Source organism: Salarias fasciatus, chromosome 15 (assembly GCF_902148845.1).
Source record: "Salarias fasciatus chromosome 15, fSalaFa1.1, whole genome shotgun sequence".
NCBI classification, from domain to species: Eukaryota; Metazoa; Chordata; class Actinopteri; order Blenniiformes; family Blenniidae; genus Salarias; species Salarias fasciatus.
The window spans coordinates 29,532,632-29,604,053 of record NC_043759.1 but is presented as its reverse complement, the minus strand read 5'-3'; the positions used below and the strand labels follow the sequence as shown (position 1 = coordinate 29,604,053).

At 52.0% G+C, this 71,422-nt stretch overlaps 2 protein-coding genes across 2 annotated transcripts; one reads left to right on the top strand and one right to left on the bottom strand.

Moving 5' to 3' along the window:
- The first annotated feature begins 5,095 nt into the window (after positions 1–5,095).
- On the top strand, positions 5,096–6,150 carry LOC115401524 (cell surface glycoprotein 1-like). The gene is made up of 3 exons (XM_030109773.1): positions 5,096–5,145; positions 5,227–5,301; positions 5,343–6,150. Exons 1-3 carry the CDS (start codon positions 5,096–5,098, stop codon positions 6,148–6,150), a joined length of 933 nt encoding a protein of 310 aa, XP_029965633.1.
- Positions 6,151–16,322: 10,172 nt separating this feature from the next.
- ankrd6b (ankyrin repeat domain 6b) lies at positions 16,323–58,346 on the bottom strand. The gene is given in 17 exon segments (XM_030110821.1): positions 16,323–16,841; positions 16,911–17,142; positions 17,144–17,227; positions 21,071–21,184; positions 21,480–21,632; positions 22,868–23,035; positions 23,924–24,037; positions 24,367–24,475; positions 24,596–24,669; positions 25,550–25,648; positions 26,184–26,282; positions 26,644–26,742; positions 27,067–27,165; positions 29,995–30,093; positions 31,313–31,411; positions 35,855–36,186; positions 58,284–58,346. Coding segments are annotated over 16 exon segments (2,286 nt in total). The 5' UTR covers positions 35,981–36,186; positions 58,284–58,346; the 3' UTR covers position 16,323.
- Positions 58,347–71,422: the final 13,076 nt, after the last annotated feature.

Here is a 71,422-nt window from a genome sequence, read left to right as displayed (position 1 = left end):
GCTTGTTTGCTTTATTTGTTCAGCCGGCGAAGGAAACAAACTGTGTTTCCGACAGCAGAGAGGCAGGAGACAAGCAGCGGCGTGTTTCACACTTCAAAGGACCCACGTTTAGTCGAGCTCCTGGATCTGCAGGTCCTGAGTCCAGACCGGGGATCTGCAGGTCCTGAGTCCAGACCGAGGATCTGCAGGTCCTGAGTCCAGACCGGGGATCTGCAGGTCCTGAGTCCAGACCGGGGATCTGCAGCTCCTGAGTCCAGACCGAGGATCTGCAGGTCCTGAGTCCAGACCGGGGATCTGCAACTCCTGAGTCCAGACCGGGTCTCATGCAGACCCGGTCCCAGTGGGACTGTCTCTCACAGCCAAGCTGAATCCAGGACCAGTCAGCAGATTCTCAGCCGGGTTCTGACAGTTCACTTCCTGGACTAGAGGGAAGAGTCCCCAGGACAGACCCCCCTCACACTCCAGGCTCGGCGGCCTCCTGAGTTTGCATGTTCTCACTGTGTGCAGATCTTTTCCACACTCCACCAATCTCCATGAGTTCTGGGTCACCCAGAAGTCCCACCTGAAGGACAGTCACATCGTGGGTCAACAAGCAGTTTGAAGTCTGAACTGAACACCTCACCTGTGGAGTTCCTCCAGGCTCCGTCCTGGGCCCACCCCGTCTGACTCCGTGCTCCCTCTGGATCTGATTTTACTGGGAACAAAATGCCCTCATGAACATGCAGACGAGTCAGGATCACGTCCCCCTCACCTCAGGAGGCAGCAGACCAACCAGCAGCTGCGGCTGGGTTGGTAGAGTGGGAGGTTGTTGGTTCAAAAAACATCTCACCCATCCATATGTTGAGGTGCCCTTGAGCAAGACAACTTCAAATTGCTCCGGTGGATGGATTCCCAAATCTTCAGTTGGTTCTGATCCATCAGTCCTCTCAGATCTTCTGGACCAAACATGCAGACCCTTCTTCTGGAACTCCCTGACCCGACAGACGGACCGAGTTCCTTCAGAACCAGACTGGAGGCCTTTCAGTAAACACTGGGTTTGTTTCCTGTTTGACTGTCTTTCCCTGTGTGCTCTTACCTCTCAGTGTTCAAGATGTTTTGATGCTTGCTTTATTGTGCTTCTTCCTGTAGCCTTCCTTGTTTTGTGCCTGCCGGCTACTGTAAAGCGCTTCGACTCGTTCTGTAGAAATAAAAGGCCGGCTCTCTTCCAGCTACAGGTTCTGTCGTGCTGGAGGGAAAAGCTTAGTGAAGCAGTGTAGAACCATCCTCTCGGCTGGAGGTTCAGTCCTGTGTCGTCCATGTCTTGAAGTGTCCTCAGGAAAGACACTCAGCAATGGACGATGTTGTTCCAGCAGGACCAGTGAAGTCCGTCTGAACCATTTACAAGAAGGCTCATGTCGGGGACAGAGCCTTCTCTACTTTTCTGAGGATTTCATGATTTGAAAATAGATTTTTTTCATTCCTGAGAGAAAGTGAGCTTCAACCTTTGGCTGAGAGCTTCAAAAGGCCGTCTCTCCCCGCCGTGAGGGTCAGCTCTCATCACGCAGTCGTTCTGACAAACGGGAAGAGTAATGGATTACACGGGGAGCCTGCTTTAACAGAATGTCACTGCAGTGAATCCAGCAGAGTTTCCTCGGCGCTCGGCTGGAGTTTGTGCATGAGGGATACGACGCGCCAGAACGGAGAACCGGCAGCTTTGAAGAGGGCCAGCACATCGAGCCCACCGGCTCCGGGCTCTGCGGAGACGGCTCATCACGTGTTCTGGCGTCTTTGATTACGCCGACTGCGCCGCTCCCACGTGCGCGGAGAGGCAGCTGGGTGCATACAGATGGGCTGGCAGGCAGACCGAGCGCAGCGGGACGTGGCTTTGTGCCTGCTCAGTAGTTCTGTCGTTAATGAACTCCCCTGCTCTGTCTTCACTGGGCTGATGAAAGACGGTCGGTTCTGGAATTTAGTCATTACTCACGTCGCTTCCCCCACTTCAATAAGAAGAGCTGCTGTGAAAGCTGGCAGCTGCAGGACCGAGGTCAGCGAATCACAGCGCTCACACCAACCGCTGGCTGAGACCGGCTGAAAGCTGACACCAACGGTCTGCTGCAGAGGGTTTACTGTGTGGAGGGCAGGGTTGGGAGGGTTACTTTTAAATTGTAATCTGGTACAGTTACAAGTTACTTATCAAAAATGTAATCAGTAACTTACTCTAACTACTTCATTTAAAAAGTAACGCACCAGATTACTTTTAGTTACTTTTAGATTACTTCACCACCAAACATAAAAAATAAAGACAAAAACAATGTGTCGTCCTCACAGTGTGTTGACAGCTCTACACAGTAAACACTAAACGCTCTGAGTGTTCTGAGTGTCCAGTTAACACCAACAACATGACATCCTCTAAACCTCCTGGGAATCTGACTGTCTCTCTGACTCAGGATCAGCTCCATCAGTCCAGACTGTGTTCCTCCGGTAGCTCTACAGTCCAGCAGCACCAGAGACACACTGACAGTGTTAACACACATTTATACTATACTCAAAATCTGCTTTGTAGCTGTACTGCTGTAGTCACTACAGGAGTGAGGAGCAGTGTTTTGTCTTCAGGTCGGCCATGCTCAGTGTTTTTACAAGAGGTCAGAGTTGATTCAACCCTCAGTGACAGAAGGAAACATGCAGTCTCCAGTAAATCCTCCATCCAGGCTGAAGAGATTATTGTCTCCATCAGATTCTTCTGAGTTCAGCCTGGTGAGGCTGGTTAGCAGGTTACTGACTGGTTAGCAGGTTACTGACAGGTTAGCAGGTTACTGACAGGTTAGCAGGCTAACAACACTTTAGCTTCACTGTGGGTTCAGGTGTGTTTCATACTGTAGATGTGTCTTCAGGTTTGATGAGTTCCTGGATGTTGAGAGCATTTTCTCAGCTGGAGGCAGAGTTTACATCCTACAGAGAAGTTCTGGCCTCATCTGACTGAAATACTAAATGTCTCCGTTTCCATCCAAAGAAAGAGTTTCTCTCTGGAGCAGCCATGACTCCAGCAGCAGGGGGTAAAATTCATGGCAACGTGGGTCATTTCATTCACGGTTAAACGTATCAGTAGAGCAGGAGGCTGCTCCAAGACAGCGGTCGATGCGGCGTCTGTCATTTATTTATCTACGGTGTCTGTTGTTTATAGATCTACGGTGTGGCGGTTTGAGCCGTAAAGTGCTGTAAGGTGTCACGATGTCTGTACACGGCGCGGACGTCTGTTGTTGGTTCTGTCTGGTTTTCAAAAGTAATCCCGCTCAGTAATCCGTGTTTTTATCAGAAGTACCTGTAACGAGATTACATATTTTTTGCGTGTACTGTAACGGATTATAGTTACAATTTTTTTGTATCCTGATTACGTAACGCCGTTACATGTAATCCATTACTCCCCAACCCTGGTGGAGAAGAACCACCAGTTCAAACTCCCTGCATCAAAAATAAATGAGCTGTCTCAGTATAGAAGGTCTCTGAGAGTCATTATCCTGAAGCAATGTGTTCAACACACGCCGTCAGTACGAAGAAGAACCTCAGTGGATTCTGTCCAGATTGTCTGAGAGCTGCTAAACTCCACGAACCGACTCAGACCTACGGAATATTCATCAGCAGATCCATGGCACGCTCTGACAGGTCACTTAGATTGGTCCAGCTTCTGCTGGACAGCAGGGAGCAGCAACTCAACGCAAGAGATGAACATGGATCAATTTAACAGGAACATGCTCCCAACACGTTACTGCAGCGCTGCAGTCCAGGAGGGGAACTGTCGTTACTGTTATGTGCTTGAAGTTTATTCATACTCGTAATGTTATATCTGATGAAAACATTCAGCCCTGGCCTGAAGGAGGATCTGTCTTACACAGTAAAAACTAAATACAACCAGGAAAAGTTGGTTCTGACTTTGTTCACTGAGGACCTGGTTATTTTCAGCTACAGATCTGAGAGTGAATCCAGTTCTGCTCTGAAGAGCCGCTCTCTGGACCACAAAGCCTGTTCAGGCTGAGCAGGACGGGGCCGCCTGCTGACCTGCTGACCTGCTGACCTGCTGACCTGCTGACCTGCTGACCTGCTGACCTGCTGACCTGCTGACCTGACACCACTCCAGGGTCTGGCTCCGGTTCTGAGTCCAGGCAGACTCCACGGCTCTTTTACTGTTCCTGTTCATTTGGTTCAAGTCTTCCTGGACCGAAGATATCAAGCAAAACCAGGATGGACTGATCTAGAAGTGGTCTTCAACACGCCGGTCAAACCGAAATGCTTGCAGTGGAGGCAGTGTGTCTGTGAGGGCAGAAAAGCCCCCCTGCTCCCCCAGCCTCATGCTCGCCGTGAAGCCACTGCCCTTCCTTTGGCCTGTTCAGGAGCATTCTGGGAGATTTCTAAATCCCACCTGAAAACCCCCCTTTCCTCTCTTTGCTTTAAAGACTCTTAATGTAACCAGCAGGGAAGTCGAGTTATGAGCCTTTTTCCCGTTCAGCAGTCCTCTCCCGAATCCCTGCTGCTTGGAACCGCCCTGGTTCTGAATACCCAGCCTCTCTGCTCAGCATCGGTACGCCTGTTCTCTGTGGAACCCAGACGCTGCTGTGGTGGGTGAATGCTGGGCTCCATGGTAAAGCCGTGGTTTAGCAGCTCAGATGAGAGCTGGGTTGAGGGTCGGATGCAGAGACTTTACTTACGTTGTTCCTTCCATCAGCTGACCTCTGAACCAAACTGGTCTCAGTTCTCATCCTGCACCCTGCTCCAATACCAGCGAGCCGAGCTTTCACCCTTTCACCTGAAACGCTGCGGCTGCTGAAGGACGCTTCAGAAGGACAGTCGTCCTGTATGGTTGACATGTGGAGACTGTTCAGTAACTACTCACAGCAGGACTCTATCAGAACCTGCACCCGTTCTTCAAACAGTGTGTAAAAGAACATTATTACAGCATCTTAATGAGGCTACAAAGCAGACAAGCCAACACACCCACCCTCCCCTCCACCCTCCTGCCCCTGGGCCGGGCTGTCCAGTGGCAGGAGGTCTGGAGGCTGAGCTGTGAGTCACTGACCTTCCCTTTAAGAGGTGACCATCGGACCCCAGATCTGTGTGCTGCAGCATGGAGAACGCTCCGGAGCTGGAGCTATCTGCTGCTGTCCGGGTTATCCGGTGGGTGGAGGACGGAGGTTTGACACTCGTCCAGAGCTGCAGAATCAGTTTCTTTATTGACCCGCGTGTCTCGTGCCGCAGCTCCTCCTCAGCGGTCTGTTTTGGCGCCGAGCAGCCCGGGACGGAGCTTCCTGGTTCCTTCATGCAGATCAGACAGTCAGGCAGTGAGAGAAGCACCGCCGAGGTTTTACCAGCAGACACTGGACGGGCCGGGACGGCCCGAGTCCCTCACAGGACGGCCCGAGTCCCTCACAGGACGGCCCGGGTCCCTCACAGGACGGCCCGAGTCCCTCAGAGGACGGCCCGAGTCCCTCAGAGGACGGCCCGAGTCCCTCAGAGGACGGCCCGAGTCCCTCACAGGACGGCCCGAGTCCCTCAGAGGACGGCCCCAGTCCCTCAGAGGACGGCCCCAGTCCCTCACAGGACGGCCCCAGTCCCTCACAGGACGGCCCGAGTCCCTCACAGGACGGCCCCAGTCCCTCAGAGGACGGCCCGAGTCCCTCACAGGACGGCCCGAGTCCCTCAGAGGACGGCCCGAGTCCCTCACAGGACGGCCCGAGTCCCTCAGAGGACGGCCCCAGTCCCTCAGAGGACGGCCCCAGTCCCTCACAGGACGGCCCCAGTCCCTCACAGGACGGCCCGAGTCCCTCAGAGGACGGCCCCAGTCCCTCACAGGACGGCCCCAGTCCCTCACAGGACGGCCCGAGTCCCTCACAGGACGGCCCGAGTCCCTCACAGGACGGCCCCAGTCCCTCAGAGGACGGCCCGAGTCCCTCACAGGACGGCCCGAGTCCCTCAGAGGACGGCCCGAGTCCCTCACAGGACGGCCCGAGTCCCTCAGAGGACGGCCCCAGTCCCTCAGAGGACGGCCCCAGTCCCTCACAGGACGGCCCCAGTCCCTCACAGGACGGCCCGAGTCCCTCAGAGGACGGCCCCAGTCCCTCACAGGACGGCCCCAGTCCCTCACAGGACGGCCACAGTGGAACCTGGAACCAGGCCATGTAACCCATCAGCTCCAGACCTCCGGGAGCAGAGCCAGACCCAGCATGGAGAGGCTGGACAGCTAACCACTACACCACCGTGCACGCTGCGCTGCCCCTCAAAGGGACTTAAGGCAACTTTTCAAAATGTACCTCAGTGCTGCCGCGATAGGCGCTGCGGGGAACTGCAGCCACCAGCCAAGGCGGCGCGGGAGCGCGCACAAACATTTTACAGAAAGTTCGTCTTCACAGCGCTGCACCAGGGATGCTCCTGCTGTTCACTACGTCGCGGATTACTGCAAGACTACAGCGCATATTATGTGATTTTTGTCAGCATCCGTTTTCACTCCCAAATGCAGCTGAAGTTCCCTCCATGAATCAAACGCAGATCCAATATTTATTCGGGTGCCTGCGGCTTCGGTCTTTTTTTTTTGCTTTAAGTGGATGCAGTTATCCGATTGTATGTGTATGAAGGCGGGGGGGAGGGGGATAGCGGCTCGTGCTTGGATTCACAGACCGGGAGCAAATGTATAATATTACCGGGAGAGCGGACAAATGAAACTACAAATAGAACTACAAATTAACTTTCTTCTGTTGATTCTTGGTTTGTCAGCGAGTGAGCAGCGGCGTATTTGCGCAGCGCGATTCATTTGCCGTGTGGAGGAGCGGTGTGGGTCTCCTCTCTGCTCTGCCTGCAGCAGGGGGCGCTGCTGAGACCGGCCGAGACGGGGGAGGGGCTCACGCAGCACCCGCTGCTTGCTGAGGACAGCGGAGACGTCCTGTCACGTCTCCAGAGCACCAGAAAAAGTCGCTAAATTTGTCGCTGGTCACTTTTGACAAAAAAAGTGGCCAAGAGGCTTTGGAAAGTCGCCAGATTTAGCGAGAAAGTCACCAAGTCGGCAACACTGCCCGCCCCTGATCCCAGCAGTGTTTGAGTCCGTGTCCACGGCGGCCATGTTCTTCCTGTTCGGCAACGCGCATACAGTGTCAATTTATGTCACATCCCCACGATTGCGCAGGAAATTCGGACCCGAACAGCAACAAATTCTGTGGCACACAGCCTGTATAAGGCAGCAGACAGATACGCGGATTGGCCTGTTATTTTAGGTTTTTAATGCTTCACGACCCGTTAGCATTGAATAAACTGGAAATGCATGTGAAGTTTTTCACAAATCTTGCCTTAAGTCCCTTTAAGCTCCACCCCCAGTGCCCGCCCATGTGGAAGAAAGCAGGTTCATATCTTTACTTGAGGATCATGACAGGATGAATGAAATCTAGATGCAGACTTTTACCCTCACCTCTAAACCCATGAGCAGGAATCCTGAAGTGGAAATGCTTCTCTGTGTAATAGATTACCGAGAAGAGATCTGAGTTCTTCGTTTAGATGGAACGTGTTCAGTCTTAATCTCATCCAACACTTCTCCACTTTTCACCATCACCACATTTCTCTAATTTGCTGACCTTGATGAAGGAGGAAGGTCACTTTAACCTGAATATCTTTCCTGCTTCTGCTCCTCTGAGTCCTCCAGCAGCGTTCTGCTGACACCTGCTGGACTCTCTCAGCCACTGACGTTCTAGAATCTGAGAAAATCCACTTCCTGCTGCAGAGAGACGATTTTCAGGGTCATGGGTGGAGCAGCTGGAGTCTGAGCAGAGGACAGCGACACCAGATCCCATCCATAGACTGACCAGGGGTATCAAACATAGGGCTGAGGGCTCCAAACCGGCCTGACTGGGGTCCGATCCGGCCCACAGGATGGGTGTTTCAGAAGAAGTGGCCGGCTGGAGCGACAGTGGTATGAAAAAGTTTGGGCACCCTGATCATTCTCAGGATTTCCCTTTATAAATCACTGGCTGTTGGGATCAGCAGGTTGAGTTAAATCCATCATCTAGCAGACAAACAGTGATGTTTGAGAAGTGAAATGAAGTTTATAGGATTAACAGAAAGTGTGCAAGAATTACTGAAACAGAAGTAGACAGGTGCATAAATTTGGGCTCCACAACAGAAAAATGCCATCAAATCAAAATGTCATGGGTGGCGCTGTTCAACACTTCTCAACATGTTGAACTTGTTTTGCTCAGGTGATTCACCTCCTTGGTGTTTGTTTTGCTGGGTCAGCTGATCAGATTCATGTTTCCATCCATCCTGTTTCAACATCTCTCCACAGAAGGCCTCTGATTCCAACAGAGGAAGGACAGGAAGGACATTCATTCATTCACATTTCCTTCTGTTCCAGTCAAAGAGACATTAACCACCGAGGGAATGCAGAACTCAGACGCTTACAGCCGTAAATCCTCCAGAAAACCTGCCAGTCCCTTTCTGATCTGTTTGGCACAGATTTTATCATGAATATTCACACTGCATGGATGTGAAAAACAAAGATCCTTCAAAATAAAAGAGGCCTCACACATCCACCTGTGCTTTTCACTGAAAGGTTCAACAGGACTCAGACTGAGGGGTTTGTCACATATGTGGGCATTCTGAAGCTAACCTGGTGAAACATGTTTTTTCAGTCAGTCTGACTCTTTCCAGAAGACTTTCCTTTGTATGAACGCCACATCATCGTTTTCAGTGAAGAACCTGCAGAAAGAGGCTCCTCAGAATGTTTCTTTACAAGTATTTTCATGACTTTCAGATTTATATTAAAGCAAACTGGCACCTTCATCACACCTGCTGCTCTCACACAGGGGAACGCAGACATTCCTGTGACAGGAGGAGCATCTTCCTCCTCTGACATCCATATTTCAGGGCAGACAGACCTCTTCTGGCTTCGTTTCTTCATCTCTGATCTGCTTTTCTGAGGATGTCATGTCTTCTGCTGGTCTTCTCCCCACATGCAGTACACAGGAACTGCCAGCAGAGGGCACCATCGGACCTGTCTATAAAGACTTGAAACAGTCCACCACTTCATTTCTTAAGGACAAGAGGAATTCAATAGAACTGTAAACTGAAACATATTCGTCAAGGTTTGATCAACTTTAAAAGCTCTGCTTTCCAAAAAAGACTGTGAGCATCCAGTAAACACAACAATATGAGGATGATGATGATGATTGTTGGTATTGTTGTGGTTTCACCACCAATAGTGATAGACTCTGTGTCCATGAATCAACATCCCTGCAGTGAAGCTCTGAGTCCCTCTGACCCAAACCAGTCCCTCTGACCCAAACCGGTCCCTCTGACCCAAACCGGTCCCTCTGACCCAAACCAGTACCTCTGACCCAAACCAGTCCCTCTGAACCAAACCAGTACCTCTGAACCAAACCAGTCCCTCTGAACCAAACCAGTCCCTCTGACCCAAACCAGTCCCTCTGACCCAAACCAGTACCTCTGAACCAAACCAGTCCCTCTGAACCAAACCAGTCCCTCTGACCCAAACCAGTACCTCTGAACCAAACCAGTACCTCTGACCCAAACCAGTACCTCTGACCCAAACCAGTCCCTCTGAACCAAACCAGTACCTCTGAACCAAACCAGTCCCTCTGAACCAAACCAGTCCCTCTGACCCAAACCAGTACCTCTGAACCAAACCAGTACCTCTGACCCAAACCAGTACCTCTGACCCAAACCAGTCCCTCTGAACCAAACCAGTACCTCTGACCCAAACCAGTCCCTCTGAACCAAACCAGTCCCTCTGACCCAAACCAGTCCCTCTGACCCAAACCAGTACCTCTGAACCAAACCAGTACCTCTGACCCAAACCAGTCCCTCTGACCCAAACCAGTCCCTCTGAACCAAACCAGTCCCTCTAAACCAAACCAGTCCCTCTGAACCAAACCAGTACCTCTGACCCAAACCAGTCCCTCTGACCCAAACCAGTACCTCTGAACCAAACCAGTACCTCTGACCCAAACCAGTCCCTCTGACCCAAACCAGTCCCTCTGAACCAAACCAGTCCCTCTGAACCAAACCAGTCCCTCTGACCCAAACCAGTCCCTCTAAACCAAACCAGTCCCTCTGACCCAAACCAGTCCAGTCTCAGTGAACGCACCATCAAGGTTACCACCTGGTTCCTGCTGATACCTGCAGTCAGTGAAGGCACCGTGATGAACACCTGACAGAGTCTGAGGCCCCGCCCACACGAAGCCAAAACGCTCATAGTTCCAAAAACGTTTGTCCGTAAAGACGGAGCTGATTCAGTATTTATGACCGTCCACACGACTGTTTTCAAAACGGCTGAAACGTTGCAGTAACATGCCAGGCCGCTAGGTGGCGCTTCATACATGGCAATATCATAGCACCTCCGCCTAGTAGCCCTGATCTTTCTCGTGGTCGATCCAACATTACATGAAGCATCCTGCATCCACTTCATGACAAAATATAAAAGGAATGTTGATGTTTCTGTTCTTTCTGCGGAAATCACCCTGAAAACTGAACAGCTCTTTTGGACGTGATGACTCCAAGATCTTCTGGAAGGATTTCTGTTGCTTTGTAATTAATAATGTAGACAAGGACTTTACTTTGAGGTGGGAAAATGTGTTTTTTTGTTTGTTTGTTCGTTTCTTCAGAAAACAGGAAAAGAAGGACGGATTTTTTATCATCAATTTACTAATCCTAAAATTAAAATTCTTTATTCAGAAATGCAAATATAGCAGGCAGAAGCCGTCATTTACCCACTTCAAAAATGTTGTACTCTCTTGTATAAAAATGTTAAAAGACTCTGAAAACAAAGACACTGTAAAAACTATCAGTATCTGTGAGCAATTTAAACCGTTTGAAAGAAACTGATGGCTTATTGTGTTCCCCCTGGCATAATGTTTGCCATGTACGCGTATATTCACAATTTGGCAATTTGCATGTAATTGTAATGGACCCTGTAGGAGAGAGGAATAACGTCGTGGGAGAAGCAAAAAGTGAGCTAAAAACACCCTAAATATGTTTAGAACTACAAATGAACTTATAAAAGTGTGACAGTGAAGAAACATTTACATGTCCATCCCGCTCTGTGACCCAGGACGGGAGCAGCGGCGGATTTGCGCACACTGGATTCATTTGAAGTGTGGAGGCGGAGCGGCGTGGGTCTGCTCTCTGCTCTGACTGCAGCAGGGGGCGCTGCTGAGACTGACCGCTGTGAGCGCTTTGGGATGGGGAGGGGCTCACGGCAGCACCGCTGCTCATTGAGGACAGTGGAGACGTCCTGTCACGTCTCCAGAGCACTAGAAAAAGTTGCTAAATTTGTCGCTAGTTACTTTAAAAAAAAAAAGTTGCTAGAGGGGTCTGAAAAGTCGCTAAATGTGTCGCTAGTCACTTTTTTAAAAAAAAGTCGCTAGAGGGGTCTGAAAAGTCGCTAAATGTGTCGCTAGTCACTTTTTTAAAAAAAAGTCGCTAGAGGGGTCTGAAAAGTCGCTAAATATAGCGACAAAGTCGCTAAGTTGGCAACACTGTCACGAAGGGCTGCTAGGCGGAGGTGCTATGATATCGCCATGTATTTCCAGCTGTTGTCAATGAAGCGCCACCTAGCGGCCGGGCATGTCATTGCAACGTTTCAGCCGTTTTGAAAACAGTCGTGTGGACGGTCATAAATATTGAATCAGCTCCGTCTTCACGGTCAAACGTTTCCGGAACTATGAGCGTTTTGGCTTCGTGTGGGCGGGGCCTCAGAAACAGGAACACAGCCACACTGACTTCCCCACAGCTCGTCCTCACACTCATTTCTCTGACAGGAGTAGACCCTCTACACAGGAGGTCTGGTGTGTGTTCGTCCTCTGAAGCCTCAGTAATCCTTCTGTTTGGCTGCTCGTGTCTTACGGCTCCTGAACTCTTTGTGGTTCACCTGAAATGAGAGAACAGCAGCAGACGTCACCAGGCTGCTCTCCAGAACAATCGGCTGGATCTAAGCCGTGGGCGTGTTGTTGACTCATCCTGGCATCAGGTATCACATTCCACACAGCTTTGTGCTTTTCAACACAATGAAAGTCCTAATGAGCGGTTAGAACCCTGAGGAGCTCCAGCAGGAGGCTGCAGAGACTCTCTCACCTTTCTGCCCCGAAACCAGAGACGAGACAAAGGTTCACATGAAAGGTCAGACTGGGCAAGAGCAGAGAGCCTGCTGCACCTCTCAGAGGATCCTGAGCGAGGCCAGTGACCCAGAGCCCAGAACCCCCCCTCCATCCACCCAGCCCCCCTATCCACCCAGCCCCCCCCTCCATCCACCCAGCCCCCCCCCTCCATCCACCCAGCCCCCCCCATCTCCATCCAACCAGCCCCCCTCCTCCTCATCCATCTGAAAACTTAAAACAAGAAGGTTGGCCCAACAGTCTGAAGACAAGGGATTTTTTTTATTTTACTGGTCATGAGACACAGAAACAAAACAAGAAGTGACTTGAATACCAAAATATACCAAAACATGTTGAAGAAGAAGAAACGACGAAGAAAGGTGGAGCACTGAATGTAAAGTAGAAACAGAAACCAGAGAGAGCCGAGAGTGAGGAACTTCACAGAAAGCCTTAGCGTGATGAAGAAGGGCGAAAAGCTGAGGAACAGAAGCTTCTGGAAGCTGCTGATGAAGAGCAACATCTGAACAATGAAGGTTCTTTCACGTCTTTATTTCCTCTTCGTGCTTTTCTGACTCCTCGTCTGGAGGAAACAGTCGGTCATCTGTGACGTTTTGGAGGACGAGCCGGGGATGAATCTGAGGTTCACACACATTTCAGCACAGAGCATTTTCTCCGTTTGTATAAATGTAATGTCATGAGTGGACCAGGTTCCTGCTGGTTCTGCCTGATCAGGGTTCCACATGTTCACACAGTACCCTCTGAGGAGGGCTCTCATCAGACCAGGGCTCATTTAGTTTGAGGACTTCAGGTCCCGGGTCTTGATCAGCTGCTTGAACCAGCAGGACGGGCTCTTCCAGTCCACTGACCTCCAACGGTTCTGTTGATTTGGCTCAATCAGGATTTGTATTTTAAGTAGTTCAGAGTCCAGGTTTACACGATATCACCACCACAAGTAAACCAACAACGGCGAGGGACTGGGACGGTCCCTCTGCGGTGCCGTCCTCAGTTCAGAGGACAGAGCGGCTCACAGTCTATCAAGAAGCTCTCGTCTGAAGCATCAGATGGCAGGAAAACAGCCCAAAGCCTCATTCAGGAGGAAAAAACAGTGTGAATTCCTTCTAGCTGGGACGTTTTCAACCGGCTAAGACAAGCTAACGTCACAACATGCACTCTGTAAAAAACAGTTTTCACAGTTAACAAGGAAACTTCCAGACTCAGGTAGTCAAACAGACACAGTGCATCCAGAAAGCACTCACTTCTTCCACATTCTCTCATGTTACTGTCATGTCTGTCCTCAGAACTCGACTCACACAGCAGCCCAAAATGACAACCTGAAAAAAATGGACTTTTCAGAAAATCATGTTTGGAGGAAACCAGGCTGCAACACCATCCTGACAGTGGAGCACGGCGGAGGCAGCATCATGCTTCACCAGGCTGCAGCTCCACCCTGACAGTGGAGCACGGCGGAGGCAGCATCATGCTTCACCAGGCTGCAGCTCCATCCTGACAGTGGAGCACGGCGGAGGCAGCATCATGCTTCACCAGGCTGCAGCTCCATCCTGACAGTGGAGCACGGCGGAGGCAGCATCATGCTTCACCAGGCTGCAGCTCCACCCTGACAGTGGAGCACGGCGGAGGCAGCATCACGCTTCACCAGGCTGCAGCTCCATCCTGACAGTGGAGCACGGCGGAGGCAGCATCACGCTTCACCAGGCTGCAGCTCCATCCTGACAGTGGAGCATGGCGGAGGCAGCATCATGCTTCACCAGGCTGCAGCTCCATCCTGACAGTGGAGCACGGCGGAGGCAGCATCACGCTTCACCAGGCTGCAGCTCCATCCTGACAGTGGAGCACGGCGGAGGCAGCATCATGCTTCACCAGGCTGCAGCTCCACCCTGACAGTGGAGCACGGCGGAGGCAGCATCATGCTTCACCAGGCTGCAGCTCCACCCTGACAGTGGAGCACGGCGGAGGCAGCATCATGCTTCACCAGGCTGCAGCTCCACCCTGACAGTGGAGCACGGCGGAGGCAGCATCATGCTTCACCAGGCTGCAGCTCCACCCTGACAGTGGAGCACGGCGGAGGCAGCATCATGCTTCACCAGGCTGCAGCTCCACCCTGACAGTGGAGCACGGCGGAGGCAGCATCATGCTTCACCAGGCTGCAGCTCCACCCTGACAGTGGAGCATGGCGGAGGCAGCATCACGCTTCACCAGGACCAAACTCCTGGACATCAGGCGATTACAACAGCTGCTGTTAGGGGGCGCTGTCATCTGGTTCCAACAGTTACCAGAGAGGAAGTGAAGCCTGAAGAAGAAGAGACAGGCTCACTGATCGGGCCAGACTGAAGCCCCGCCCCTTTAGCCAGCTAGCAGCTAGCCACTAGCAACAGCAACATTTAGTCTTCTGACCATCTATCAATGAACTCACCACTCCTTGTATGACCTTTGACCTCCAGACATTTTAACTTTGTCTGTTTCTTTTGACTTGAACCATTGACTTTATTGTTTTACTACATGCATTGGGCTCCATGTCACATCTGCTGAATACAGCTGCTGGAATGTCATGATTTCAAGGTACCAGAGTTCACCTGTTGGATCCAGATCAGAGTCCAGGGGGCTTTACTACAAGACCAAAGAAGGAGGACTTTCCCAGAGAGTCCCTGAAGTGGACTGTGGTCCGGATCAAGCAGGACTGTGTGAAAGCGTCTTGAGGCTGTGGAGTCTGATGGTGCGTTCACGCCGGATGCGTCGCGGGCGTCGTCGACGCTTGGGATGCCTCGAAGCTGACGCTTGTGACGCTTCAAGAACGACGCTGACACCAGGTGGTCACAAAGCTCGCGACGCTCTTGACGCACGTCAGTTTATCGGCGCACGGGAGGCTGATTTCTGTTTCCAGCTATGGCGGATCGCATCAGGAGAGCGGCTCGGCTTTATTTGTTAAATAAAGCTAGACCGCGCCGTCGTCGGAAAAGTGGCTATTGGCTGGTCTGCTCCTCTCTGCTCTGACTGCAGCAGGGGGCGCTGCTGAGACTGACCGCTGTGAGCGCTTTGGGACGGGGGAGGGGCTCACGCAGCACCCGGTGCTCATGGACGACAGCAGCGAGACGTCCTGTCACGTCTCCAGAGCACCGGAGAAGGTCGCTAGGTTTGTCGCTAGTTGCTTTTGACAAAAAAAAAGTCTCCAAGAGGCTTTGGAAAGTTGCCAGATTTAGCGAGAAAGTCGTCAAGTTGGCAGCACCGGCCGGCCCGCATCGGTGCTCGGATCACTCGTAGTGACGGAGCACCGGAGGGATCGTCTCTGATTGGTTGACGTCCAGCGGCAGCGCGTCGAAAGTTCAGTTTTCCCAACTCTCAAAAAGTGACGCTCACGACGCTCTTGACGCCGGGGACGCGTGTCGTGGGCATCGACGCTCGAAATGCTCAAAAGTCGACGCTCCCGCCGCGCCGCCCCGCCCCCCGCCGCTCGTCCACATAGAGTTTGCATAGAAAAGCGCCGCTCACGACGCGTCCGGTGTGAACGCACCATAACAGGACGTATTAGTTCTAAACCGTTGTCCTGCCGTCATTCTGGAACGTTCTGAAGAGTTCTGAGGAACAGATGACCTGAACCCGTCTTGCCGTCAGAGCTTGATGAGAACATGTGGAAGGAGCGAAGCGCTGTGAATACTTTGTATTCAGAGTATTTTCTCATGAGTACAGAGAAGGTTGGTCATTAAGATGGCGTTTTCAGCCTGATTTCAGTTTATTTCCCCCTGGACCTCTGCTGGACCTCTGCTGGACCCCTGCTGGACCCCCGCTGGACCCCCTCTGGACCCCCGCTGGACCCCCGCTGGACCCCTGCTGGACCCCCGCTGGGCCCCCGCTGGACCCCCGCTGGGCCCCCGCTGGACCCCCCCTGGACCCCTGCTGGACCCCCGTTGGACCCCTGCTGGGCCCCCCTGGACCCCTGCTGGACTCCTGCTGGACCCCCCCTGGACCCCCGCTGGACCCCTGCTGGGCCCCCCTGGACCCCTGCTGGACCCCTGCTGGACCCCCGCTGGACCCCTGCTGGACCCCTGCTGGACTCCCGCTGGACCCCCGCTGGGCCCCTGCTGGACCCCCGCTGGACCCCCGCTGGACCCCCGCTGGACCCTGCTGGACCCCCGCTGGACCCCCGCTGGGCCCCGCTGGGCCCCCGCTGGATGCACCGCGGGGGGCGGGCTCAGCAGTGGTCGGGGCCGCGGGTCCTGAGTGTGCGCAGCTCGTCCTCCAGCTGGGCGATGCGGTGCTCCAGCGCGGCGCGCTCGGCCTGTGCCCGGCGGCCGGCCTGGCGCCGCGCCTCCTCCACCTTCCTCTCGTACCAGCGCTCCATCTGCGCCGCCACGGCCTCGAAGAACAGCTGGGTCACCTCCAGGGCGTGCATGCTGTCCCGCTCCTGGGCGAAGGACGGCCCCGCCTCCCCCGGGGGCCCTCCGGACTTAGTCCTGGCCTGGGACCGCCTGTGGCGGTGCCTCCCGCGGTGGCGGCCCCCCTCCCCCTGCCCCTCCCCCTCCCGTCCCCCAGTCCGGCTGCCGGGGCGCTCTGCAGCGGGGGACAGGCTGCTGGACCTGTGTGGGCTGAAGTCCCCCCGGCCCAGGTCCTGGACGGTCCTCCTCTGCTGCTGGTTAGCCCCCCCCAGGGGGCGCTCCTTGGGCCGGACCACCTGGGTGGAGGAGGGGGGGCCGCGGGCCTTGTCTCCGTCTGTGGAGAGTCCAGAGTCAGTCCCAGCCGTCCGTCCCTGACACCCCCCCTCCCCCGGACAGGGTTTACCTGGAGAACTCTCCATGTGGACCACGAAGTAGGGGTTGGCCGACCCCCCCTCTGCCACGCCGGACTCCCCCCAGGGGGGAGCCGGGACCGCAGGGCTGCCGGGGAGCTCCGGGTTCCGGGGGCCGGCCTCCTCTCCGCCGGGCGGCACGGTGACGGGGGTCAGGGGGGTCAGGGGGGTCGGGGGGGCGTCGGTCAGACCGTCAGCCTCCGAGGACGAGCCGGCCAGCTGGAGGACGGGGGGGGTCTCCGGCCAGACGGACCTCCATGTTCTGCAGCTTGGACACACACCAAGTCTTCAGCTCAGTGGCTAGAGACGCCTGAAGGACACACACACACACACACACACACACACACACACACACACACACACACACACACACACACACACACACACACACACACACACACACACACACACACACACACACACACACACACACACACACACACACACACAGGGACACACAGACACATGCACACACAAATGTCACAGTAGCAGGAACACACACACACACACACTTCGCTGTGACTGATTTCGGACATTTTTAGAGCTCGACAACCAGCCCAACTGGCACAAAAAATGTAATAAAACCCAAAATGTAACATCTGGTGAGTAACAAGAGGCTGAGTCCAGGACCAGAAACGTTTCACCCCAAATGTTACAACTCGATACGTCTTGGGTTCATTACTCCACGATAGACGCACAACCCTCCAGCCAAATATATACATACATACATACATATATATATCCATCCATCCATTCATCCATCCATTTTCTACCGCTTATCCGGGGCCGGGTCGCGGGGGCAGCAGTCTCAGCAGGGATGCCCAGACTTCCTGTCCCCAGACACTTCCTCCAGCTCCTCTGGGAGGATCCCAAGGCGTTCCCAGGCCAGCCGAGAGACATAGTCTCTCCAGCGTGTCCTGGGTCTTCCCCGGGGTCTCCTCCCAGTGGGACATGCCCGGAACACCTCCCTGGGGAGGCGTCCAGGAGGCATCCTAAACAGATGTCCGAGCCACCTCAGCTGGTTCCTCTCGATGTGGAGGAGTAGCGGCTCTACTCCGAGCTCCTCCCTGGTGACTGAGCTCCTCACCCTATCTCTAAGGGAGCGCCCAGCCACCCTACGGAGGAAGCTCATTTCGGCCGCTTGTATCCGGGATCTTGTCCTTTCGGTCATGACCCAAAGCTCATGACCATAGGTGAGGGTGGGAACGTAGATTGACCGGTAAATCGAGAGCTTCGCCTTTCGGCTCAGCTCCTTCTTCACCACGACGGACCGATACAACGACCGCATCACTGCAGCCGCTGCACCGATCCGCCTGTCAATCTCACGCTCCATCCGTCCCCCACTCGTGAACAAGACCCCAAGATACTTGAACTCCTCCACTTGGGCTAGGGTCTCTCCACCAACCTGGAGGGGGCAAGCCACCTTCCTCTGGTCGAGGACCATAGCCTCGGATTTGGAGGTGCTGATCCTCATCCCTGCCGCTTCACACTCGGCTGCGAACCGCCCCAGTGCATGCTGTAGGTCCGGGTTCGATGAAGCCAACAGGACAACATCATCTGCACAAAGCAGAGATGAAATCCTGTGGTTCCCGAACCGGACCCCCTCCGGCCCCTGGCTGCACCTAGAAATTCTGTCCATGAAGATTATGAACAGAACCGGTGACAAAGGGCAGCCCTGCCGGAGTCCAACATGCACCGGGAACAGGTCCGACTTACTGCCGGCAATGCGGACCAGACTCCTACTCCGGTCATACAAAGACCGGACGGCCCTTAACAAGGGGCCCCGGACTCCGTATTCCCGGAGCACCCCCCACAAGACACCACGAGGGACACGGTCGAATGCCTTCTCCAAATCCACAAAACACATGTGGACTGGTTGGGCAAACTCCCACGAACCCTCGAGCACCCTATGGAGGGTATAGAGCTGGTCCACTGTTCCACGACCCGGATCCGAGGTTCGACTATCGGTCGGATCCTCCTCTCCAGTACCCTGGAATAGACTTTCCCGGGGAGGCTGAGGAGTGTAATCCCCCTATAGTTGGAGCACACCCTCCGGTCCCCCTTTTTAAAGAGGGGGAACAACACCCCGGTCTGCCAATCCAGAGGCACCGTCCCCGACCGCCACGCGATGTTGCAGAGACGTGTCAACCAAGACAGTCCCTGCACATCCAGAGACTTAAGGTACTCAAGCCGAATCTCGTCCACCCCCGGTGCCTTGCCACCGAGGAGCTTGCCAACCACCTCAGTGACTTCAGCTTGGGTGATGAACGAGTCCACCTCTGAGACCTCAGCCTCTGCTTCCTCCACGGAAGACGTGGCGACGGGATTGAGGAGGTCCTCAAAGTATTCCTTCCACCGTCCAACAATATCCCCAGTTGAGGTCAGCAGCTCCCCACCTCCACTGTAAACAGTGTTGGCGGAGACCTGCTTTCCCCTCCTGAGGCGCCAGACGGTTTGCCTCACGGTTTGCCAGAATTTCTTCGAGGCCGACCGATAGTCCTCCTCCATGGCCTCCCCGAACTCCTCCATGAGAGAAGCTCTCCCGGAGGTGGGAGTTGAAAGCCATGCTGACAGAGGGTTCCGCCAGACGTTCCCAGCAGACCCTCACAACACGTTTGGGTCTGCCAAGTCTGTCCGGTTTCCTCCTCCGCCAGCGAATCCAACTCACCACCAGGTGGTGATCGGTCGACAGCTCTGCCCCTCTCTTCACCCGAGTGTCCAAAACACGCGGCCGGAGGTCAGATGACACGACAACAAAGTCGATCATCGACCTCCGACCTAGGGTGTCCTGGTGCCAAGTGCACTTATGGACACCCCTGTGCTCGAACATGGTGTTCGTTATGGACAAACTGTGACTAGCACAGAAGTCCAATAACAGAACACCACTCGGGTTCAGATCGGGGAGGCCGTGTGATCCAATCACCCCCTTCCAGGTCTCACTGTCGCTGCCCACGTGGGCGTTGAAGTCCCCCAGTAGAACAATGGAGTCCCCAGTTGGAGCACTGTCCAGCACCCCTCCCAGGGACTCCAAGAAGGCTGGGTACTCTGCACTGCTGTTCGGCCCGTAAGCCGAGACAACAGTGAGGCACCTATCCCCAACCCGAAGGCGCAGGCATGCAACCCTCTCGTTCACTGGGGTGAACTCCAACACATGGCGGCTGAGCTGTGGGGCTATCAGCAAACCCACACCAGCCCGCCGCCTCTCACCGCGGGCAACGCCAGAAAAGTGGAGAGTCCAGCCCTTCTCGAGAGGTTGGGTTCCAGAGCCCAGGCTGTGTGTGGAGGTGAGCCCGACTATATCTAGCCAGTACCTCTCAACCTCCCTCACAAGCTCAGGCTCCTTCCCCGCCAACGAGGTGACATTCCATGTCCCTAGAGCCAGTCTCTGTGTCCGGGGATCGGGTCGCCGGGCACCCTGCCGTCGGCTGCCACCCAATCCACACTGCACCCGGCCCCTACGGTTCCCTCGGTGGGTGGTGAGCCCACCGGAGGTCAGGCCCACGTCGTCCCTTCGGGCTGAGCCCGGCCGGGCCCCGTGGGCAAAGACCCGGCCACCAGGCGCTCGCTTACGAGCCCCAACCCCAGGCCTGGCTCCAGGGTGGGGCCCCGGCTGCGCCATACCGGGCGACGTAACGACCTTTGTTCTTTTTCTAATCATAGGGGGTTTTGAACTGTCTGGCCCGTCACCCAGGACCTGTTTGCCATGGGAGACCCTACTAGGGGGCATAAAGCCCCCCGGCAACATAGCTCCTGGGATCATGCGGGCTCTCAAACTCCCCCACCACGATAAGGTGGCAGTTCTAGGGGGAGACATATATATCAGCATACATATATATATATATATATATATATATATATATATATATATATATGTATATATGTATAAATATATAAATATATATATATATATATATATATATATACAGTATATATATATATATACATACATATATATATATATATATATATATATATATATATATATATATATATATATATATATATATCTATATATATATATATATATATATATATATATATATATATATATATATATATGTGCTACATCCTGGACTCTATCAGGGCCGAGCATCAGATCCTCCTTCACATAACAGACACGACTCAGCAGGGAGCCCGGGGTGGGCGGAGCTACCTGTCTCCTGTCGGCCTCCGCCCGCTGCTGCAGCGCTCGCTGCTCCATCCTCTGCTCACACTCACTCCTCTCCGCCGACACACGCTCCACTGTCAGCTTATCCAGAGCTCGGATCTGAGGCACAACACACACACGCACGCACGCACGCACGCACGCACGCACGCACGCACGCACGCACGCACGCACGCACGCACGCACACACACACACACACACACACACACACACACAGGGGTGTTATTCATGTGGGTCTAGCAGCATTAGCATGTTTCCACTCAGGGGAGAGTTGTGAAGGTACCGGTTTAGACATGGAGAATGTATTACAGAAAACACTCTGCTGCTGATCCACACACACCTGAGGAGCAGAACGCTTCCTCTCCCAGAACCAGATGTGTCTGGAGGGTACGGTACCTGGTGCCGGTTCCTGCGGTCCAGCTTCCCCATCTTGCTGTTCATCAGGTCCTGGACGGTGTGGATCTCCGTCTTCATCTCCTCCTTGGTGGCCTCCAGCTGGTTCTCCAGTTTACTGATCAGAGGCTCACATCGACAGCCGTTCAGAGGAGCCTGCAACACAGCCCGGGTCAAAGGTCAGGTTCCCTGAGGAGACGCTGCAGGGCTGGCAGAACCCCCCTCCTTCCTCTGACATGGAGGCTGGAGGTCTAACAGAACCACAGAGAACCGTTCCAGTTCAGGCTGGAGGTCCTCCTCTGCAGAGCAGAGTCCCACACACAGCCTGAAGAAACATGACTGACAGCTCCTCCCGTCCACACCTGTCCAGGTGTTGAAGACCTCCTGCTCTTGTTGGTGCTGCAGCGACAGCGTGATGCTCTGTGCTGCAGCGACAGCGTGACGCTCTGTGCTGCAGCGACAGCGTGACGCTCTGTGCTGAAACCACAGCGTGACGCTCTGTGCTGAAACCACAGCGTGACGCTCTGTGCTGAAACCACAGCGTGACGCTCTGTGCTGAAACCACAGCGTGACGCTCTGTGCTGAAACCACAGCGTGACGCTCTGTGCTGAAACCACAGCGTGACACTCTATGGGCGCTGAAACCACAGCGTGACGCTCTGTGCTGAAACCACAGCGTGACGCTCTGTGCTGAAACCACAGCGTGACACTCTATGGGCGCTGAAACCACAGCGTGACGCTCTGTGCTGAAACCACAGCGTGACGCTCTGTGGGCGCTGAAACCACAGCGTGACGCTCTGCGCTGAAACCACAGCGTGACGCTCTGTGGGCGCTGAAACCACAGCATGACGCTCTGCGCTGAAACCACAGCGTGACGCTCTGCGCTGCAGCGACAGCGTGACACTCTGTGCTGAAACCACAGCATGACGCTCTGTGCTGAAACTACAGCGTGACGCTCTGCGCTGCAGCCACAGCGTGACACTCTGTGCTGAAACTACAGCGTGACGCTCTGCGCTGAAACCACAGCGTGATGCTCTGCGCTGAAACCACAGCGTGACGCTCTGTGGGCGCTGAAACTACAGCGTGACGCTCTGCGCTGCAGCCACAGCGTGACACTCTGTGCTGAAACCACAGCATGACGCTCTGTGCTGAAACCACAGCGTGACACTCTGTGCTGAAACCACAGCGTGACACTCTGTGCTGAAACCACAGCGTGACACTCTGTGCTGAAACTACAGCGTGACGCTCTGCGTTCCAGCGACAGCGTGACACTCTGCACTGCAGCGTCCGTCACCAGGAGACTTTCCAACACGTCAGCAGAGCTTCACAGGAGAACGGCTGTTCAGTCCTCCACGGTCTCAGGAACAGATCCTGCACCACAGGAGGGCTTACCTGCATGATCTTGCCGTCCTTGCCCCGGTACAGCGTGTAGAGCTGGTAGGCCTTGTAGCTGTGGGGAGGGGGGGCCTGGGGGGGGGCTCCTCGAAGTTTGGCCCTCCGCTTCAGAAAGGCGTCGCCGTGCTTGATCTCCCTCCGACGCAGAGGCTCCGACAGGGACGGCTGCAACGCAACGTGGCAGGTTACTGCTGGGGGCGGGTGAGCTACCGGAGGGGGTGGGGTTGATCGGATAGGGGCGGGGCTATCGGCAGGGTGGAGCTATCTGAAGGGGTGGGGTTTGTTGGTTAGGGGTGGAGCTGTCGGAGGGGGTGGGGTTTGTTGGTTAGGGGTGGAGCTGTCAGAGGGGGTGGGGTTTATCGGATAGGGGCGAGGCTATCGGTGGGGGTGGGGTTTATTGGTTAGGGGTGGGGCTATCGGAGGGGTGGGGTTATATGATGGGGTGGATTTATCATGTGGGGGAGGGATTATCAGCCAGGGGAGGTGTAACCTAGATGATAACCCAGCCCCGAGCTTATAACTCCTTCCAAGCCAATAGGCTGTCATCTATCGTCTGGGGGCGGGGCTATTGAGACCATCTGGAAACAACACCGCCATCTTTACACTGACAGACTTCACTCAATCATTCACATTCATCATGGAGGCAAACTTCAGGCAGACTGAAGCCCAGACCCAGAGCGCCCTGGACTGAGGTCTGCACCCGAGGTCCAACCAGACCTGGAGGAGCTGGAGGACCGAGCCGAGCTCCACCAGCTGCTCAGCCGCAGGAACAAGTTAAAGGAGGAGAGCAAACGGAAAAACCATCAACAGGATCCAGATGTTGTGAAAGACCTGTTCACACGTCAGGGTCTGGAACCGGGGTGTCCTGAACGTCCCAGTGACTGTCCTCTCACCTGACCTGGGTCTCATGGGGCTTTCTGTCCTGCGGTGGCTGCAGGGACCAGGCTGCCACTAGGGGGAGCCAGACTGGAACCAAGCCAGCCCTGAACCTGCACCTGGTCCTTCTTGGTGGAAAACATGATCAGCGCTCCCCCACCCCCACCCCTCCCCCACCTTGTCTTTCTGCCTCCTGCTCTTGGGCCTCCTGCTGCTGGTGTCGGCGGCCTCGGGTTGTCGGCACGCCGCCCGCTCGCTGCTCTGCGAATCGTCTGCAGCCGAAGCGCTGTCCTGCAGGAAACAGAACCACGTCACAGCCAGCAGGGGGCGGCGTGAGCGGTGAGAGGCGGAGCCTCACATGAACAACACTGCTCTCAGGTTTCTACCAATCACCTGTCTGATCTGGTTCCTGGGAACATGTGAAGTCACTCCCCAACCTTTAAACACTCTGATCTGACTCTAACATTCATGACCTTTGACCTCCAGCCTTCTTCTGACTCATCTGTTTTTCCACAAAACGTCTCGATGTGAGGAAAATAAACTAAAAGCCAGATCAGTGAACTAAACAGACTGAGGTTCCTCAGTCCCGGACTGGTTTGATTCCAGCAGGACTCTCTCACCTGACAGGGGAGCATCTGGTCTCTGGGCACCGACTGAGCCCGGCCCTCGGCCCGCAGCCGGTCCCTCCTCTTCCTCACAGTCCTGCCACGCACAAAGCTCTGCACCTGAACACACACACACGATTCATGCTGGTGTGTGTGTGTGTGTGTGTGTGTGTGTGTGTGTGTGTGTGTGTGTGTGTGTGTGTGTGTGTGTGTGTGTGGGGCGCTGCAGTCCTGCAGTACCTGGGGAGCCTTGGTGAGCAGCAGAGCCACTTCTGGGTTGTTGTGTTCTCGGGCCAGATCCAACGCTGTGTGACCGGCCTGCGCACACACACACACACACACACACACACACACACACACACACACACACACACACACACACACACACACAAGAGCAGAGCAGATGAAAAAAGAAGTTTGTTATGAGGCTCACTTCCTCAAACTTCCCTCTCTCCCTGACCCTCAGACAGAGCAGACAGGATGAAGTCAGTCAGGCTGAATTGAGCCTCATTAAGCCAGATTGTGTGTTGAAGGGAAATTTACTTTATTTTGTGTGTTTTCAGCGACTGAAGACTGCCCAGCGGGTCGAAACGTCGAGCCGGCAAAACACACGATTTACGTTTCACTTTCATTTTTTTTCATATCTGCGCTCTTTATTTCAGTTTGTGTCTCATACCAGCCTTTTCCTCCTGATTTTTCTGATAATTCGGCCGAGTTCATTTCGGTGCTCAGCTGGAGTGCTGTGTGTGTGTGTGGCGGGGGTGGGGGGTTAACGCCTGATAAAAATATTTGTCAGCGTTGAGGAAGCAGTGCGGCCCAGCCCTAATTCTAACCTGTTCTCTAGTTCTAGGTTCTAGATATGATCCTGCTGCAGGGACCAGGGAACTCTCACTTCTTCTGTATGAACATATTAACTAATCAACCTTCTTTATGTGTTAATGCCTTTTTCTGTGTTTCCCTTCTCACACACTCAAACTGCTCCTCTCGGATAGTTTTCAGTAGAGCAGACAGACGGATGAATTCCACTCCTGTGGCTGTTTTCCTTCAGAAAGACCACATGTCAGGCTGGAACACATCGGAGACGAGCTAAAGACCGAGCAGGGAGAACACTCCAGAGTCAGGAAGAAGGATTCCTGCCGAACGATCTGAGCTGCTGCTTCTTTAGAGGTGGAGGCAGCAGTGACGGCGAGGGACTGACGTTGTTGCAGATGCGGCCGTCGGCGCCGGCCTCCAGCAGCAGGCCCACCGTCTTCTTGTGGTTGAGGGCGGCGGCCACGTGCAGCGGAGAGTCTCCCACCTGTAACGCAGCAGGAGACGGCGGGTGAGGCAGATCGGACCGAGGGGGGCGAGCGAGGAGACCCCTGAGAGCATTCCCTCCCAGCCTGGGTCGAGGCTTTCGGATACAGCCTCCAGAAGCTCCAAAAACCCAGTGGGAAAAGAAGAAATCTTGGTTCTCCCCAAGATTTCTTCTTTTCCCACTGGGTTTTTGGAGTTTTTTCTTGCCGGATGTGAGGGTCGAAGGCGGTGGTTGCTTCGTTCTGTCTCGTTACTGTAAATATTGACATATTACCATTATGCTTATTCACTGTTTTTACTTTTACCGACCAATGTAACATCTTGAAGCCCTCTGAGGCAACTGTTGTTGTGATACTGGGCTATACAAAAAATAAATTGATTGATTGAAATTGAATTGAAGCAGCAGAGAGGAAACGCTTCAGCTCAGAACAGGAACAGGAACCCAGTCCTCTGACTCCTGCAGAACCCGGGAGGCGTGAGGCTCCGCTCTGGCCCGAGGAGGCTGAGGGCCGGTGTCGAGGACTGAAGGAACTCACCAGGTTCTTCTCGGACACGGAGCACAGCGCCCCCAGCAGGATGCGGACCACCGCCACGTGGCTGTAGCGAGCCGCCACGTGCAGACAGGTGTCTCCAGCCTGGAACCGTCCAACAACAGCACAGCGGAGGACAGCTGAGAGGACTGACACTCTGCAGCCGGACTCACATTCTCCTAAATAGCATCTGTACAAGGCAAGTATAAGAGATCATCGTCATGGAGCCATGGAACGCTCCAGGCCGGGTCAAACCATCACGGTACGGGGGACTCTGGGTTCAGGCCAGGAAATGGAAGCGCTGACCTGATATGAACTCTGTTCATGATCTTTCTTTCATATCTTACTGAAGAACCGCTTCATAAATAAGTCATGAGGACTGCTGAGGTGTTGCTGAGGCTGAGCAGAAGCTGGTCTCCATGGCAACAGGCGGAGACGTCAGAGAGACAGACCGCGGAGGACTCACGTGGTTCTTGGTGTCGGGCCGGGACCCCCCCAGGAGCAGAACCCTGCAGCTCTGAGAGTGTCCGTTCTGACAGGACAGGTGGAGGGACGTGTTTCCTGCCTGCAGGGACGAGAGCCTCAGTCAGACCAGGACAGACCGGGACAGACCGGGACAGACCGGGACAGACCAGGACAGACCAGGACAGACCAGGACAGACCAGGACAGACCAGGACAGACCGGGACAGACCGGGACAGACCGGGACAGACCGAGAGAGAGAGTGAGAAGAGTGAGAGCTGACCGAGTGAGAGAGAGTGAGAGTGAGAGAACTGACTGAGAGAGAGAGTGAGAGAGAGAGAGAGAGAGAGAGAGAGAGTGAGGACTGACTGAGTGAGGGGAGTGAATAAGAGTGAGGGGAGTGAGGTAGAGTGAAGGAGAGTGCTCACCTTGTTCTTGGCGTGCACGTTGGCTCCAGCCTTCACCAGCAGTTTGACGGACTGGCTGAAGCCGTGCCAGGACGCCTCGTGCAGCGCCGTGTTTCCATCCTGAGGGGGGAGGAGCCACCGTCTCACCATCACTACATCCACACCTCCACCCCCCTCCACCCCCCTCCACCCCTCCCTCCATCCTCCTGCAGGGATTAATGTAGAGACCTGGAGGTCGTGACCCTCTGGAGATAAGCTGGGTCAGGATCTACTGATGGAGCTACAGCACAGCTCCACCTGCTGGACCACGTCCAGGAGAGCCCAGGAGAGGCCCTGTCACCTCTGACCTCCTCTGACCTCCTCTGACCTCCTCTCTCCTCCTCTGACCTCCTCTCTCCTCCTCTGACCTCCTCTGACCTCCTCTGACCTCCAATGACCTCCTCTCTCCTCCTCTGACCTCCTCTGACCTCCTCTGACCTCCTCTGACCTCCTCTGACCTCCTCTGACCTCCAATGACCTCCTCTCTCCTCCTCTCTCCTCCTCTGACCTCCTCTGACCTCCTCTGACCTCCTCTCTCCTCCTCTCTCCTCCTCTGTCCACCTCTGACCTCCTCTCTCCTCCTCTGACCTCCTCTCTCCTCCTCTGACCTTCTCTGACCTCCTCTCTCCTCCTCTGACCTCCTCTGACCTCCTCTCTCCTCCTCTCTCCTCCTCTGACCTCCTCTGACCTCCTCTGACCTCCTCTGACCTCCTCTCTCCTCCTCTGACCCTCCTCTCTCCTCCTCTGACCTCCTCTGACCTCCTCTGACCTCCTCTCTCCTCCTCTGACCTCCTCTGACCTCCTCTCTCCTCCTCTGACCTCCTCTGACCTCCTCTCTCCTCCTCTCTCCTCCTCTGACCTCCTCTGACCTCCTCTGACCTCCTCTCTCCTCCTCTCTCCTCCTCTGACCTCCTCTGACCTCCTCTGACCTCCTCTCTCCTCCTCTCTCCTCCTCTGACCTCCTCTCTCCTCCTCTCTCCTCCTCTCTCCTCCTCTGACCTCCTCTCTCCTCCTCTGACCTCCTCTCTCCTCCTCTGACCTCCTCTCTCCTCCTCTGACCTCCTCTCTCCTCCTCTGACCTCCTCTGACCTCCTCTGACCTCCTCTCTCCTCCTCTGACCTCCTCTCTCCTCCTCTGACCTCCTCTGACCTCCTCTGACCTCCTCTCTCCTCCTCTGACCTCCTCTCTCCTCCTCTGACCTCCTCTCTCCTCCTCTGACCTCCTCTCTCCTCCTCTGACCTCCTCTGACCTCCTCTGACCTCCTCTCTCCTCCTCTGACCTCCTCTGACCTCCTCTCTCCTCCTCTGACCTCCTCTCTCCTCCTCTGACCTCCTCTGACCTCCTCTGACCTCCTCTCTCCTCCTCTGACCTCCTCTCTCCTCCTCTGACCTCCTCTGACCTCCTCTGACCTCCTCTCTCCTCCTCTGACCTCCTCTCTCCTCCTCTGACCTCCTCTGACCTCCTCTCTCCTCCTCTGACCTCCTCTGACCTCCTCTGACCTCCTCTGACCTCCTCTCTCCTCCTCTGACCTCCTCTGACCTCCTCTCTCCTCCTCTGACCTCCTCTCTCCTCCTCTCTCCTCCTCTGACCTCCTCTGACCTCCTCTGACACCTCCTCTCTCCTCCGCTGACCTCCTCTCTCCTCCTCTCTCCTCCTCTCTCCTCCTCTGAACCTCCTCTCTCCGCCCTCTCTCCTCCTCTCTCTCCTCCTCTCTTCCTCCTCTGACCTCCTCTCTCCTCCTCTGACCTCCTCTGACCTCCTCTGACCTCCTCTCTCCTCCTCTGACCTCCTCTCTCCTCCTCTGACCTCCTCTGACCTCCTCTGACCTCCTCTCTCCTCCTCTGACCTCGCTCTCTCCTCCTCTGACCTCCTCTCTCCTCCTCTGACCTCCTCTCCGCCTCCTCTGACCTCCTCTGCCTCCTCTGACCTCCTCTCTCCTCCTCTGACCTCCTCCCTCCTCCTCTGACCTCCTCTCTCCTCCTCTGTCCTCCTCTGACCTCCTCTGACCTCCTCTCTCCTCCTCTGACCTCCTCTCTCCTCCTCTGACCTCCTCTGACCTCCTCTGACCTCCTCTCTCCTCCTCTGACCTCCTCTCTCCTCCTCTGACCTCCTCTGACCTCCTCTGACCTCCTCTCTCCTCCTCTGACCTCCTCTCTCCTCCTCTGACCTCCTCTGACCTCCTCTCTCCTCCTCTGACCTCCTCTGACCTCCTCTGACCTCCTCTGACCTCCTCTGACCTCCTCTCTCCTCCTCTGACCTCCTCTGACCTCCTCTCTACTCCTCTGACCTCCTCTCTCCTCCTCTCTCCTCCTCTGACCTCCTCTGACCTCCTCTGACCTCCTCTCTCCTCCTCTGACCTCCTCTCTCCTCCTCTGACCTCCTCTCTCCTCCTCTCTCCTCCTCTCTCCTCCTCTCTCCTCCTCTGACCTCCTCTCTCCTCCTCTGACCTCCTCTGACCTCCTCTGACCTCCTCTCTCCTCCTCTGACCTCCTCTCTCCTCCTCTGACCTCCTCTCTCCTCCTCTGACCTCCTCTCTCCTCCTCTGACCTCCTCTGACCTCCTCTGACCTCCTCTCTCCTCCTCTGACCTCCTCTGACCTCCTCTGACCTCCTCTCTCCTCCTCTGACCTCCTCTCTCCTCCTCTGACCTCCTCTGACCTCCTCTGACCTCCTCTCTCCTCCTCTGACCTCCTCTCTCCTCCTCTCTCCTCCTCTGACCTCCTCTGACCTCCTCTGACCTCCTCTCTCCTCCTCTGACCTCCTCTCTCCTCCTCTCTCCTCCTCATAACAGAGCTTTATCCACTTTTCATCCACGACTAATGATTCAGAGACCATAACCTCCCAGTCTCCTCTCCTCTACAGGAAGACGACCTTAAACTGAGACAGCGTCCCCTGTCCAGCCGTCCAGTACCTTGTCCTGTCTGTCCAGAGAGCAGCCCTCCTGGACCAGAGCGGCCAGGACGTCGCTGTGTCCCACCACGGCAGCTCGGTGCAGCGCCGTCTGCTCCCCCTGCACACACACACACACACACACACACACACACACACACACTGGAGTCGTTTTCAAAACATCTCTTGGATGAAAAAGATAAAATAAGTGAAATGGTGGGAAAAGGAAGAAATGAATAGATTTTCTTAATGAGAGGAAAAAAACAGAAAACTGCTTTGAGAAGAGATCCAGTATTTAAAATGGTTCAGCTGTCCGTCCGTCTGTCCGTCCGTCCGTCCGTCCGTCCGTCCGTCCGTCCGTCCGTCCGTCCGTCCGTCCGTCCGTCCGTCCGTCCGTCCGTCCGTCCGTCCGTCCGTCCGTCCGTCCTTCCTTCCTTCCTTCCTGTGGCCTTCACAGTCCAGAACCCCTCCTGTAAACTGTGTTTACTGTGTTTTCATCCATGTAATCTTTTCTCTGCTGATATTCGTGAGCATGTTGTGTGTGGAGCAAAGCCTGAAGGAACTGCTCCCTAAAGAGGACGACAGGATTTCAGGTGAAGAGTTTTAACAGCTAGTTGTGCAATACCACGTTACACCACCAGGTGGTGGACTCGTCCAGTAGAACTCATGGCTGTCCTTCCGTTACATTAAGACTGGAACAGCACACTGCTGGAACTGAAGAGGAGGGATGAACAGGAGTCTGTCTTCATCAAAAACCAGCAAACAGCTCACAGTGAAAAGGTCCCTGGTTCGAGTCCGAGCTGGGATTCTGAGAGCAGTTTGCATGTTCTCCCCATGTGCTCCAGGCTGCTCCCACATGTTGTGGAGATGAGGCTCTTTAAAAGTCTCCCAGCTGATTTCAGGGTGAAGAGCTTCACCTCCCTGTGCATGCTGGGACAGCGCAGAGGACTGATGTGGTTATGTGGGTTAATCTCGGGGCCGCTGCCGTCAGGAGGAGCACAAACACAGTGAGGCTGAGCCGAGCAGTGCCGAGCGCCGCCTCGCCGGCTCCGGGTCGACGTGGCGCCCGGAGAAAAGAGCCAGAGACAGGATCCTGGCGTGGGTCTGGCTAACCTCCTTCACTGTCCCTGATCGCCCCCCAGGCCTGGAGGTGGCGCTGCAGCCTGCTGCAGAGCTCACTGACCACAGACAGGGAATTCGGTCTGGTCTCAGATCTGGGCTCTCGCCGCCTGTGGGGGAGGGGGGCCGGTGGCATTCCAGAGTCCCACTCCAGGCCACTGGGGGGCGTGGCATGGCGGTCAGGGGGAGAGAGCGGGGAGCGGCGGGGGGGCGGTACTCACGTCGTCCTGGATGTCCAGGTCGCAGCCGGCGGCCAGCAGCAGACGCACCACCTCCACGTGGCCTTTGTAGGCAGCCAGGTGCAGCGGGCTCCTGCCATACTGCAGACACACAACACACACACTCACACAGACGCTACAGCGTGCACGGCGCGCACAGCGGACCGCAGCGGACCCACCTCGCCGTCCACAGAGGCTGACATGAGTGCAGAGGACGGTAATCTGGACGGTGAATGAAGACAAGCTGCCGCTCGGCCAAATCCTGCTCCGTAATGAAGCGACTGAAAACAAACATCTCTAATCCACAGCGCCCTGTCTGCACAGCTGTCCAGGATGACCTCTGACCTCTGCCTCTGCGGGTGGGATTGAGGTAAAGAGCTTCTTATCTTCTGCCATCAGAGGAAATCATCAGGACTTAACCGTTGAGCTCTGAGACACAACGCCTCGAGAAAACATCTAACAGGCTGCTGCTGCTCAGAGCCATGGTGGACCGCGCACGGCGGGCTGGGCGCCGTGCACGGTGCTCAGCCCGCCGTGCACGGTGCTCAGCCCGCCGTGCACGGTGCTCAGCCCGCTGTGCACGGTGCTCAGCCCGCCGTGCACAGAGCAGCGCATGTTCAGCTGCAAGGGAAGAAGCACCAGCTCCAGGTGACACACACTTCATCAAACACACTGTGGAGTGTGAGAAACCGAGGAGCTCCAGATCCCAGATCACTGGATCCATGTGGCTCAGAGGACCGTCGTGAACCCAGGAGGTCCTCCGCTGACCTCTGCTCGTCATGTGACCTCTCAGGTCGGCAGAGTTCACCTGCTGGCTGTGGAGATGAACTGCCTTCACTGCAGCACCAACATGAGCACTGGAGGCTTCTGCAGCCTGGCAGTCCTGAATCAGAGGAAGCCGGCTCTTCAGCACCCTGCGGTTCTTCAGCACCCTGCGGTTCTTCAGCACCCTGCGGCTCTTCAGCACCCTGCGGTTCTTCAGCACCCTGCGGTTCTTCAGCACCCTGCGGTTCTTCAGCACCCTGCGGTTCTTCAGCACCCTGCGGTTCTTCAGCACCCTGCGGTTCTTCAGCACCCTGCGGCTCTTCAGCACCCTGCGGTTCTTCAGCACCCTGCGGTTCTTCAGCACCCTGCGGTTCTTCAGCACCCTGCGGCTCTTCAGCACCCTGCGGTTCTTCAGCACCCTGCGGTTCTTCAGCGCGCTGCGGTTCTTCAGCACCCTGCGGTTCTTCAGCACCCTGCGGTTCTTCAGCACCCTGCGGTTCTTCAGCGCGCTGCGGTTCTTCAGCGTGCTGCCCTGCTGCCTTGCTTCAGGCAGCAGAACGCCAGCAGAATGGGTTTGGTGAAGGTTCTGGGCCCGGCAGCACCAGGAACCGAGCCGGTCCTCCTGCCAGGTGAAAGTCTGATCACAGATGAGCGCTGTTATTCCCACAGGAGGCTGTCTGGGCGCGGCTGGGGATCGGGTTACTCTGCCGGAGGGGGCCAGCCAGGAAACGGCAGGAGACTCGTCAGCGGCTCTGTCCTCACTCATTCACCGCTTCTACATTCAACCAGGCAGTTTTAGAAAAGGGTTCAGCACACCGGCAATGAAACAATCAGGAAACAGTGAGCAACACCAAGAAACACCCGGACGCCGCGGTCAGACTGCCAAACAACCCATTCAACACAACAACGAACTCAGGAGCAGAACCGAGAGCTGCAACAGTGAGGCTCAGCGGCGCCCAGCCGGGCTGGAAAACCCACTGAACCCCCCAGGTCCACAGCAAACATCCACACAGCCATAAACACAAACACCAACACCGGGCAGATCTCCGTAAACACCGGGCAGATCTCCGAAAACACCGGGCAGATGAGCATAAACACCGGGCAGATGTCCGTAAACACCGGGCAGATGTCCGTAAACACCAGGGAGATGTCCGTAAACACCGGGCAGATGTCTGTAAACACCGGGTAGACGTCCGTAAACACCGGGCAGATGAGCATAAACACCGGGCAGATGTCCGTAAACACCGGGCAGATGTTTGTAAACACCGGGCAGATGTCTGTAAACACCGGGTAGACGTCCGTAAACACCGGGCAGATGAGCATAAACACCGGGCAGATGTCTGTAAACACCGGGTAGACGTCCGTAAACACCGGGCAGATGAGCATAAACACCGGGCAGATGTCCGTAAACACCGGGCAGATGTTTGTAAACACCGGGCAGATGTCCGTAAACACCGGGCAGATGTTTGTAAACACCGGGCAGATGTCTGTAAACACCGGGTAGACGTCCGTAAACACCGGGCAGATGAGCATAAACACCGGGCAGATGTCCGTAAACACCGGGCAGATGTCTGTAAACACTGGGGAGATGTCCGTAAACACCGGGCAGATGTCTGTAAACACTGGGGAGATGTCCGTAAACACCGGGCAGATGTCTGTAAACACTGGGGAGATGTCCGTAAACACCGGGCAGATGTCCGTAAACACCGGGCAGATGTCTGTAAACACTGGGGAGATGTCCGTAAACACCGGGCAGATGTCCGTAAACACCGGGCAGATGTCTGTAAACACTGGGCAGATGTCCGTAAACACCGGGCAGATGTCTGTAAACACTGGGGAGATGTCCGTAAACACCGGGCAGATGTCTGTAAACACTGGGGAGATGTCCGTAAACACCGGCAGATGTCCGTAAACACCGGGCAGATGTCTGTAAACACTGGGCAGATGTCCGTAAACACCGGGCAGATGTCTGTAAACACCGGGCAGATGTCTGTAAACACTGGGGAGATGTCTGTAAACACCGGGCAGATGTCCGTAAACACCGGGCAGATGTCTGTAAACACCGGGCAGATGTCTGTAAACACCGGGCAGATGTCCGTAAACACCGGGCAGATGTTTATAAATGCAATAAACATCAACGTGCGTCGGTTTCTGATATCTGGGATTGGTTTTTGCAGCACTCTGCTTTGTGAATTTTTACATCCATAAATCAAATACTGTAAATATTCAATACATTGCTAACTAATTTTTAAAGATAATTTCATATAATTCCCTAAAATGAATTCATTAGAGCTAGCTATTTCCTCACATTAGTGCCAAAGTATATATTGTTTAAATTCATGTCTTTGTCTCGCTGTCAAATGCCTGTTGTCTGATTGGTGCTCTGTCCACAGACTGGCTTTGCTCTAAACTAAGATAACATTCCAGGAGGCGTTCCTGGAGTCATAAACCGATTTATCAGAAACTTATTGTTCAGATTGTTTTCAGGTTTGTGTGTTTGGTGGTGTTGGGTACTGTCTTGATATCCAGTTTCCAGTACAAGCGTTGTTCTCGTTCTGAAGTTACCCCGAACCTGAGAGCAGCGGAGGAGCTGCTGTGTCCAGAGTCCGTCCTCGTCTCACTCTGTGGACAGTTTACATGTGAGCCTTGTTCTTCACTTCAGTCTGAGCTGATCTGCCCTCAGAGATGCTGCAGTGTATGAGATTAAAACGAGGCCTCAGGGGACTCCGATCGTGTGTGTGTGTGTGTGTATGTGTGTGTGTGTGTGTGTGTGTGTGTGTGTGTGTGTGTGTGTGTGTGTGTGTGTGTGTGTGTGTGTGCCATCTGGCCACTCAGCAGCTCAGCTGTGATGCCGTTAAACATCTGGATGCACTCGGCTCTGGAGCTCATTCTGCATGAGCAGCGGTCCGTTCAGACTGAACCACCGCCGGACTCTGAGGCCCAGCTCGGCCCAGATCAGAACCGTTTGACTGACGAGGGCTCAGAGTGGATAGAGACCAGTGATGATGTAATGAAGCCAATAATGTAATGAAACAGTTAAAAGCTGAGATAATCTACTGTCACTGGGCCTGATCAATACATTTTCAAATGGTATTTCTGGATGTTTCTTCAACAAGGTAATTAAATTATTGGAAAAGTGTGATAATATTGGTGCACGGTGTGAAGAAACTGGATTCATCACAGATGTTCTGAGATCTGTGGATGAGAGCTTTACGGTGCATCCATCGTAGAAAAGCTGAGGAGGTAAACGGGCGGCCCACGCTGCGGCCTGACTGGAGATGAAGGCCCTGGTTGAACGGGCGTCCCGGGACGTGAGCGCTGGACGGCCGTCCACGTGGCCGCCGGAGTTATTTCCATCATGTGTGATGTTGTGTCATCCGATCGCAGCCCCGGGCGCCGCCGGCGCTCTCATGCTCCAGTTTGTGTTTAATTGATTTAAGAGACGCAGATGAAGCACAGCGGCTCCAGAACGGCGGATTTCACGGTTCTGACTCACATAAAGCCGCTAGGACACGACGCTGCAGCGAATCCAGGTCTGACCGGCAACCAGGCCACGACATGAAGCGTTCACAAAATAAGCTCACATGATTCCAATCAGGCCTGACCTGCAGCTCATCCAGCTGATCCAGATGTTTTCATCTTTTCTTGTTTGCGCTCACAGAAAGAGGAAGATAACCAGGTTTAGTGACCGGGTCTGTGCCGAACGAGACGGTCTGGATCATGCAGCCGCCGCTGCCGGTCCAGCCGGACCTGGAGGGGCCTAACCGGAACCAGACTCACCTTGGTGACGGCGACCTTGGCGCCCCTGTTGATCAGCTGGACCACGCTGTCGGCCTGGCCCTTGTGCGAGGCGACGAGGAGGCGCTCGGACAGCGCCAGGACCTCGGCCGCATCCTGCTGGCTCATGGAGCGGGGCGAGTGCAGCGGCGGCCTGCGATGCCGCTCTAGCTCATGGCTGGCTGGGCCGGCGGGACCGGGACCAGGACCGGGACCAGGACCGGGACCAGGACCAAGACCGGGACCAGGACCGGGACCAGGACCAGGAGCACGCCAGGTCTTCTGCTGCTACAGAGTCCACACACCTTCCGCGGGCCTCCTCTTCATCCTCTGGCCTGCTGGGGGGGGGTCACAGGAAACACATGGAGGGAGGACCGTCAGCATGGACTGGCAAACAGGAAGAGCGAGAGGGAGCGTGCACGGACATCACCGCCCTGCAGGCTCAGCTCCAGGCCTCACAGGGTCCCGCCAGGTGGGGGGAACTAGTCTGCCATAAGAGGGCCGGCTCAGCTCTGCACAGACTCCACCGACAGCAGGGAAGCAGCAGGAAGTGGAGGTCGACCACTTCCTGCTGCTCCGGGAGGGCCGACTCCAGCATGAAGAGCTGCATGCTCTGCCTGTAACGAGGCTCGCTATCAGACTCTCTGCTGAACCTGGTGATGGACCTTCAGGAGATTCAGGTGTGTGGAAGCAGGGAGAACATGCAGAACATGCAGAACTGGCTGTACTGATGTACGGTATTTTCTTTTCTTGTGAAGACCTGCTTGAAATGAACCAATAAATGAAATGAAATGAGATGAAACCTCCAGGATGTAGTCTGAGAACCCTGACTCAGACGTCAGCCTGGAAATAGAAAGTTTCTATTAAAGACATTTGATGTCTTAAATCACAGATTCCAAACGACTGCAGTGAACCTTAAAACCTCCTGACGTGACGTGGAGGTCACCAGTCTGAGTCCCAGCTGGACCTAAGAGTGGAATCAGGACCTGCAGCACCAGAAGCTGGCTGGCGCGGTGCCACCACACCACAACACTCTGAGGACCAGTCACAACGGAGACCCCACCAGGAAGCCTGAGCCCAGTCCAGACCTGAACCAGGAGCTGCTGGCGAGGCAGCCACCTCGGTCCTGATCAGACTGACGGGCGGCTCTGATCTGTCTTCTCTGAACGCACTGTTCCAAACGCCAGCCTGAAGAGCGAGGGCAGGCACGTGACACGTCCAGCAGATACTCAGTACTCACACATCTACTGGACCTGGACCTGGACCTGGACCTGGACCTGGACCTGCAGAGGACCAGCTCTGCTCTGATGCTTTACATCCCAGATGTGTGTTAGAGAAGCTGTTGTGGATCAGCTTGTCCCGGTCTGACTGTACACTGAAGAGACGAATGCTGGTCTTGTTTTGCTACGACTGAACGGCTGGAATTCCATCAATCCTGAGACAAGAGGACAGGCTGCACTCCGACGAGCAGAGCGGCTGTGAACCACAGACCACTGACGGTACACCCTCCACTCTGGAGGAAGACCTGATCCCGGAGTCTAATCTGAGCTGACAGAGCTTGTAGCGACTGATTGTCATTCCTGGGAACACGGCTGGCGGGGATGAGGCGGCACAGAGGGACGGGCTGAATCCCCGCTCCGTCCACCCCGAGAGACAGACGATAGACGCTGGTTGCTCTTTAGCGTGGACACATGAAGCAGCGGAGCCAGAATGAGAGCCGTGAACCCCCCCCGTCTCTTCCAGCTCAGAGACACAGGACAGACAGAGTCCCCCGGCTGATGTCCACACTGAGCGCTAAGCGCTGCCCTCATCTGTCCCAGCAGAGCATTTCACATCCAAACAGCTCCAGAGACACTCCGCAGTCACCAGAGCGCAGGGCAGCGGGACAGCATGAGGACGGCCCGTCTGTCCTCACCCAGGTCCATTCAGCGGCCCTGAAAGGACGGATCAGGCTCCATGGCAACCAGGAAGGAGGGACAGGGAGGAATCACTGCATTCCACACACACACACACACACACACACACACACACACACACACACACACACACACACACACACACTCACACACACACACCCCTCCTCCCTTGCAGCTAGGCAACGCGGCCTTTGTACAGACGTTGAGGAACTCGGCCTGGCCGGGCTCAGGGAGGAGAGACGCCAGGCCCTGCAGAGGCCCCGGGGAATCCTGATCAACCTGCTGCAGGAAAACAAGCTCGGCTCGGCCTGGACTCTGATCTGGGTCCATCTGGGAGCGGCAGGAATCACCGCCGCGCAGGAACACTGTGTTATGCAACGGCTGTGAACACACACTGGCAGAGGAGCGGTGTGTGTGGCGCTGGAATCTGTGTCTCTGAGGCCACTGGGACGTAGAGCGAGGACAGCCGGACACACCGTGACACTGAGAGGACAACAGGAAACACTGAGAGGACAACCGGACACACCGTGACACTGAGAGGACAACCGGACACACCGTGACACTGAGAGGACAACCGGACACACCGTGACACTGAGAGGACAACAGGAAACACTGAGAGGACAACAGGAAACACTGAGAGGACAACAGGAAACACTGAGACACTGAGAGGACAACAGGAAACACTGAGAGGACAACAGGAAACACTGAGACACTAAGAGGACAACAGGAAACACTGAGACACTGAGAGGACAACAGGAAACACTGAGAGGACAACAGGAAACACTGAGACACTAAGAGGACAACAGGAAACACTGAGACACTGAGAGGACAACAGGAAACACTGAGAGGACAACAGGAAACACTGAGAGGACAACAGGAAACACTGAGACACTAAGAGGACAACAGGAAACACCGAGAGGACAACAGGAAACACTGAGACACTGAGAGGACAACAGGAAACACTGAGAGAACAACAGGAAACAATGAGACACTGAGAGGACAACAGGAAACACTGAGAGGACAACAGGAAACACCGTGACACTGAGAGGACAACAGGAAACACTGAGACACTGAGAGGACAACAGGAAACACTGAGACACTGAGAGGACAACAGGAAACACTGAGACACTGAGAGGACAACAGGAAACACTGAGAGAACAACAGGAAACACCGTGACAACAACTTCTCTACTGATCCAGTCCCACTGAGACTGTTTAAAGACATTTCCCCCTGATCAGTACATCAATATTAGACCAGTTAAACTTATCTTTAATGACCTTTGACCTTTAGCTCCCACATTAAACAGGTCTGCAGGACCTCCTTCTTTCACCTGTTCATATTTGTAAAGTCAGGAGCATGCTGCTGAGAAATGAGTCCATCATCTGCTCCTCAGAGCAGACGACTGGAATTCCTGCTGTCAGGAACCACAACTGGAGAAACAGTCGTCAACTGCTTCAAAAAGCTGCAGCAGGAGTTCTGAGGAGAACCAGCAGGAGGACCAGCAGGAGAACCAGGAGAACCAGCAGGAGAACCAGCAGGAGAACCAGCAGGAGAACCAGCAGGAGAACCAGGAGAACTAGCAGGAGAACCAGCAGGAGAACCAGCAGGAGAACCAGCAGGAGAACCAGCAGGAGTTCTGAGGAGAACCAGCAGGAGGACCAGCAGGAGAACCAGCAGGAGAACCAGCAGGAGAGCCAGCAGGAGAACCAGGAGAATCAGCAGGAGAACCAGGAGAATCAGCAGGAGAACCAGCAGGAGAACCAGGAGAATCAGCAGGAGAACCAGGAGAATCAGCAGGAGAACCAGCAGGAGAACCAGGAGAATCAGCAGGAGAACCAGCAGGAGAACCAGCAGCAGAACCAGCAGGAGAACCAGCAGGAGAACCAGCAGGAGAACCAAGAGAACCAGCAGGAGAACCAGCAGGAGAACCAGCAGGAGAGCCAGCAGGAGAACCAGGAGAATCAGCAGGAGAACCAGCAGGAGAACCAGCAGCAGAACCAGCAGGAGAACCAGCAGGAGAACCAGCAGGAGAACCAAGAGAACCAGCAGGAGAACCAGCAGGAGAACCAGCAGCAGAACCAGCAGGAGAACCAGGAGAACCAGCAGCAGAACCAGCAGGAGAACCAGGAGAACCAGCAGCAGAACCAGCAGGAGAACACATCAGAGCAACATGAGCTTCTCTTCACTGCTTCCTGTTCAATCTAGAACAGAATCTAAAATCCTCCTCTTAACCTATAAAGCTCTGAACAACCAGGAACTAGAGGTGGGCGATATGGCAAAAATGTCATATCACGATTTTTTAAAATTAATATCGCGATCACAATTTTATCACGATTCTTTTTTATATTGATTTTTCTAGACTAATTTGCAAGTTTGACCACTTTTTTCCCAATGTTAAACATATAAAACGTATGAAATTTATGTAAAATCCTAAAAGGAAAAAAAAGACTAAAGAAGGCTAAAGAAACTGGCTTTAATTTAAATGGTACAGGTGTTTTTCTAATCAAAATGTGCAATGAACACAAACATAAAAAGTAATGAACAGCAATAGAGTGCACTTTTGTAACACAAAAACTAAACACATACAGACAGATACATACAGATAAACACAAATAGATTACTAAAAAGGGTCAATAAAAATGCAAACTTAGCTGGTTACCTCTTAAAGGACAACAATTTAGAACAAAAACAATTTAACTTTAATATCTATAACCTGAGTGAATAATACAGCTGCTTGAGAACAATTTTTTGTTCAGAGATCTAAGCTTTAATCTCCTTTAAAAAATGAGGTAAAAGATAATGAACAATAAAGTTACTTTTGTAACACAAAAAACTAAACATCAAATAGCTTTTTAGCAGTTTTAATGGGATATAGTTTTAATAGTTACGCTATCTGACCACTAGAGGGCTCTGTCTCCATTGAAATACAGCCCCTCATCATCCCATTAAACCAAAGACGTTCCACTAGTGATCAGACTAAAGGTTCGTTTCAGCTGTTAACTTGATGGTTTGTTCACTCAGTGTCTTTGCACATTTCTGTGATTTGTTGTATATAAAATCCCTCATGCTAGCTTGTGAACTGCTAGCGGTAGCTCGCTAGCTAGCGTTAGCATCGGTGCTAGCTTCAGCGTCTCTCCCTCCAGCTTGTTGGGGTGTTTCTATGGTGGCTGATCTCTTGTAGATCCCGTACTGCTGCTGTAAACCAGCTCTGCCTCCACCCAGCCTCCACCCAGCCTCCACCCAGCCTCCACCCAGCAGCAGCTCCAGTCAGAGAAGCTCCACAGCGCTCCGCTCGCTGTTAGCTGCCTTTGCGTCCCCGAATGCAGCGCTGGTTGTAGATGCGTTTTTTTTTTTTTTGTTATTTTTTTAATCATCGTTAAAGGTGCCGTAAGGAGTTTGCACGTTTTATGTGAAACAGCGCCCCCTGCAGGCCTTGGCGTAATGCAGCTTAGTGAAAAACTCGTCCCTGTGGCTCCCGTGCACGGAAGAGGGGAACTCCGTCTTCGCTCTTTTAGAAGCGCTCCAGTAAGATTTCAGTGTCTTCTCCCTGGTGGAGTCTGTGTGGAGCTGCAGTGCTAGAAGCCAGTCTGTTCTGACTTTCTGGAAGATCCTGCTCAGTTGTTGCTCACTAAGCATCTGGTGGAGGAATGGCGGACAAAATGAAACCTATCCAGCCGGAGCGTGCATTACGTCATTCCTTTCAAATTCTCCCAAAAAAAACTCTGGTGCCGGACCGGCACTGTGACTTTCAAGTGACAATTTAGCGCTGTTAGAGGTTCTGGTAATGAATATGTCAGGGCACATTGTACACATCATTAAAAATGCGTAACATATTTATGGTGGAAAATAAGTATTTTTAAGGTTTTAAAACTCCTTAATGCACCTTTAATGTTGCTCCACATGTATCTATCATGTATGTGGATAACTGCACTAGAGGGAATGTTTAGTTAATATTATCTGAAGGGGGGGGGTGCATTTGCGCTACAAATGACACCTCGCAGCGCTAGATGCACGACTTTTATCGCTGGTGTGTGAATTCATTCGCGGGACGCGTCACACTGGAACAAATATGCAACACAGAACATCCTGCAGAACTATCACAGCTCCTCATCCCAGCAGGCAACAAATCGGTCTTGCTGTCTCTCCCTCATGTCTCCTGCACAGTGGGCAGGATTTTTCTGATGTCTGTCCCACAGTCCTGTGTGCACCCGGCTGTCTGTGTGTATGTGTGTGTGTGCACGCGTGCATACTGATCGATGGTGCGGGTTTGGTTCTTTTTTGTTTTATGACTGTTTTTTGAATATGAGAAGTGCTTTTACAAATAGAGATTGAGATGCTCCGCCTGCCACAATCGCTGCTCTGTATTTGACATGAGGAAGTCAGCTCCTCCGGCTGCAGCGAGGCGCCGACATCGCTTCAGGCTGCCTGCTGCCCTCCGGAGCCGGTCTGTGAAGACCTCCACGCTGACAGGCTGTCCTGGCGCCAATTCGCTTGAAAGGTTCAATTATTTCAACTCAAGCGATGAGCGATGGAGCGCCGGGTGGCGGGCGGCAGCGACTGGCAGTGCAAGTCAATGGGCGCGCGGATTTTTCCCTGGAAACGCTCGCTGCCGGCCGCTCGCCGCATCCGCTGCCCGCCGCTCAAGGTTGAGCGACAATCGCGTCATTACAGTGACTTTGTATGTGATCTCATCGCACGAAAAATTCGCGTGGCGTCCGGTGGAAACACACGTTACACTCAAACTGACTGGAGAATAAACACACCCGGTGAGCTCAGTGCAGCGCTCACTTGCGCTCTGTTCACCAGACGAGGCGCCACTCCTCTTTATTTTTCAGTGACAAACCAGAAACCACAACTAAACAACACATCCTTCGAAGATTGTCTATTGCAACACAATGACAGATATCACACTCCAACAGGGGTGCGTGCGTCCGCTCCAGGGCCCAGGGTAATGCGTGCGTTTGTGTGCGCGCGTGTTGGAATCCTCTCGCGGGCCGGATTGGACGGTTCGGCGGGCTACATTTGGCCCGCGGGCCGCTCATTGCCGACCCCTGTTCTGGGTTCTCTACAGCAGAACAGGAGCAGAGCGGTGAGCCATCAGGCTGCTGTCAGGAGGAACCAGGTCCCGGGTCCTGTGAGGGAGGCTGAGCGGTCAGGTGGACAGTCAGGTGGACGTTTCTCCCCAGGCCTGTCCCCAGTCTGACCCGTCCACACCCACAGTCTCCTCATCCGCTGCCTCGGAGGGGAGGTCCGGGGTCAGCCTGGGGTCAGCCTGGGGTCAGCCTGGGGTCAACACAGTTTCCTGTAGCAGCTGACCTCTGGAGCAGTAAAACTCTCTCATCCAGCTTCTCTCTACACGTCTGCTCTCAGCTTCACGTCAGTGGGAGCTCTGGGCCTGAAGCAGAAGCGTCAGTGAGAAGCTTCTGCCAGGAGCAGTGAAGCGTTTTCAGGACTGTTCAGAGCAGCTTCCTGCATCCTGGATGATCATGTCTCCGCCTCTTTAACTCACTGATCATCGCCCTTCTTATCAGATCTCATCAGCTACATCTTCTCCTCTATTTGAGAAGGAAGCTGAACGTCAGAGCAGCTGTCTCCGTTTCCTCCTACCCACAGTGCACCACCAGGGCCGGTGTGATCTTCGGGTTTTGAAACGAGTGAATCCCGCCGCTGTCAGCACAGCTCTGAGAAGCTGACTGCTGCTCCTTTACGACCTCCGGCAGCAGTTCGTACCTGAAGTATGGCAGGAATGTGACGGCCGGCGGCCGCCTGCACGTCGACGCCTTCGCCGGAGAGCCTCGGCCCGGCGGAGCTTCCTCCTCCACCCAGGGTCTGCAGGGTGGGGACTCCACAGGGAGAAAACCGGGAGGCACTGACCCCAGAAAGACTTTATTAAGTGAACCGGCGCTCCCTAACCTGCACGCCGCAGAGGGAAGGTCGTCACTTTCATGAAGCAAACTGACCTAAACCATGATCAGGCAGGAGAACGCGTTCAGGTTCAATTTAATCCTGCAAAGCTCTGAGCACGCTTCAAACATCTACTCTGAACTTGCTTTAGGCTGATCCAGATTTCCCTGGAGGTGGTGGTTCAACGCCGTCACAGAGGCCACAGACTGCTGCCTCAAACAACCCAGCATGCACGGCGGCGTGGAGCTGCAGCCCAGCCTCTATTACCTTTGTGCAGCGAGGCGCGGCAAGAACGCACTAAAATTAACTCCAGCGCTTGAAGCTACGACGCTGCCTGCTGTGCCGTCCCCGCTATGTGGGTCAGCTCTTCCCTGGGTTTCTGCACCACGGCTCCACAAGCCGTCAGTCCTCACACACCGGAAACCTTCCTGCTCGACAGACATGAAACTCTCGGTGACGCCGCCAGCCGGCAGAGCAGTGCGCTCACACACACTGCTGAGGATCTGACGGTAAGACGCTGAAGCCTGCAGTGAGTCCTGCACGCTTCAATCCGCCTTTATGGGTGGCGGTGTGTTCTCTTTACAGCTAGTTTCGACCTTTTACCGAGTCTCTCGATGCCTCCACTGCCTGAGCAGCTCCAGCCAAACCTCAGGTGTGGGATCACTTCAGGTAACAGGAAGTCCACGGTCTGCACACGGTGCTTCAAGCATTTCCCGTATTGAAGAGAAGGAGGAGCAATCCGGGCGAGCAGCTCCTCTGAAGAGCAGCAGTCTGTCCAGAATCCTCAAACAGGTCTAGAGCGGCTCTGAAGCCCAAACCAGGAAGACAACCCGACCAGAACCAGGACCCAGCAGCCGGGGTGCAGACCGGAACTCAACCCTGGCATTAACCAGGACTGTTCTCTGCTCCTCATATCTGAAGAACAGCAGTGAACACACAAGCCTCCCTGTCCTGACCACTGACAGCAGCAGTCCGCTGGAACACACTGAGCTCGTCCTGCGTTCCTGTTGCTACAGGGTGAGTAAACTCACTGTGGATAAAGAAGCGGCTCAGCTGTCTGGACGTCTTCCAGGGAAGCTTTGCTCCAATGAACTGACCTTTATCGAACGGCTGCTAACAAGTTAGCCACCGGATGCTAACGCTGCTCACTGCCTGGTCGCTGTTCATCCCAGCTCAGTGGACGGCAGCCAACACAAAACAGATCAGCGTGCACGGAAGCACTGATCACTGTGCACAGAAACACTGATCAGCGTTAACCCAGAACTTTAACCCAAAGTCATGACGGTCAGCTGTTTGTAAACATCGGTCTCACACTCTGTATTTTCCAGACTATCAATAAACTAGTGGTCAGAACATGTTGGCTGATGCCACGTGTGACCACTAGGTGTCTCTGTATGACACAGCTGGGTTCCACCGCCCAGCAGGATTTGGAATGAACACGATGAACGGCGGATCAGAGAACAGCAGGAGTGAGACTGAGGCCCCGCCCACATGAAGCCAAAACGCTCATAGTTCCAGAAACGTTTGCCCGTGAAGACGGAGCTGATTCAATATTTATGACCGTCCACACGACTGTTTTCAAAATGGCTGAAACGTTGCAATAACATGCCAGGCCGCTAGGTGGCGCTTCATTGACAACCGCTGGAAATACATGGCGATATCATAGCACCTCCGCCTGGCAGCCCTTCATGATCCTTTTCGTGGTCGATCCAACATTACATGAAGCTTCCTGCTGACCGCTTCGTGACTAAATATAAAGGGGACGTTGATGTTTCTGTTCTTTCTGCGGAAATCACCCTGGAACAGCTCAACAGCTCTTTTGGACGTGACGACTCCAAGATCTTCTGGAAGGATTTCTGTCGCTTTGTAATTAATAATGTAGACAAGGACTTTACTTTGAAGTGGGAAAATGTGTTTTTTTTGTTTCTTCAGAAAACAGGAAAAGAAGGACGGATTTTTTATCATCAATGTACTAATCCTAAAATGAAAATTCTTTATTCATAAATGCAAATACAGCAGGCAGAAGCCGTCATTCACCCACTTCAAAAATGTTGTACTCCAGGGGTCCTCAAATACAAATCTTGAAGGTCCACATGTGTTTTTTTATATACAATGGTTCGTGGCTTCAGCGGCCTGTGGGAGCGGGTGGGGGGGAGGTGGGGGGGTGGGTTAACGATACCGAGGAATGCCGAGCGGTGCGGTGCGACGGAGCGTGCCGCAGAGCGGCGAGTCCATCACGCGCAGAGCGGCGCGGCACAGAACGGTGCTCACACGGAACACGGAGCGTTTAAAGAAAGATTTTTTTTCTTTTTTTTTTTCCATACATTTGCCCTGGGTCCGCAGCGAGGTGTGCCGCGGTCCGGTCGTGGACCGGGGTCTGCTAATTGAGGAACCCAGTTGTACTCTCTTATATAAAAATGTTAAAAGACTCTCAAAACAAAAAGGCTGTAAAAACTATCAGTATCTGTGAGAAATTTAAAGTGTTTGAAAGAAAGTGATTGTTATTGTTCCCCTGGCATCATGTTTGCCATGTACGTCTATATTTACAATAATGAAAGACATTCCATGAAGCTTGGCGTTCTCCATGCTGATTTGTTGCTCCGGTAGAACTGAAGCAGTGCAATATTTTGCTGTAAACGCAGCAAAAGGCTCGTAGTCTTCAGCAGGACGTCTGCTTTCTGCACAGCACCATTGTTATTGTTGTTTACAGCGTTCTGCGCGTTTGTTACGATGATGCAGCGAATCAGGAAACGCTCCAGAACAGGAGTAAATACGGAGACATGGATTCAACAGTTTTGGGATCTGTTCACCCTGGGACCTGGTTTCAAAAATGTTCGGTTTCAGATCCACAGAGTGCTGAATTCATGTGGATGACAGGGTGAATTGATCAAATATTTCTGAGTTTTGGCCTGGATTCGTCTCAGTGTGGATGGGGCCTGAGAGCGTCAGAGTGATGGAAAAAAACTGCCGAGGCTGAGGGGCCAGCAGCCCAGGGGACTAGTCTACAGAGGGTTCTGGACCAGGACCGGGACCAGGACCGGGACCAGGACCAGACCAGCACCATCCAGAGTTACATCCAAATGAAACGTCAGTGGCGTCTGTCTGTTTTGCCCGTTCTGACTGGAACATCACTGTCTGGAGGCGGCAGCACATTAACCCATAACCTTCTGCTCAGGACGCATTTCCCACAATGCCCCAGGCTCGGAGCGGACTCCAGATTTCACTGCAAACTCAGCCATCTGTATTTCCTGCAGAAGCCAAAACCGGATTAAAACAATACTTTGACCCGGCGCTAATCCCGAGGTCTTTTTTCACCGCTCGCTCGCTCCACTGCTCCACCGCTCCACCGCCACGGCCTGGTGGAGCGGCGGGAGGCTAAACGCTCCGTAAGCACCCCACAGGGGGCAGGCCAGATACTGAGCAGTGCATGAGTGCTGTAATCACCCCCGGGGGGGATGGGGGGGGCTAATCCAGACCTCCGAGCTCTAGCCTCACACCGCTGAATCAAACTGACACTCAGGAAATATTCTACACTTCAGGGTGAAAGACTCAGAATAACTAATCTGAACTGTATGGGACTTTCTAATGTCTTGAATAAATTCATTACAGTAAATGAACTTTCCCGCTGCGCTGTTTTCTACTGCAGGTTTTTATCTTTAAATGGTCATTTCCAGAGTTGCATTCTTTATATTTTCCCCAAATCTTTTGTTTTTTATGGCCGTTTCAATATTTTAGAAGTCATTTCAGCCTTATTGCAGTAATTTTGTCTTTTTTCTCGATACTCCATCTTTTTTTTTATCTGCTCTATTAAACCTACACTAAGGAACTTTTCAACCTTAATAAAACATTTTAATATCTTTTGTGATGATACATCGACTTACAGCTAGTTGAATGACCCTCTGTCTCGGCCTGAGGGCGTCAGTGTTGCTTCACTTGGACTGAGCAGCTGTGAGGAGGGTGGTAGGAACCCTGCTCACTAAAACACTCCACATGTGCGAACTGCTTTACGGCATGCGTCACATCATGATAGAACATTGTTTAGCCACCATCAGATTCATGACCTCGTCGCTATCCGTCCTTCACACAGCCACTGGAAACAAATGCAGGAAGTTCAGTCCGACAGCACGCCACCGGGAGCAGCATTTTACCACGCCACGCGCTAGGCCTCATGGGAACTGTAGTATTCTTTCAGGCAAAATACTACCGCTTTTGTCCACTGGCGCCGCCAAAATCAACGAAAACTGAAAGTTCCTTAGTGTTGCTTTAAGTTTTCATCTTACAAAATTGTAACTTTTTTACCTACGACAAAATTTCTAACTTATGTCTGTTTAAACATTATTCTCAAAATTTTGTCTCTCTTCTCTGCAGATTCCAGAAAACACAGAATGTGATGTTGTTATTCTTGTGCGAGCACATGCAATCGGTGGACTTGTCGGTAAATGGTGACTGGTAGACTTGAAGAAAAAATAAATTTATGGGTACGCATCATCAGTAGTGTTCCTCTGGGTCATAGGGTGTTTCTGCCATTAACACTATACGTACACCCTCTCTAGAGGCGGCCAGCTGCAGGATGATCAGTCCTGAGGTTGCCTCCCAAGTCCAATTAGTCATGAGTCACCTTGGCTGTCTGCAGACCTCCTGTCTCACTACTCAGGGGCCCAACTGTGGTCGCTCCTCTTCAGCCAGAGCCACTGGCTGCTCCTTTCGGCTGTTTCTGACGCAGCGTTAACAGCTGTGCGCTGGCAGTGGCCCCTGACTCCCAGGTCCGCCAGAAGTGTTATGGTGGATGTTCCAATGAAGCCTCTGCACCCAACTTCCACTGGGTGAATTTCAGCATTCCAGCCGCAATTTCGAGCTTCCGTGGCCAGCTCAAAATACCGAAGGTGCTTCCGCTCATATGCCTCCTCCATGGAGTCCTCCCAGGGTACCGTGAGCTCAACTATGTACACCTTCTTTAAGGAAGGGGACCAGAGCACCAGGTCAGGCCTCAATGTGGTAGTGGCAATCTCTGAGGTGAAGACCAGCTGTTTGTCGACATCTGCCAGCATCTTCCAGTCGCGTGCTGGGCACAGCTGGCTTCTCTCTGATGAAGTAGAGTTGCTCCTGCCAGCAGTGGTTCCTTCGCGGATGAAAGCAGTCCTCCATGAGGTATTAGATGTTGACACTGGTAGGGCGTTAATGCTGGTTCGTTTCTTCTCCAGTGTGGAAGCAAGGCTCTTCAAGACTTGGTTGTGCCGCCAAGTCCCTGGGTGAGGCTGGTTCTACACCTGTGAGTATGTGACGAGGGAGGCTGGCTTTGGTGCACAGGAAGCAGGCAGGATCTTTACCAAACCACTGGTGGAGATAAGTTGGTGTTGGAAGTACATTGTATGTAGCTCTGATGGTGAAGCTCAGGTTCCTTGCGTCCATAGCCCATACATCCCTCCAACTCAGCTTCCGTCTTTCGACTCCTTCCCACCGTGTCCACAGACCCTGTTTACCAAGGGCAACTGCCTGGGTCCATCTTGCCGCCTCCTCCTGCCGCTGCACTTCCTCCACCACCATCTTCCTCCGTGCTGGCGCAGTGGCGCTTCTCCAAGCTGGACGGCGAGCTGTTAATCCAAGACCTTCTCTTTCATGTTGAACATTCCCCACAATGTCAGCATGTCTAAGAGCTGCTGTTGCCTCTTCCACCGCTCTTGCTGGTGTCCACTTACGGCCAGCAGCCAAGGTAGAAGTATGTCCCTAACCACTTGATCTTTGGATTCGTTCAAGGTCATTTGCAGACGTGTTTTGGCGCACTTGAACTCCTCCGTAAGGCTGGTGAGAGGCAGCTTGAGGACACTTTCTCCATATAGGCCTATGGTGGTGAGGCAGCATGGAACTCCGAGCTACTTCTTGATGTAGACAGTGACTCTCCTCTCCAGCTTTTCTACTCTTGAGATTGGCACCTCATAAACTGCCAAGGGCCACAACACCCGGGGTAGCAGGCCAAACTGGAAGCACCAGGACTTTAATTTCCCAGGCAGTTGGGTATTGTCAATTGCCAGTAAGCCTGCATTGATGTCGTTGCACAGTTGTTTCACCTGGTTCTTATCTTTCAGGATTGCGTCATAGTGCCTTCCCAGGCTTTTGACTGGTTGCTGAGATACAGTGAGGATTGGATCATCTCCAATGAAGAACCGCAGGTCTGCAAGCGCTCCCTTCACCGCTGAGATGCTGTGTGACTTGGATGGCTTAATCTTCATACGGGCCCAACTGATGTTCTCCTCAAGTTTTCTGAGTAACCTCCTAGTACATGGGACGGTGGTAGTCATGGTGGTGATATCGTCCATGTAGGCTCTAAGAGGGGGGAGGCGGTGGCAAGAGCCGAGTCTCTGTCCTCCTACAACCCATTTTGAGGCTCGGATGATGACCTCCATCGCCAAGGGAGATACGGTACATCCGGCCATGATGCCTACTTCCAGGTGTTGTCACGAGGTGGTAAATTCAGGTGTAGAGAAGCAAAACTGCAGGTCCTGGAGTAGTCTTTGATCAGAGTTATGATGGTGTCTGGGATGTTAAAGAATTTGAAGGAAGTCCAGAGGAGCTCATGGGGCACAGAGCCGAAGGCGTTCTCAAGATCCAAGAAGACTGCATGGAGGTCCCTTTTCTCCCGTTTAGCCACTTGGATCTGGTGCCAGATCATGCTGGCATGTTCTGGGCACCCTGAGAATCCCGATGTTCCTGCCTTCTGGAATGGATGTATCCACGTACTCATTTCTGTGCAGGTACTCGGCCATCCTTTGCACAATGACTGTGAAGAAGACTCTTACCCTCCACGGTAAGCAAGGCAATTGGGCGGAACTGATGTTCACTGCGTCTTTCTCCTTCGGGATAAGGATCCCGCCTTGCCCTACGCCATGTTTTGGGAATGGACCCTCTTCCGCCGTCCTCATGAGGCTCCAGAGAACCTACAGACTCTGGGTGCGTTCTTGTACACCTTGTATGGGACTCCATTTGGCCCCGGAGCTGAAGCTGTTCTCGCCCGATGGACAAACTTCTCCACCTCTTTCCACGCTGGGGGACCCGGTCCTCAAACTGATGTTCTGGGGGGGTCAATTGGTGGGATGGTCTGGAGGAATGGCGAGGTGTTCATGGCGCCTTGGGTCAGAGCGGGTTGCTCTAAGGTGCTCCCCTAGCTCATTCTTTGTTGTTTTTAGAACTCCACTTTTCTCCTTGGTGAAGAGAGTCTTTACGAATTTGAAAGGATGTTTGTAGAACCGAGTTCTTGTTTGTTCTTTCTTCCTCCTTTGGATCCATAAGATCTCTGCCCTGCGGAGGGACACCAGACGTGTTTTGAGGTCTGCTTGGAGGGTGCTTATGCCTTCTTTTTCCACATCCAAGGCCTTCTTCCAAGCTTTCTTAAGATGTCTCAGTTTTTGAACGAGACGCTTGATCTCTTATTGCCTCCTAGAGACTGGAGCAGTTGGAGCCTTTTTAGCAACCTCTGGCTGTAGTACTCCAAAGCGTTCTGCTCCATATTGATAAATGATATTTCCCATATTCTCCAGCTTCTTCTCCACTGTGCCTCTGAGTTGTTAGAGGGATCCTATCAGATCACTATTCACCGTTTCCCACAGCTTCTTTTCTGCAGCACCTGGCCACTTCACCCTCAGTTTGCAGCCTGGGAGTCTCTGCTCGACTGCAGGTCGAGGGTCTGAGTGGATTCTACCGCTGATGTTGTTCCACCACTGGTTCAGTGCTTGAGTTGCCTCTTCCATGACAGAGGTGCTGATGCTCTCCAATCTCTGGTTTTTGTCCAGTTGGTGAACTTCATTCGACTGATTTGATTCCTTCTGCAAAGAAGTGGTCAGCGAGGGCTCCTGACCCTTTACACCCAAGCACCTTTCTTTCCCTGGTGAATCCTCAGACCCTGAAAAGATGTTTATTTCACTCCAGCCGCAGCTACAGGTCTGCAGCTTGTGGTCCGCTGCTGTGGCACGGCTTGTGCTGGTTGCTGTGGCGTTTTTCTTGCGCTGTGCTGACCTTTACTCGTAGTCGTTCTCCGGTCCAGTCGTTACCATATTGTCAGCCGGTGAGTCCTTCTTCCGCCCCCGGCCTTGCTCGCAGACTCTAGGGGTATTCTCTCTGCTTGCTACTTCGTAGCTAAGGGGGGTGTCTCCTACCTGCTGCCAGGCGGTATGAGACTACAATCGTGGCAGCTAACCCATGACTACCCCTTCATATATTTGAATTTTTTTCATCACATTTCCTATATTTCTTGGTTTTCTTTCACCTTTATTCTTCAATTTTTTTTATTTAGTCTTTGTCTCTTTTAATCTCCTTGAAGCAGGTTTAGATTTTTTGCACCCTTTCACTATAGTTCTTCATTAATCTCCTTCACTCAACATTTAGAAGGTGTGTTAACACTTTTGTTATCATTCACCCACTGAATGCTGGGTAATGTTCTCGTTCTGCAGTGTTTCCCATCAAAAAGAACGTTTCGGTCTCTTTCTACCAAACTAAAACCTTCTGGGTGTTATCCTGTCGACCCTGTTGTGACTGCTCCAGATAGTTTATTTGTTTCACACATTTAGTCTTTGGGTGTTTGTTTCTCGTGTCTGCTATTTCAGCCTTTTTAACCATTTTGGTAGTTTAAAACCAAATTCTCCTCCTAGAATGAGTTTTCATCGGTTGTAGCTACAGGAGGGATGAACATCGTTCTTCATATATTCAGAAAACATGAAGCTGATCCCGGATCCAGCCGCGGTCTCAGGAGGACGGTGGTCTGGAGGGACGTCTTATCACAGAGACTCCTGGATTCCTCAGATTCCTCTAATGGACCGTCTTCTCAGTCTCATTCCTGTCTCAGCTGTCTTTTCTTAACCAGTCAGCTGGAATCTACTGAGGAAGATTTCTGGGACGTCAAGGCGCCTCCGCTGCAGGAGTCAATCCCAGCAGCGGTGACTGAACGCTGCTTCAGCAGTCTTCTGCTTTCTGGTGTGCAGAAGGTTCACCCTGATGAAACAAAGTCAACTTCCCACTTCTCAATGGCGGAAGAGCAGGATGTGGCGTCCAAAAAGAGAAAGAGCACTTCTTATTGTCTCATGCTAGCTGTTGCCAAAGCTGTCCGTCCCTGGGAGAGGGATCCCTCCATACTGTGGTTCTCCCCAAGATTTCTTCTTTCCCACTGGGTTTTCTGGAGTTTTTTTCTTGCCGATGTGAGGGTCTAAGGCGGTGGTTGCTTCGTTTTGTCTCGTTACTGTGAATCTGACATATTAACATGATGCTTATTCACTGTTTTATTGTTTTAAGTATTCTAACATTACTTAGTTCAGTCATTGACGAGCTGTTGTGGACTGTTCATGCCACCATGTTTATTGGTCTGATGTCAACGTTCTCACTCTGTTCTGTCTGTGGACTGTTTATAGCGACACTACACTGTGATTCATTGTTATTATCAAAGTCATTATCAATCTTTGAAAGTTTTACCAACCATATAACACTTGAAGCCCTCTGAGGCAACTGTGTTTGTGATACTGGGCTATACAAAAATACATTGATTGATTGATTGATTGATTATTCTGTCCTACAAAGACACTTGGACCCTGTTCCCATCTTAACGGCTATTATCTACAGAGGATAGGAGGGGGCGGGGCTTAGCTAAAGGTGATTCTCCAGAGAGGACAGGAGGGGCGGGCTTAGCTAAAGGTGTATTCTCTATAGGACAGGAGGGGCGGGGCTTAGCTAAAGGTGTATTCTCTAGAGAGGCTAGGAGGGGGCGGGGCTTAGCTAAAGGTCTACTCTACATTGAAGCTGGTCCTGATTTTCTGATTAAAGGTTTTATGGAATTCGGTCTTCCTTTTGTTTTTATTTGAAAGTTTAAAACATTTTTAAGAGGAGTAGGAGGAGCAGGTTTTATAGCTAAGAATTAGAATGAGGAGGACTAGAACAGCGCCCCCCCGACCCCACCCACAACCCACACCCCCTCCCCCCTCCTCCATTGTCCAGGAGCAGTGAGCAGAAGAAGCTCATGTCTCACAACAATGAGTTCACCACCGGGACGAGATGAGACCACACTGCGAGACCACCCTCATCCCTCTGTCTTCATCCCTCGCTCCTCTCTCCTCCTCCCCCCTCGCTCCTCTCTCCTCCTCCTCCCCCTCGCTCCTCTCTCTCTCTCCAGAACACACCCAGATCTTCACTTGTCCTCTAAATGCAGGATTAAAGGTGTTGATGGTCTCCACTCCACAGCTGACAAACAAGTGTCAGCTGTGGAGCCGAACACCAACCCCCCACCCCACACACACCCCATGGGGAGGGGGGGGGGGTGTCATGCAACGCAGACTGCTTTGATTCAAGCCTCCAGTAAAGTGTTAGGCAGGATCTGAAGCCCCCGTGACTGAAGAGCCTCCTGCAGCTTCCAGCTCCAGAGGCCTCAGCAGGAGGAGAGCAGCACCAGCAGCCAGAGTCCACATCTGTCCAGGGACAAACCTGAGGCTGCCTCCCCCACCTCCACCTCCACCCCACCCACCCCACCCCCTCCACTCCACCCCCACCCCACCCCACCCCACCCCCCACCCCCACCCGCCTCCTCCCACTGCCTCTGAACCCAAACAGCTCCCTGCAGGAAAGCCTCCACACGCGGCGGGGAACTCCACACAGCAGCTCTCCTGCTTCTTCATCAGCACGTTGTCCCATTTCCCATAACTGTGGAGATTTCATTCTGTTTCCAATATGCCGTCATCGCCAGCCTTTTCAAACTCCACAGCAGAAAGAAAGAAAATCACAAGACATCAGCTCATTAGAATAAGCTCATGAAACAGTTACCGATAACTAAACCATGAAGGCAAACATCACTGCTGCGCATCGCTGTTCCAGAATGGAAACTAAATGACAAGAAAGTCTGAAAAGGGGTGAAAATATCTAAAGACAGAATTCCTGAAGTCAACGGCCTCAATTTAAAGTCTGAACGTCTTGAATGAAGCTGAATGTCTCCAACGTTCTGTAGAAAAGAACTCTTCAAAACTGAACTGAAGTAAATATGAAGGAGTGAAACTGAAAAGCTGTTGAATGATTCCATTAATGAGGCTCTGATGTAAAAGGAGGATTTAAATCCATGAATCCATCTTCTTCCTGCTGCCGCAGCTGAAGGTGAACAAAAGGCTCCGTCTCGCCATCTGACCTCCTCAGCCAATCAGCAGCCAGTCATCCCAGCGTCGCTCTCCAGGCTGCATGCTGCAGACCCCTCCCTGTGCCCCCCCCCCCCCACACACACACACACACAGACTGCAGACCCCTCCCTGTACCCCCCCTGCAGCCCATTACAGCTTCATGTGCCTATGCACCTGGTGACCTTGACCCTGTCAGCACTTGCTGCTTCAGCGTTGGTTTCTGACAGAAAGCCCACAGCATTTGACTGAGGAGGAGTTTGATGGAGCGATTCCACCGTGTGGACGGGTCCTGTCCACACGTGACGTCCTCCGGCAGACCAGCCTGTGGTGTGTGAACCGGCATGGCAGGTGTGTGAGTGTGTAAGAAAGCTCAGCAGTTGAACAACGCCGAACGCCCACATGACCGTCACTGGACGGTCTGACCGTCCCTCCAGGCTCTAAACAAATGTCTATTCAAATCCAGTCCGGCTGCGAGCGCCGGCCGGCAGCGCCTCCGCAGTCCGATTGTCACTTCCTGTCTGGTCCGAGCAGATCAACCCTCTTTATGAACATCCAGCCGAGGCTGGTTCAGACGGCGTCCTTCAGCTCCTCCCCCCAGCCTCTTCCCCCGGCCTCCTCCCCCACCGGCCTCCTCCTCCCCCCAGCCTCCTCCGCCCAGCCTACTACCCCCGCCTCCTCCCCCGGGCCTCCTCCAGCCGGCCTCCTCCCCCGGCCTCCTCCTCCCCCCAGCCTCCTCCCCCCGCCTCCTCCTCCTCCAAGCCTCCTCCTCCCAGCCTCCTCCTCCCCCCGCCTCCTCCTCCCCCCGGCCTCCTCCTCCTCCTCCCAGCCTCCTCCTCCCGGCCTCCTCCTCCCGGCCTCCTTCTCCCCCCGCCTCCTTCTCCCCCCGGCCTCCTTCTCCCCCCGGCCTCCTTCTCCCCCCGCCTCCTTCTCCCCCCAGCCTCCTCCTCCCCCCACCTCCTCCAGCACTCCTTCAGTCGTCTTCTCAGACATTCCTGCTCCTCCAGCCTCCTCTCTTCACTCGGCCTTCACTCCCTGCTGGACTTTTATCACTGCAGGAGCATCACAGACACACTGCAACACCTGCTACACACTGCTACCACTGCTACACACTGCTGCACACTGCTGCACACTGCTGCACACTGCTACACACTGCTACACACTGCTACACACTGCTGCACACTGCTGCACACTGCTGCACACTGCTACACACTGCTACACACTGCTGCACACTGCTGCACACTGCTGCACACTGCTACCACACTGCAATACACACTGCTGCACACTGCTACAACTGCTGCACACTGCTACACACTGCTACACACTGCAATACACCTGCTGCACACTGCTACACACTGCTACACACTGCAATACACACTGCTACACACTGCAATACAGCATTGTTTACACACTGCGCTGCACACTGCTGCACACTGCAACAACACTGCTACACACTGCTGCACACTGCTGCACACGTGCAACACACTGCAATACACATGGTACACAACTGCGGCACACTGCTACACACTGCAACACACTGCCAACACACTGGAGCACACTGCAACACACTGCTACACACTGCTGCAGCACTGCGACACACTGCAATACACACTGCACACACTGCATACACATTGTTACACACTGCTGCACACCTGCTACCACTGAAACAGCCTGCAACCACTGGAGCACACTGGCAACCACACTGCTTCACACTGCTACACACTGCAATACACAGCTGCAATACACACTGCAACACACTGCATACACACTGCTAAACACTGCTGCACACTGCAACACACTGCAATACACACTGCAACCACTGCATACACACTGCTACACACTGCTAACACACTGCGTGCACACTGCAACACACTGCAATACACACTGTTACACACTGCTACACACTGCAACCACTGTTACACACTGCTGCAACACTGCAACACACTGGAGCACACTGCAACACACTGCTACACACTGCTGCACACTGCAATACACTCTGTTGCACACTGCTACACCTGCAACACAAATGCAACCCACTGGAGCACACTGCAACACACCTGCTACACACTGCAATACACACTGGCATACACACTGTTTACACACTGCTACACACTGCAACACACTGCTACCACTGCTGCACACTGCAATACACTCTGTTGCACACTGCTACACACTGCCACACACTGCAACACACTGGAGCCACGGCTGCAACACACTGCTACACACAGTGTGGTAGCAGTCTACCGAAGTGCATCCACGCAGACCCCCGGTCCACGAAGAGGACCCCGGTCCACCAGGATCCCAGATTAATTTCAGCGTCATCACCTCCAGAAACCCTTGGTCTCCGCCTGAAACCGGATCTGACTGCATTTGGAGGGAGAGGTTAAAACGAGTGTCTGACTGTGTTTATGTGTTTGACACAATAAAAGCCGTCCCGTCCACAGCCTCGTCCCCTCCCGCCCCCACTCCTCTCTGGTGTCCCCCTCAAACCCCTCCATCACTGCAGCTGGTCCAGAACTCAGCAAAACCCCTTCCTGTCCCCCTCACCCATCACCCGTCCTCCAGCAGCTCCACGGCTCTGGAGCATCTTCAGGATACTTCTGTTTACCTTGAACCCCCCCCCCCCCCCCCCCCCCCCCCCCCCCCCCCCCCCCCGCAGCAGAGCACCAGCCTGGACTCAGTGACTGTCCCTCAGTTCAGATCCAGACTCAGACTCTGTTTCAGTCCGCCTGCCATCCATAACTTCACTCCTTCTTTTAATTCGCTGAGTTACTGTCTGTTGTAATTATTTGTAATCTGTTTTTAATTTATTGTAAAGCGTCCTTGAGTGTTCAGAAAGGCGCTATGAAATTAAATGTATTATTATTATTATTTATTATTATTATTATATATTATTATTATTATCATTATTATTATCATTATTATTATTATTAAATAGAAAGCTAAAAGTTGAATGATGTCTGTTTTCTTAAGTTCGGATTTTGTCCAAAATGTTTTTTTTTTTTTTTAACTCATTTAATCCTGAAAACACAAGAACACTGTAAAAGTTTACGGCTGGATTCTTGATTTCAAAGAGAACATCTTCAGTTTACTGAACATCTTAAAATGTGTTTTTATGGATGAAAACTTAGTAAAGTCCTGAGATGAACGGATGAATAATTAAGATCAGCAGTGAAACCATGTCAGTGAGTCCTGCTTCTGGAATCACTCACACGTCCTTCATCTTCCTCACTACCGCCTCAGAGTCACAACCTTCCTGTTAGACCGAGTCACTGAGCTCCAGTCCACCTCCAGCACCGGGACCGGGACCACCGGGCACCGGGACCCGGACGGCTGGAGCACCGGAGCACCGGCTCCGGGGGGCGGAGGGGAGCGCTCTTTACCGAGAGAGCATCGGGACAGAGGGCAGAAACCCGGGGAACCCGAGAGAACCCGGGCTCCCCTGAGGGACTCAGAGCCGCTAGAAGGAACCAGACTCACGGAGCAGAGCAGGTCCCGCGAGGCGCAGCGGGGAGAGCTGGATCCACTGGCCGAGGACAGCGCGTCGTTCCTGGAAGCTGAAGAGGAAACTCCCGCTGAAGAGCCGAGCTCCGACTGCTGAGCCCCGCCCCTTCCTCCCCAACCCTCCTCCTCTTCTTCCTGGTCCTCTTCCTCTCCCCCCCTCCTCCTCCTCCTCCTCTTCCTCTTCCTCTTCCTCCTCCTCTCTCCTCTCCTCTCCTCTCCTCCTCCTCCTCCTCTCTACAGCAGTGTAGAGGTGGGGTTTCTCCTGGATGTCTTCATAGCAGCAGTCCAGTCTGGTTTCAGCTCCTCTCTCTGGGCTTTGCGCCTCCTGCAGCGCCTCCTCCTCCTCCCAGCCTCCTCCCAGCACCTCCTCCTCCTCCCAGCATCCTCCTCCTCCTCCCAGCGCCTCCTCCTCCTCCCAGCCTCCTCCCAGCGCCTCCTCCTCCTCCCAGCGCCTCCTCCTCCTCCTCTGGTTTCAGCTCCTCTCTCTGGGCTTTGCGCCTCCTGCAGCACCTCCTCCCCCTCCCAGCCTCCTCCCGCCTCCTCCCAGCGCCTCCTCCTCCTCCCAGCATCCTCCTCCTCCTCCTCCCAGCATCCTCCTCCTCCTCCTCCCAGCATCCTCCTCCTCCTCCTCCCAGCCCCTCCCAGCCTCCTCCCAGCGCCTCCTCCTCCTCCCCCTCCTCCTCCTCCTCCCAGCATCCTCCTCCTCCTCCCAGCCTCCTCCCAGCACCTCCTCCTCCTCCCAGCATCCTCCTCCTCCCAGCCTCCTCCTCCTCCCAGCCTCCTCCCAGCCTCCTCCTCCTCCTCCCAGCGCCTCCTCCTCCTCCCAGCATCCTCTGCTTCAGGAGCTCCTCTCTCCTGGAGGCAGCTCTGCTCCTGCTGTTTTCAGCTCGCTCTTCTCTGCAGGAACTCCATGATCCTCAGAGAGGACCCCCAGGTTCAGATGGGGGGCAGGGTTCACTGCTTTACACTTTCTTTTTTAACTGTAAGCTGGTGGTCTGGCTGGACGGGACAGAGAAAGTCCCCGTGGCAGGACTGGATTCAGACCCTCAGTGATCCCGGAGAGCGGGCGCTGGACCTCCACCTCAGTGCTCCACCTCCTCTGAAGCTCCTGGTGAGACTTGTTCTCCTCAGTCCAGCCGTTGTGTCATTTTTCCGTCACCTTGTGTTTGTTGTGTGTCGGACCGTGAGCGGTGGGGGTGCTTGGGGAGTACTCCGGGGCCTGCCAGCCGCCGTATGCTGTGTGATTTCCCACAGTGCTTTTCAAAATAAAAGCCCTGGTGACAGAGAAGTCGCTGCTCGACGCTACAGTATCGTTCTCCGTGTTCTCCAGGGTTAATGCTTACAGTGTGTTCTTCTCCATGTTCTCTTCTTGTTTTGATGAAGTGTTTCTCAAACTGTATGCGGGGGACTCCAACAGGATGTGAATCCTGAGTGAATTCAAAACGTGTCGGTCATGAGGCTGATGGTCTGGCGACGCAGGTGACCTTTTTACGATCCGCAATGGCAAACAAATCCGCAATGATTTTAAATTCATTTGAAAACGCACTGAAACATGAAACATGGAACTCAAGGGGCTTTATTTACATTTCTAAGTTCACAAAGTGAGTCATCAATAAATTCAGATTCATTAATACATGTCAGGGCCTTCAGATTGATGTCAAGTTCAGTTCTAAACACTTCAAAGCAGGGCGGTGATCTCAGTGGTCTTTGCTCATGAATAAAACCTGGCTGGACGTGGGATTAAATGATAACACCTCCTTGTTTTGGAGGAGCGTTCTGGAGGTTTCAGAGTTCCCCGTCAGTCCTAGACGTGTCTGAACATTCAGTCCTGAACATTCAGAGAATATGTGGTCTGTTGTCTCTGCGTAGTTCTCACAACAACATGAATTTTCATTTCAACTGAAGCGTTTTCTCAGCGGTAAACAGAGTTCAGGATTTTAAAGTGTGTCTCTTTCAACTTTGGTGCAGCTGGAAGTTTCTAATACAGTGTTCTTAATTTCTCAATAGCTTTTCTGTCAAGCTTGTAGGTAATGTCATAGGTTTGGATCCTGAAAGGAAACAGATTCCATAAGACAGTGGCTACAGAACTGGTTGCTTCTTTTGTCGGTGAGAGAAATCCCCTGAACAGATGTGCTTCCCTGCTGTGGGTGTGCAGGTTCATGATGAATACATTCTTGGTTTGAAGAATAAATCCTTTTTTTAATGTTTTCAGTAACTTAATAAATTCAAATTTAGGAGGATTTAAATCGTATTTGACACAGAATGGTTCGAAACTCAGCAAGCCACCATGAGTGTTCATCGAGTGTGGAATAGACCAAATATTCTTATAGAACTCTGATTCGATTTCACAGGACATAAGTATGTGTTGTTCCAGATCAGAGCTGAATGTGGAGAGTAGCTGTCTTCATACAGGAGCTTCCAGTAGAGTAATATACCTGCTTGTGGAAGTCTGATATTGTATTGGACGGTTTGTTTATAGTGAAATCAGACAGAAGTTTTAGCCCACCCATTCAGCTAAATCTGAAGTTTGGGACATAATACAGAACATGTCAGGGTTACTGAGCCGTGTTTTAACCGTTTGGTTCTGAGTGTTCCATTACGGCAGTGACAATCGATCATCTTTCATTTCCTTCACCATTTGAGCGTTTTTAAGTTACTGGTTTGTTCCTGCTTGATTTTCTTGATTAAGTTGTTTGATACTGATACTACTGACTTTCCAGTTTTGTGAAGTAAATGCGTCTTAATATGGAAAGATCCCTCTGATTCAGATTTAATCCAGATTTACATTCTTTAAGTTTTTTTGTCAAAGTGCAATGTGAGGTTGGAGTTTTGTTCTTTTGATATATACGTACGTATATAACCGTGATATATTTGATATATACGTACGTTCCCAAATCCAGTGTTTAGCTTCCATTTTAACGGGAATATTGCATATTTCTTTCAGATGAGCTTCACGGATTGCTCAGAGTTCACACTTCTGTATATTCAAGGTTAAAAGGAGCGGCGGTAGTAGTTCAGTGGGAGAGCAGTCACCCCCAATCTGGAGGTTGTGAGTTCGATCCTGTCCCCCTGTCTGCATGTGGAAGTGTCCCGGGGGAAGACACTGAACCCTGAGCTGCCCCCAGTGTTGTACGTCGCTTTGGAGAAAAGCGTCTGCGTCAGTAAAATTGTAAACCAGAGGCATCATCACTGGAACTTCTTCATCTTTAAGAAAGAGTCAAGTATCGTCTGCTGAGTTCTGATTATTTCTGTGCCAAATATTTCTTCAGGGCCTCACAGTTTTTGAGGTAAATGGCGAACATTTCACTGAGTGAACTGAACAGACGAGCTGAAAGTGGACGTCCCTGAGGAGCACCAGCAGAGATACTGAACCGAGGAGTGATTCCCTTCCAGAATAAAACACAGCTTCTGACGTCTTGATATAAACCTCTGATCAAATTGGTAGATTCAACTCTGAATCCAAGCAAACTGAGAAAATAAACCTGTTCCACCGAATCCAAAGCTTCATAGAAATCTGAAAAACATACAAACCATCATCATTTATTAGATCCCAATATTCAATAACGTCCTTTACTTTTTAGATTGACCTTTTAATAATAATGCATTGGTTTTATACAGTGCTTTTCAGGACACTCAAAGACGCTTTACACTGCATTCTTCATCCTCTCCATACTGGGTGGTGGTAAGCTGCTGCTGTAGCCACAGCTGCCCTGGGGGGGGGGGGGGGGGGGGGGGCAGACTGACGGAAGCGAGGCTGCCGTCTGCACCATCGGCCCCTCCCACCACCAACCATTCACTCTCACAACTTCCATACTTAGGCAAGGTGGGTGAAGTGTCTTGCCCAAGGACACAACGACAGTTTTACTGCCTGCAGGAGCGGGGATCGAACTACCAACCTTCGGGTTATGAGACGACCTGCTCTACCAACTGAGCCACTGTCGCCCCAAACCTTTAAAAGCTTTGAAAATCAGCTGGAGATTCCAGACTGACATTTTGAAAAGTGATTTAGAAGTTTAAAATCAGTATATCTCAGTAATTGTTCTTGGGTTTTCAATCATTCTTTGATCTTTTGGGATAGAAATATTAAGTCCTTGACACGTAGGAGGAGGAAGACGGCAGGATTCAAAGATATCTGACAAAACTTCAGAAAGTAAGCTTTGTTCACAGATCAGCCTTTTCCCGCATCCTGAAGCTCTGCAGTTCCTATAGTCTCATCACATGTTGGTTTCAATTGATCGTCAGTTTTGGGAATATGCATTTTAAGAAAAGTACTGCAGTTTTGTTCTGAGAATTTTGAGGAGTGTAAGTTGTTGTAAAATCTAACAGTTTGTGTCGAGATTAAATTTTCCTCCGTAGCTTCAATCTGTTAGTTAAGAGGATTTTATGGCATTCCTTGTTATCTCTTTTTTTCCTAAATTTCAGGAGTATGCAGTGTTTTCCCCTCTTCTCTCCATTTAGCCCTGGATCTAATGAGTGCTCCTTTTGCTTTTAAAATATACTTGTTACAGGCGATTCCTTCATCCCAATGTCCAGCAAACAAGAAGTAATAATCGCCCTTTGAGGAGGAGGTCCCAACGCAGATTCCAACAAGCACTGGCGGAGATATTTCTTTAAACTCAAGTTCCAGATTTATTTAAACAAACCAACAAAAATGATCTCCGTGGTTGACTTAAACAAAATATAACAAACAAATCAGATCTTTCTATATTTTCTGTCTGCGCTTTCTGCGGTTGAAAAACTGTTCTCTCCTTCCTCCTTCCTACCTTCCAACCCCTCCCCAGAAGCCCTCACCCTGGGCTTCTATCCTGATTGCAGGGAGGAGGCCTGACTGGGAGGAGAGACGCAGACTAAATGATCTACAAAACAAACAATCCTTAATTTCTTTGACCTTAACTATAACTTAATACATATCTTATACATATCAAATACACAATTAAATTCACTTTCTTAATTGGCTCCAACAATACTTTTCATCTAATTATGGTTGAAGAGTGTGTATTTTTAGTTTTTCGTCTTCTGAAGGATTTGGTTTGTTGCAGTAAATTTTAATTGTACAACATGAGGCTCCTTTTTATGAAGGTTTTCAATATTTTTTGCTGAAGGAAATGGAAAATAGTCTGACATTATGTTTAAAGAATTCCCACTGTTTGATTGGGGAGATCCAGTTCTTCTGAGTCTATATCATCTGTCCGGTGCGTCGGCCGTGTCCTGATTTAAATTTCCAGTACGGTACTGGTCCCTGTTGTTTGTTTGAGGGTTTAACTCTTAATGCTTCAGGCAGTAACCTGTTTGGTTCACAGTATTACGTCCAGAAATGTCTTGTCAAAATAAACCGAAGACGGTCGATGTCGGTGACAAGGACTATCCAGTGACCATGTTCACTTCTGTATTGACTGATTGCCTGACCCTGAAAATATTGAAGTAGAACAGCTCCCTCTGCTGACCGTGACGTGCCACGACAACAATAAGCTCCATCTTCCCATTGCTGAGACCAGGAACTACTGTCCTGTGGTTCTGAACGAGTTTCCTCTCACAGTATTATGTCTGAATGTTTCTCTTTACAAAATAAGATAAATAATAAAAACTTTTCCTTTTGCTTCTGTCTCTTAAAGCCCTCGCATTGATAGATATTAAAGAGAAATTGCTTTGCGAACAGAACATAGAGCACTAATGAGAAATGGCCACCTGTAGAACAATATGTGGTTCTGTTACCTTAGAGAAAAAGAACGCAGCAAGTAGCAGAACCCTGAGTGAGATATGGAACATTACTACTCATATTTAGGGATTTTAGTCTCATTTCACAGTAAACGTCTTGAGAATCTTGATCTTGATCATCTGTTGAGTAGGCCAGGTATGAATCCAGCTGCTTGGTGTTTTGTGGGAGCTTTTCAGGATGTGGAGGGAGTCTCCCTCATCAGATGAACCAGATCCAGCATCTGCTGACATGGAAGTATCCTCCAACTGCTGCCTGATGTGGTCCAACCCTGAAACACAGGGAGGGTGACACGAGCATTAGTACAGTTGTGGAGGATGAAAGCGCAGAGGCCAGGAATCGCTGGAGTCTCAGTGGCGTTTCTTAAACTCCCAATCAGCCAAACAGCCATGACATCACCCAGAACCAACACCTTATATCCCCATCAACACCCGAAGGACAACCCACATTTTCTGTCCTTTCAAAATAAACTCCTTTGTGTGTGACACCTAAAACATAAGGTGCATCCACAGTCACATTTTTATTGGACAAATTTAATTACATTTATGACATTTTCCATAATTCGTGTTGCTCTTTCCCGCACTCCCTCCTCCATCTCATTCCCGTCCTCATCCTCTTTCTCTTCCTCTTCTGCTTCATTATTGTTTTTGTCTTATGTCTGATCAGCTGCTTTTCTTCTGAGTTCAGCTCCAAGTATTTAAACAGTAACTGAAAGGTTGTATAAGAGGACAGGAGGTGAGAGCAACACGGCATTATACGCAGTATTTATGAGACAGAATAGGTTCAAGCAATTTTGCCACATTTGTCTACAGTTTAGATCGTCCATGTGTTACAGCGGAATTACATGCATGTTTCACTGTCTTACAGTGGAATTACATGCATGTTACAGCTCAATTACATTGTGTGTGTTATGGCATGTGCTATGGTGTAATTACATGTGTACAGTGGAATTTCAGGTGGGTTACGGTGTAATTTCATGTTTAACAGCATCATTGCATGTGTACAGCGGAATTACATGCATGTTTCACAGTCTTACAGTGGAGTTATATGTGTGTCACAGCTTTATGTGTTCGTATATAGCATTGTGTGACACTGTAACAGTGAAATTACATTACCTTAAAATGTAATTACATTTATGTTCCAGAGTGATTACAAGCACATTACAGCGTAATTACATGGGTTACAGCATAATTACATGCGCGTAAAGTCAGGGCCGTTTCAAGGAATTTGGGGGCCCCAGGCAGGATGGACTTTGAGTCCCACCCCCCACCCAAAAAAAAAATAAAAATAGGGTTACGCATCAGTTCACGCACACTTACTCAGCTCGTTCGAAAAAAAGTTGCACATGCTACAAACTGTTGTAGTTCGTTTAGCATTCCGTCACACAGGTAGCTAACACACACACTGGACAGAGTTACCTGCAGCAACTCATTACACCAAGCCCCACGACTAATGTGATTTATCACTTACCGCTATCATGGTTTTTTTTTGTCTTCCTTCTTTCTTTCTTTCTTTTCTGGCTGCCAGATGGATAAATTCGCTTCATCCTTGGATTTGTTTTGCTTTTATGGATTTTTTGTTTTGCTTGGATTTGTTTTTCCTTGGCTGTTAAGGGGCCCTCACACGGTTTGTCGTTGCATTTTATTCATAACAGTCGTTGTCTTGGGGCCCCAGGCCAGCAGGGGGCCAGTGACGAACAGGCCGTTCGTCACTGGTGAAATGCACTGCACTTTGCACTGAGACACTTTTCTCTCATTCACTTTGCACTTTGTAATGCACACAGCACTTTAAAGAAGGCTAATTTGCACATAAAGAATAATTTGTACAACGATTGTCATTTTAAATTTTATTTATTTATTGGAAATGTTTGTCTGTGGGTCTGGTCGGGTGTGGCGGCGGACCTGCAAGACAAGCAAATGACAAATCAAGATTGGTTAACGTGCAAAATATGTGCCTGTTTTTAATTAGCTTTTCTTTAGGTGTTGGCATGCATGCAGTGAGTGTGGAGAAGGTGTTGGGTGTGTGAAGTGGTGAAGTGTGTGTGATTTTAACTCACCTTTCTGCTCTTGTGTCCAGGAGTGGTGTCCGGCCAAAAGATTCCCCGGGGGATGGACACCACTAAAGAAAGTTCCGGGCTGGACGAAGAGTGGAAATGGGTGGGGGGTGGTTTCACGGATTTTAGATAGGTTTAAGATTTCATGTATTTATTTGGGTTGTTAGTTTGGTTTATTCTTAAGTATGGGTTTTGTTTTCGTTAGGTTAATATTATGAGTTTATAGTGGAGGATTTTAACATAGTTTTAGAAATCTAATATTATGTTTTATACCTCCTGGAGTTTTTATGGTTTTACCCTATTTACCTGGGTGTACTTAAGGGCCCAAAGACACTCAGTCAGAGAGAGACCTCTGATTGTGTTGGCGGCAGCTGTGAGCTGTGTGCTGCTGCTGCTGGGGAAGCCTGACTCTGGAAAATCCTCCAATGCACCTTTTTGCACTTTTGGCACTTCTGCACTTTATTGTTGATTTTTTGCACAAGAAAATAAAAAGAAGTGGACACCCAACTTTGACTCATCTCTTCGTACTCACTGTTCCTCCGCCGCTCACGCCACGCTGTTTACAGGGCCCCAGGCAATTGCCTGGTTTGCCTGCCTTATCGCGACGGCCCTGCGTTAAGTGTAAATACATGCATGTTGCAACGTAATTACATGTGGTTGTAATTACATGCCTTCCAGCGTAATTATATGCGTTTTACAGTGTGATTACATGCTTGGGACTATAATTGCATGGTGTTACAGTGTAATTACATGCGCATGTAATTACATGTGTTTACAGTGTAATTACATGCATGGTGCAACATAATTACATGCATGTGTAATTACATGCACGTTAAAGTGATATTACATGTGCGTTACAGCGTAATTACATGGTTTTACAGTGTAATTACATGCGTGTGACAACGTAATTACATGCATGCGTAATTACATGTGTTTCACAGTGTAATTACATGCGCATTACAGCATAATTACAAGTGTGTTACATGATAATTACATGTGCATTACAGCATAATTACATGCGTGTTACAGCGTAATTATATGCACGTGTAATAACATGTGTTTTACAGTGTGATTACATGCGTGTGAAAATATAATTACATGAGTGTTACAGTGGAATTATATGCACGTGTAATTACATGTGGTTTACAGTGTAATTACATGCGTGGTACAACATAATTGCATGCATGTGAATTACATGCATTTTACAATGTAATTACATGCACGTTACAGCGTAATTACGTGCGAGTTACAGCTTAAAGGTTGTATAGAGAAATCCAGTGACTGTTAGTCCTTTTTGAAATGCTGCCATGCGTGACCCACACCCTCCTCCCCTGCTCTCTACGAAGGAACACCTCCTCCTTACGCAGAAAGTTTGTGCATGAAAGCTGAGTAGCATGTAGCAACTTAGCATCAGAGCGCTAACACATAGCTACCAACGTGTCCTTTTGAACAACACAAAACACAGCGAATGTGAGTAAAATCCTGCACTTGCGCCAAAGCCTGTCCATGAGCCATCCCTGGTCTCGGTGGATCAGAGGAGGACGGGGAGGTTTGTGTGGAGCTGCAGGACTGGAGCAGACTCGGAGCTCACAGCTGATCTGTGGCTGCAGTCTGCAGGCTAAACAAACCCCCTCCTCTCACTCTCCGGACTTTTTCATACAAGTCTTGTTTTAAGATTAAACATACATTGTTTGTGTCTCAAGTCTGCAGGTTAAAGGTGTTGACAGCGGCAGCAGAGCTAAAGTAATGTTGGTTTTACAACGTCAAGAGTTGATTAAACTTTATTTCCTTTTTTTGATCACGATAAAAACAAGGCTGCTACAGCCAGGGCCGGCCTTGGCTTCTCAGGCGCCCGAGGTGACCCGACACAAGCGCCCCGTGGGAGAGTCACCAAGAGTTGTCGGGGGGGGGGGGGGGGGGGGGCGTTGAGGCGCCCTTTGTACGGCCCGCTGGGCAGTCTTCAGGGCGGTGAAAACACACAAATTAAAGTACATTTCCTTCAACAACAATCTGGCTTAATGAGACACAATTCGGCGTGACTGAATTCATCCTGTCTTCTCTGTCTGAGGGTCACAGAGAGAATGAAGTTGAGGACGTGTGCGCTCATAATAAACTTCTTCATCTGCTCTTCTCTTGCTGGTGTGTGTGTGTGTGTGTGTTTGTGTGTGGTGTGTGTGTGTGTGTGTGTGTGTTGGGGGGTCGGGGGTAGCAATTTTGGTAAAGACCTGCTATTTTAAGTTATTATAAATCTATTTGATGAATTGTAAAATTATTGTTGTAAAATTATGCTTCTTACAAAATTCTTGCAAAAAAAACGTCCCTGTCCTCAGCTGAGGGGAGGACGATCATTACAGAGTACTTTTGAATTCATTATTGTATTTTGCGCATAATGCGATTGATCGCAGAAAAATTATGTGATTAATCGTGATAAAGAAATTTAATCCTTGCCCAAGACCAGGGCCACCTTAACCAAGGGGTAGTGCCCTGGACGAACTGAGGCTTGGAGGGCCTCCCCCACCCCCACTCGCCACCTGTCCAAAAAAAAAAACAAAAAAAAAAAAAACAAAACTACTAAAACATGTACATTTGAAAATTATTATTTAAAGGTGTAATGGGGCATTCACACCGGACGCGTCGCGGGCGTCGTCGACGCTCGGGACGCCTCGAAGCTGACGCTTGTGAAGCTTTAAACACGACGCTTGACACGGGTGGTCACAAAGCTCACGACGCTCCCGACGCTCTGATGCACGTCAGTTAATTGGCGCGCTGGAGGCTGATTTCTGTTTCCAGCTATGGCGGATCGCATCAGGAGACGGCTTGGCTTTATTGTTAAATAAAGCTAGACCGCGTCGTTGTCGGAAAAGTGGCTATTGGCTGCTCTGCTCCTCTCTGCTCTGACTGCAGCAGGGGGCGCTGCTGAGACTGACCGCTTGTGAGCGCTTTGGGACGGGGGAGGGGCTCACGCAGCACCCGCTGCTCATTGACGACAGCAGCGAGACGTCCTGTCACGTCTCCAGAGCACCAGAGAAGGTTGCTAGATTTGTCGCTAGTTGCTTTTCACAAAAAAATGTCGCCAAGAGGCTTTGGAAAGTCGCCAGATTTAGCGAGAAAGTCGTCAAGTTAGCAACACTGGCCGGCCCGCATCGGTGCTCGGATCACTCGTAGTGCTCGGATCACTCGTAGTGACGTAGCACCGGAGGGATCGTCTCTGATTGGTTGACGCTCAGCGGCAGCGCGTCGAAAGTTCAGTTTTCCCAACTCTCAAAAAGCGACGCTCACGACGCTCCTGACGCCGGGGACGAGCGTCGTGGGCGTCGACGCTCGAAACGCTGGAAAAGCGACGCTCATGACGCTCCTGATGCGCCGCCCCGCCACCCGCCGCTCCACGACGCTCGTCACCATAGACTTTGCATAGAAAAGCGCCGCTCACGACGCTTGCGACGTGTCCGGTGTGAATGCACCATAATACAGGATTTTCTATTTGCTTTGATTTCCGGGTGGATCACCTAAATAATTGGTGGGTCTCTTTGTCAATCATTCTGACGAGCTGCTTTCGTAAGGCGGTTCTCCGTGCTCGCGCCCAATCAGCTTCTCCCTTTTGCGCATTCAGAGTGTTATGTAGCGGTGAGCTTCTGAGCTAGTACTTACCGATGGCGAGTCTGACGTAATGAACCTGGAACTGTTTCGGAAAACAAGCTTTATGTATGAGCGAGGCGGATCGCAGAAACTGTAAACAGAGCCGTGCACGCCGGAGAAGAGGAGATCGCGCTCGCACACTTCCACGTTTCCTGGGAGAAGCAGGAGAGCCGGGCGATGGTCTGGAGCATGGCGTTGTTGAAACAGTGAGGAACAGACGTTCATAATCCACACATTCACTACGCTGTGGAACACCAACACATAATATTGTAGCGTTACGACACTGAAGCAAATACTGGGAACTACTTTTTCGTTTGAGATCACTACGCCCAGACGCCATGTTTAGTAAGTAGTTCTGTCTTAGCAATCTTCATATAAACAACTCAATCTGGTCATTTTGCATTAAAGGGGCACATCGCAGTTTTAAATATAAATTATCAATTATTCACACCCACACACGTTTTCACCTTTGCCTGATGGGCAGCAAGAGCTATTTCTGGCAAGATCGCAGCGCTCCTATTTCCACTGTGCAGGGCGAGAAGGACCAAGCAATCTGAGTGATTCGGGTACGAATCGCTCTGAGCCTGACGTTAATGCGCCTCCCGCTGGCCTGGTAATCCTTAAGTTTCGATTTGTCGCCATTACTCCGCCAGACGCTTAGCAGAACAAAAGAGCAGTAATGAGGATGGACTTCAGAAAGTAAGAACAGACGGCTTCTAGCACTGCCCTCTAGCTCCAGCACGACCCACCAGGCAGAAGAAACTTACATTTTACTGGAGCGCTGCTAAAAGAGTGAGGAAGGAGTTCCCCTCTTCTGTGCACGAACATGGGCACAAGCCACAGACCGAGCTTTTCCTAAGCTGCAGTTCGCCTAAGGCCTGCCGGGGTCGCTGATTCGCACATACAACGAGCAAACTGTGTGTTTCTCCTTTAATATTCCACAGCTAGTGAAGTGTGGATTCTAACGTGTCCACAAAGTGTTTTGGGGTTGTTGGATTTTGTATTTCATGAGTGTGACGAGGGGAGCCAAAAATACCATCCACTTCCATTGTGTCCGTCCCAAAAACCTTCCCCGACTCACCTCTGAATAAATACACAGCTCGCCCTCACAGAAACAGTAAGTATGCTGTTCGAAATGACTGAGGAATTCGCTAAATGGGACAATTTGCCAAAATGTTGAAGTATCGCTTTAAATATAGACCCAGAACTGATGGATGTTAACTAAATCTGAGTTACCTTGTTAACTTTAAAGGACTCGGGGCCTTTTCTGCATGGTAGACAGGTTATCTTAGCCAAACTAATAACCTGAACACACATGAAAAATAAGAAAGCAATAGAAGTATAGTTGACTCTGCATCTGAACTCATGAGAAATCCCTTCAGATACAGCCACTGACACTGACCCTCCATCTTTTCTTCAGTTTTACTGCTGACAGTCTTGTCTTCTGTCTCTAATTTGGTTTCTTCGTCTCCAGATCTTCAGTCCATCAGTCAGTCTTTTCTCTTGTTGTGTAGGAATGTTGGCTCCAGAAACATGAGCTGCTGCTCTGCTGCAGCGGAGTGTCGTCTCCTGACTTCAGAGCTTCATTGTCCCGGTCTGATGGGACAGATATGTACTGCAAAGATGCAGAAGAACAGGTTTGAAGAGAAATCCAAATTGAGGCTGTAGGCGGGAGTGACTTTTGATTTTAACAGTAGTTTACTACACACTTCA

Excerpts from the sequence above, each read along its gene's own strand:
- LOC115401524 (XM_030109773.1), top strand. The coding sequence starts at position 5,096 with ATGGAGAACGCTCCGGAGCTGGAGCTATCTGCTGCTGTCCGGGTTATC. Across the intron at positions 5,146-5,226 it reads GCTGCTGTCCGGGTTATCCG|CTCCTCCTCAGCGGTCTGTT; the intron begins GTGGGTGGAGGA and ends CTCGTGCCGCAG. Across the intron at positions 5,302-5,342 it reads TCCTTCATGCAGATCAGACA|ACACTGGACGGGCCGGGACG; the intron begins GTCAGGCAGTGA and ends TTTTACCAGCAG.